This window comes from Neolamprologus brichardi, chromosome 20 (genome assembly GCF_056152115.1).
Source record: "Neolamprologus brichardi isolate AB-2024 chromosome 20, ASM5615211v1, whole genome shotgun sequence".
Lineage (NCBI taxonomy): Eukaryota > Metazoa > Chordata > Actinopteri > Cichliformes > Cichlidae > Neolamprologus > Neolamprologus brichardi.
This window is the reverse complement of record NC_142123.1, coordinates 35,300,107-35,372,195: the sequence shown is the minus strand read 5'-3', so window position 1 is coordinate 35,372,195 and position 72,089 is coordinate 35,300,107. Positions and strand designations below refer to the sequence as shown.

Below are 72,089 nucleotides of genomic sequence, written 5' to 3'. Positions count from 1 at the left end.
TTTGAACAGTGGATCAACGTCATGACGATTTGCACATAAATGATCAACAACCTGACAGCACGATGTTCATCAGTTAAACCATGAGACCCTGACAAAGTGTGAAACACTGAGCCACCCCCAAATCCAGACATAGCGCCGGACGCAACCTTTGACCCTCAGAAACAGAGCACCAGCACGTTTATCAGCACACTGCATAGTGTACATAAAAAATAATAAAAACAATAATAACAACCCTAACAGCCCCCAGCCTCTCTGTCTCAGTGTCTAGTTTTGTCTCATTATGTCAGATTATTCCCAGCTGTTTCCCTCCTGTTTCCTCCTTACACCCTTTGTTGTGTCGTACCCTCACCATGCTGTGTTTCCTTTGCCCTTTGTTGTGTCGTACCCTCACCATGCTGTGTTTCCTTTGCCCTTTGTTGTGTCGTACCCTCACCATGCTGTGTTTCCTTTGCCCTCTGTTGTGTCGTACCCTCACCATGCTGTGTTTCCTTTGCCCTTTGTTGTGTCGTACCCTCACCATGCTGTGTTTCCTTTGCCCTCTGTTGTGTCGTACCCTCACCATGCTGTGTTTCCTTTGCCCTTTGTTGTGTCGTACCCTCACCATGCTGTGTTTCCTTTGCCCTCTGTTGTGTCGTACCCTCACCATGCTGTGTTTCCTTTGCCCTTTGTTGTGTCGTACCCTCACCATGCTGTGTTTCCTTTGCCCTCTGTTGTGTCGTACCCTCACCATGCTGTGTTTCCTTTGCCCTCTGTTGTGTCGTACCCTCACCATGCTGTGTTTCCTTTGCCCTCTGTTGTGTCGTACCCTCACCATGCTGTGTTTCCTTTGCCCTTTGTTGTGTCGTACCCTCACCATGCTGTGTTTCCTTTGCCCTCTGTTGTGTCGTACCCTCACCATGCTGTGTTTCCTTTGCCCTCTGTTGTGTCGTACCCTCACCATGCTGTGTTTCCTTTGCCCTTTGTTGTGTCGTACCCTCACCATGCTGTGTTTCCTTTGCCCTCTGTTGTGTCGTACCCTCACCATGCTGTGTTTCCTTTGCCCTCTGTTGTGTCGTACCCTCACCATGCTGTGTTTCCTTTGCCCTCTGTTGTGTCGTACCCTCACCATGCTGTGTTTCCTTTGCCCTCTGTTGTGTCGTACCCTCACCATGCTGTGTTTCCTTTGCCCTTTGTTGTGTCGTACCCTCACCATGCTGTGTTTCCTTTGCCCTCTGTTGTGTCGTACCCTCACCATGCTGTGTTTCCTTTGCCCTTTGTTGTGTCGTACCCTCACCATGCTGTGTTTCCTTTGCCCTTTGTTGTGTCGTACCCTCACCATGCTGTGTTTCCTTTGCCCTTTGTTGTGTCGTACCCTCACCATGCTGTGCCACCCCAACTGTGCAGAGAAGCAGGAGGACACGTTGACTTGGTGTGAGGAGTCCATGGTTGAGTGGCCTGAGTGATGGAGGTTACTCAGACCATGGCTCGGATTGGTGTGGGGGGGGAGCTGTTAGTGAGTCTGCAGGCAGCAGGTCAAACAGGTGGTGGGCAGGTGCAGTCCTTTATAGAGAGAAAATCATTTCTGCTTGAAACACTTTAAACCAGCTGTACTTGCGCAGTCACACAGGTGGCCCCTGGACCAGCTCGGGGGACCCGGACCCTCCTCGTCACCGCCGCCGCTGGATGTGCGGGCAGCCACCGAAACAAACACCTCCCTGTCGCTGGGCCAGGGACTGGGGGTGCTGATGGTCAGAGCTGATTCCCTCCCCCTCCTGTGTGGGGCGTAATGCTGCAAGGGAGGCGAACGCACCTGCACGGCATCCGCAATCATGCCTCGCCAGCCTAAAGCCTCGCCAGCCTAAAGCCTCGCCAGCCTAAAGCCTCGCCAGCCTAAAGCCTCGCCAGCCTAAAGCCTGCACGGGGTCCTGAATAATGTTGTTGTTGGTGTGTTCGGCTGGCAACTGAAGCTGCAGCCGTGACCGTGTAAACAGCAGAAGCATGAAACCACGGTTGGTCTGTCGTGGATCTTTCACAGCGTACCTGACATGGCTGCTGTGAACTATCACGGAGTAACTGACAGACTCTTTAGAGCAGGCGTGTCAAGCACATGGATGAATGACTCGCTCTCGACGCTGTCACTGACTGAACCAGAGGGTTTAGCAGTGGAGCTTCTCCCTGGTGATGTGCTGCTGACTCACTGTACTAAGTGTATCTGAAGACCCCCGTATCACAGGAACAATGTGAATCTGATAACACAAAGTGAGGCTGAGGCAGACTGTGAACTGTGACGCGTTCCTGCTGAAGCCCTCATGTGTGGATATGGTGATGAACATATTAAAATGCATTCAGCTGTCAGAACAAATGAACAAACTATTCTACACAATCAGAATCGAGGCTACACATCCACAGACTAACGTGACAAACGAAGGTAGCCACGTGCCTAACATTGCCCCGCTTCCTGTTCCTCTCTCTGACGGGACCAGTCAGACCAGATCAGCTGACCAGGACGCTCATTTCCTCATGGAGAGAAAGCAGACATGATGTTGTTTTATTTTTAGAGACTGGATGTAGAGCAGGTTACCTTCTGCTCGACAGGTAAGCATGCAGCACCTGTTGGAGTCTCAGTCAGGTATCAAATCAGCTCGAGGCTTCCAAACCTGCGATGATGACGCCTTTCTCTGTATTTACAGTCTGTGCAGAAAGGTCAGGGCTACAGTCGGGATCAGAAAAACAAAACTCGAATGTCTTTTGTGTCTCCGGTTATTATGTAAAGTGCTTTTAGCCACAGAGACTTGGTGCTGGAGGTTAGAAGAGAATAAAAACAGATCTAGTTCCTGTGAGTATCATCCAGATGAAGCAGCTCCATTGCTCCAGGTAACACCTGGACTACTTCAGGAATGAGAGGTGCTGAGAGAAACTGCAGTGCTGTCGTATGTGACCTCATTAGATGGTTAAAACCTTTACTGCATACTAAACTGTAGCTCGGTTTTTTAAAGCGACGGAGACATCCATCCTCGCTGTCACTCAAAAACAGAAAATCATTAATAGAGCACAGAACCAAACAGGCTCTGTGCTGCCATCAAGCTTTGCAGCACAATGTAAACACGAACATTACTAGAGTATTTCAGCCATCACAGTCGTCTAAACTATATAGACACAGAGTCAGTGATCCCTACGTCCATGGCAGGAGCACAGCACCTCCTCCTCCTCTTTGTATTCAAAGACAGAAAGAGTTGTTCCATGTTTCCTGTTCACGCATCCTTACTGAGATCAGTCCACAGGAGCACTTTGTCCTCCGATGTTCTCACCTGATCATCATCCTGTCTTCAGACTGTCACAGCACCCACATGTACACTTCTTCTGAGTTTAGCTGCAAACTGGACACACAGTGCTGAACTACAGAGTAGACACTGAGTAAAACCAGAGCCATGCATGACACCTGTGTGACTCACTGCTGCTGAAATATCTCCAGTAATGCTGCTGTGATACACGACACCCCTCAGATATCAGCCTTATTTTGCACCGTGATTAATTTCACTCAGTGGTAAAGACTTTAAGAGGGGCACCGAGAGCCTGAGGGCAGGTCAAAGGACCTCAAGGGAGGAGATGGGAACAAAGGACAAAATGTGACGCAAGGCGAAAAAGCAGAAAACCAAAATGAGCCGTTGGGTCCAGAAACAGCTCAGAGTTAGTAATCCTGCAGGTACAAAACTGCTGCACATGAGTGCACATGCCAGCCACACAAAACGGCTTCCTATGTAGAGATTTCTGAAAACCAAGATGGCCTGCCCAAGGTACAGGATGCCTGTGCTGGCATTTCTCCTGCAGTGTTGCTATCAGTGTGTGAAGAGCGGGAGAAGAGGGTTGCATTGACAATCCAACACAATGGGCAGCACATTGAACACATTTTATAAGTGGTCAGAAACGTGTAAATAACTCATGAGAGAATAAAGTTACGTTGAAACCAAGCACACCATTGTTTTTCTTGTGACATTACCAATAAGTTTGATGTGTCACATGGCCCTCTTCCTATTGAAAAAACAAACGTTGTATCCAAGATGGCCGACTTCTAAATGGCCACCATGGTCACCACCCATCCTGAGGAGTTTGCCCCCTCACATATACTAATGTGCCACAAACAGGACTTTAATATCACCAACCATTCCCATGTTATTACGGTGTATCCATAGAAACGGCCCACCGTGTACATGAAATGCATTCAAATGTCCAGGAACTTCATTACACACCAAATCTAGCAGTGTAGGTATATCTAAGCCCAATATCACTGCATATGGTAGTCTGGGTGCTAAAGCCACTGGCAGGAGAAATGTCTGGCCACCTACAGTGAAACATGCCTCAGCCATGTGATAATCCTTCTCATCACCATGTACACAGCTTATTTTAGTCCTTGTGTCACTCCATAGCTCTCTTGGTACTAGACTAGCCAAAACCACTGACTGAAAGCTCCCTGTATCTAAGAGTGCTTCTTCACCATGACCATCAACAGGTACAGGTGCTGTTCTTACTGCTTCATGATCAGGAGCTGGCGATGTGGGTCTGGGGGCTGAGCACAAATGGGATGGCCTACTTTGTGTTGTTGCTGGGCAGATTTACTGAGTGTGGCCGATCTGGTTACAGTGATAACATCTAACCTCTGATTTTGAACCTGAATGTGACTTTCTAGTATGACTGCTTTTACCAGAAACAAAATGTCTGCTTGCAGGATAACCTCTACTCTGGCCTATACCACCACTCCTTACACCCCCATCAGACTTACTTTGTCCAGTCACAAAGCTGTCCTGGCCTAAGGTGGTTCCTCTCCATCCTGTTCTGGCAGAGATGAAGATTTCCACTCGCTGTGAAGCCTCCTCTGCAGATTTGGGGGCACGTTCCCTGATCCACACCTCCAGATCTGGGTGGACCAGAAACTGCTCCAAGATCATCAGTTCAGAAATGTCTTTCACTGTAGATTCTTCATTTGTAAAACATATCGTTTAATCGCACACAAAGTTCTCTTGGAGTTTCACCGGGGTGAATATCCAGGGCTCGAAGCCTTCTTCTGTATGTGTCAGCAGTTATTTCATATTTAGCAAGAATGGCATCCTTTACTTTATCATAGACTTCTGAATCAGCAATGTCCATGAGCACATACAGTGGGGCAAAAAAGTATTTAGTCAGCCACCGATTGTGCAAGTTCCCCCACTTAAAATGATGACAGAGGTCAGTAATTTGCACCAGAGGTACACTTCAACTGTGAGAGACAGAATGTGAAAAAAAAATCCATGAATTCACATGGTAGGATTTGTAAAGAATTTATTCGTAAATCAGGGTGGAAAATAAGTATTTGGTCAATAACAAAAATACAACTCAATACTTTGTAACATAACCTTTGTTGGCAATAACAGAGGTCAAACGTTTACTATAGGTCTTTACCAGGTTTGCACACACAGTAGCTGGTATTTTGGCCCATTCCTCCATGCAGATCTTCTCAAGAGCAGTGATGTTTTGGGGCTGTCGCCGAGCAACACGGACTTTCAACTCCCGCCACAGATTTTCTATGGGGTTGAGGTCTGGAGACTGGCTAGGCCACTCCAGGACTTTCAAATGCTTCTTACGGAGCCACTCCTTTGTTGCCCGGGCGGTGTGTTTTGGATCATTGTCGTGTTGGAAGACCCAGCCTCGTTTCATCTTCAAAGTTCTCACTGATGGAAGGAGGTTTTGGCTCACGATACTTGGCCCCATTCATTCTGTCCTTAACACGGATCAGTCGTCCTGTCCCCTTGGCAGAAAAACAGCCCCATAGCATGATGTTTCCACCCCCATGCTTCACAGTAGGTATGGTGTTCTTGGGATGCAACTCAGTATTCTTCTTCCTCCAAACACGACGAGTTGAGTTTATACCAAAAAGTTCTACTTTGGTTTCATCTGACCACATGACATTCTCCCAATCCTCTGCTGTATCATCCATGTGCTCTCTGGCAAACTTCAGACGGGCCTGGACATGCACTGGCTTCAGCAGCGGAACACGTCTGGCACTGCGGGATTTGATTCCCTGCCGTTGTAGTGTGTTACTGATGGTGACCTTTGTTACTTTGGTCCCAGCTCTCTGCAGGTCATTCACCAGGTCCCCCCGTGTGGTTCTGGGATCTTTGCTCACCGTTCTCATGATCATTTTGACCCCACAGGATGAGATCTTGCGTGGAGCCCCAGATCGAGGGAGATTATCAGTGGTCTTGTATGTCTTCCATTTTCTGATGATTGCTCCCACAGTTGATTTTTTCACACCAAGCTGCTTGCCTATTGTAGATTCACTCTTCCCAGTCTGGTGCAGGTCTACAATTCTTTTCCTGGTGTCCTTCGAAAGCTCTTTGGTCTTGGCCATGGCGGAGTTTGGAGTCTGACTGGTTGAGGCTGTGGACAGGTGTCTTTTATACAGATGATGAGGTCAAACAGGTGCCATTCATACAGGTAACGAGTGGGGGACAGAAAAGCTTCTTACAGAAGACGTTACAGGTCTGTGAGAGCCAGGGATTTTCCTTGTTTGAGGTGACCAAATACTTATTTTCCACCCTGATTTACGAATAAATTCTTTACAAATCCTACCATGTGAATTCATGGATTTTTTTTTCACATTCTGTCTCTCACAGTTGAAGTGTACCTCTGGTGCAAATTACTGACCTCTGTCATCATTTTAAGTGGGGGAACTTGCACAATCGGTGGCTGACTAAATACTTTTTTGCCCCACTGTAAGCACTACGTGCTTTACCTGTGAGCAGAGAGTCGAACAGCCCATTCTTCTCTCGGCCAACGGCAGACTTGAGCCATTCTCCCAAAAGTAGTGAGAAAATGCTCGATATCATCATCTGGAGTGAGCGGCAACAACTCTGGATCTCTCTGGTGAAACGGTTCCTGTCTTGGCAGAGACTACATCTGCTGACCAGTCAGACCAGACCCCCCATCAGGTTCACCTCCCTCCTCGTTTTCACCTGAGCTTGAATTTGCTGAAACTGGTGTTGCATACTTTTCCATCTTTGCTCTTGTCGGGCTGATGCTTTGTCCATTCTCTGGTCTCTTGTTGCTTGAGACTGCATCCACCAGATCTGTCAGTTCATCCAGTCTATCGCCCGGTTTAGCTCCTGGTTTAGCCACTGCATCAGCTGTAGCACCTTCACCATCCTCTGCTCATTAAAGTCATTTTTCTTTCCACGTCATCATGTTTACCTCATTCATTAGAGGCAGCACTCCTGACACCACCGTCAGTTTTGGCTGGCGGTCATAGGTTCCTTCCAATAATATGACCTGAGACTGGAATAAAAGACATCCATGGACTGGCACTTTATTAAAGAAGGCACATGTTAACAGCACAAACACCAACCCCACTAAAACAAAATGGCTTCCTTTATACTCTACCTTACAGGTGAGCATCCGGACTAGCCCAAGTGTTAACCAGTGTGGGGGTTAACTACTCAAAATGAAAACATAACCCTCCACACAAACAAACATACAATAACATTAGAGCACATAACAAACATACATATTTCCAACACATATTATAAACACATCAATAACATAAGCTTCACCCATCACTATCTAAATTAAAACCCTTCTTAACCACACCCCCCTAACCTGGCACACTGGTCTGCTCCAGGAGCTCATCAGCAGGTGATTGAGCTGCTTCCACTCTTTGGCTGCACATCCTGCATCAGCAACCAGGACTGGTGAGTACTTTCACAAATTCTCTTTTCACATATGTTTAGGTTACCGACAAATGATTAAACGTAAGCAGCTCTAACTTCGGCTCTTCTCTGACACAGGTAGGATGGCCAGTCCCCTTGTCTCTTCACCTTTACATAGTGATGGGCAGATGAAGCTTCATGAAGCACTGAAGCTTTTCATCCAATTGGTTCACCCCAGCACAAAGCTTCTTGAAGCTTCATTTGCTCTAGTAGGACACCTACTGGACGTAAAAATATTAGTTGGCATGAATTTGAAGAGTGTGGCCTTTTGCACACAGCCTGTAAACGTCAACAACACAAGGAGTGTGTAAAACATGTATATTGTAGTGATGGCAGTATACTGTGTATATTTATACTGGCAGTATGGAAAATGATTATTTGGAAATGCTTAAAATGGAAATGATCATTTACTGTGAGGTGAGGTGTGGTTGGGGTGTGGACAGTGGTTGTGCTTTTGTAACGTTGAGGTGTGGACAGCTACACACAGAGGCCTCAGTCCTGTTCACATTTTATTCTGTAAAAACTAAAGTTTCACTGCTTTTATGACCTTTTTAGTGGGGAGAACATAGCTAGGATTTAACGATTTAACAAATCTTTTACATCCTTTGTCCTCCACAATGCTAAATGGCTGGGAGTCCTCAATCACCATGCTAACCAGGTCTTCATCTATTTGAGATTGTTCTCCTGAGGAAAGACAACAAAAACAAAGCACAAATATAAATATCACACACGTCACTTATTGCATTGTATAATATTGTTATATCGCGAGTGATGGGAGAAGGGAGCCGGAGATCGACAGACGGATTGGGGCTGCGGCTGCAGTAATGCAGACGCTGCACCGGTCCGTCGTGGTGAAGAGGGAGCTGAGTGTAAAAGCGAAGCTCTCAATTTACCGGTCGATCTATGTCCCTACCCTCACCTATGGCCACGAGCTGTGGGTAGTGACCGAAAGGACGAGATCGCGGATACAAGCGGCGGAAATGAGCTTCCTCCGAAGGGTGGCTGGCATCTCCCTTAGAGATAGGGTGAGAAGTTCGGCCATCCGGGAGGGGCTCAGAGTAGAGCCGCTGCTGCTCCACATCGAAAGGAGCCAGCTGAGGTGGTTTGGGCATCTGGTAAGGATGCCCCCTGGGCGCCTCCTGGGTGAGGTGTTCCAGGCATGTCCCACTGGGAGGAGGCCCCGGGGCAGACCCAGGACACGCTGGAGAGATTATATCTCTCGGCTGGCCTGGGAACGCCTTGGTGTTCCCCCAGATGAGCTGGAGGAGGTGGCTGGGGAGAGGGAAGTCTGGGCCTCTCTGCTTAGGCTGCTGCCCCCGTGACCCGGCCCCGGATGAAGCGGATGAAGATGGATGGATGGAATATTGTTATATCATTTAGTAACATTACTGCATGCTATATTATCATTTGATGGCTCACCTGGTCTTGCTCCACAATCGGTGTTCCCTTATTCTCATGCAAAGCTCTGTAGTGCCTAAGCATGGATGAGGTGTTGTTATATCCCAGCTCCCTGGCACATAGCAAACACGTCACCTTGTACAAAAGTACAGACAGCTTAACATAAATTGTATTGCACCATCAGTATTATGAAAATACATCTTCTGTAGAAATTTACAGACCTTGTTGGGAGGAATAAAATCAAAATGTTCCCACACAGGGGAGGACATCCTCCTCTTCTTAGCTGGCTCCATTCTCTCCTGACTTTCTCTCATAAACCTCCAAACTGTCTCCAAACTCTCACTAACCACAACTCTCCATCAAACACCTACATTTTTGAATGAAGTCTGAGGGGTTTATGTCACTGTCATAGCTGGCGGCAAAGTTCGAACCACTTCCTGAACCAGTCACGTGGTACAGCCGGGCAGCGAGGCTTCGGACGTCATCATTTTCAGCTCCTCCCATAAATGAAGCAAGCCTCGATACGCGCATTGCGGAAACGCCCCCTCCATCACTCGACACAAGCTTCGAAGCCTCGATGCAGAACGTCACATCACTACCTTTACAAGCTGTCAATTTAATCCTACATCAAATAAACCTAATAAAGAATTGATAAGAACTAATGTGTGTTTTCTTTATTATACTTATTAATCAATTACTAACAACGCAAACGAGGTAATGGCACCTTGGTCTCCATCACACTGTCAAGGCTGCGACGGCAGAAGTGTGAAGAGCAGTGCTGGGTAAGTTACTTTAAAGTAGTAACTTAGTTACATTACTAGTTCTATCAAAAGTAACTCAGTTACTTCAAGTTACTCGTTACTTTCAGAGTAACTAGTTACTGGGGAAAGTAACTTTGGTTTAACTCAGAATTCTCTTGTTAATGTGTTGCTTCCATAGCTGGATACCAGCCAGACTGACAGTCTTCTAGCTTGCTTACTTTCCACATGTGTTCTGTGCCTCCTACCAACAGAAAGGAAAAGATAATGTTCATATTTCCACGAGAGAAATCCCACGCCTGGACCGTCATTGACCGCCGCCATGATTCTAGCCTACGTCACAGCGTCATGTGCACTTTTTACATCCAACACAAAAACTGCAGTCGTGGTGCTTTGATTGTACTCAGAACTCTGAAATTCTGCCTTCTGAATAGGAAGATGTAGGTAACAGCAGACTGCAGATGAGCTGCATGCAGGGCTGGACTGGGACAGAAAATCGTCCCGGGCGTTTTGACTGACCGGCCGCCATTATAGGAAAAACCATAAAGCCTTTGAATGAAAACAAACGCTGTTGTGACAGTGATGTACACTGTTCTGATGGTATATATGCATCAATCTATCAATCGTTTGTTGTAAGATTCAGATAATTATTTTTTAAAGCGAGACATTTTAAATTAGAATAAGAAAGTATTTCTTTGTGCCCCCCTCTCCCTGTTAATGCCCTACCTGCCCCCTGGCAACACTTTGCTAGACCCGCCCCTGCACAGTTACCAGCTGTCAGCTACTTAGAAAAGGATCCTGGTGTTATTTGTCTCTCAGAAACAGTTCATAACTTCAACTCATCCATGTCACCTAAAAGGTAAACCTGTTTCTCCATCACAGCTCTGATGGTTCAGTAAGGACATCTCCTGGTTTCATCTTCATGTTTCCCTCTCACCACATATCCAAACCGACATCATGACCAGCAGCTTTACAGCTGTGGCTCCAGCAAACATCAGCTGATACTAGAAACTAATATTAAATAAATTCTAACAACAGCTGATCAAACATGCTGCAGTTGTTTAGCGCGAGCCTATCTAAATCCCAGTAACGATTAACGCGTTCCTGATTTTGGCATAATAACTAGTTACCGTGCTCATTACCACAATAATAATGTAGTTACTGTAATGCATTACTTAATAAGGCGTTAGTCCCTATACTGGTGAACAGATGAAAGGACCCAAGTGCAGGCACCGACTTAGCTGAGACTGAGCTTTTATTTACAGTTGTGACATACGAACAAAACAGGAAATGACTGGCGTGGAGCGAACAGAACCTAAAACCAAACACGGACCTGAAAACCTGGAAGCGTGAGGAGACCGAGAGGAGGGGTGACACGGGGCATGACGAAGAGCAAAGGACAACACACAGTAAATATAAACAGGGGGAGACACAACTGAACCTAACTGAACATGATGAGACAGGGAGGAAGCAAAACAGAATACACTGACATAAGACACGAACCTTCAAAGTAAAACAGGAAACACGACACACATGCAAAGACACAGACTCACCCTGAGACATCACTGCCTTTGAAACAGAGAACATGGGAACCAAAAACCAAGAACTAGAAATCTCAGCAGAAGACAGAAACCACGTTAACCAACAGGAGACCTACACTGCCTCATATAAACTTTGTGTTTTTGTGTTTAATCTTTGCTGTCAATCTCTTAAACAGAAGCGAGTTTGCAGCTGAGAGAAGTTTCACTGGTCTGGAGTTCACTGATTCCTCTATTGCAACCTGTTTCCAGGAGATTCTCTGCTGGGGGGGGATGTTTCAGACATGCAGCTGAATGAGGCGGGGGCTGTGCGCTGCACGCTCACGGTAATATCCGTGTGTTAATGAGCCTCTCCTGTCTAAACGTTGTTCTCCTCAGCTCTGCTGCGGAGTCTGTCACACTGCTTCAAACACAGGATACACCTGGATACCTGTTCAGCCAATCACATTCATTCCCTCTGCTCTGATTCCCACGCCTCCATCATCTGGCTTCATGGATCCAGTTTAAAGCCTCTGATGTGGGAAGGAGGATTTGTATGAAGGAAATGAAACACTGTTCAACCATGTGTGGAATAAATAAACGAAATGTGCGTCGGTCGCCTTAGAGACAAACAGCAGCACTGAGCGCGCTCAGACACAAACTGTAGTGTAGCTTCTCATGCTTTTTACAACAATGATGCATTTCGTCTTTTATCTTCTACCTCTATAGATTTTAATCACACTGTGCCTTTGGAGTGGGTGACACTCAGGGCTCATTTCCTGTGGAAGAAAAATCACATGAAGGCCCCGTGTTCAGAGCCCCGCCCCTTCATGCAGATTAAACGCTGGGTTAATTTAGCAATTCGATAACTGGCTTCATGTGAACGTTTAGTTTTAATCTGCAGCCATGTGAGGAAGAAGAATCCCTCACAGTCAGACAGGAGGAGGAAACCACGAGCTCAGGACACAGACACACACACACAGACAAACACACACAGACACACACACACAGACACACACACACACACACACACACAGACAAACACACACAGACACACTCACGCGTACACATACAGACACACACACACACTCACTCACAGACACACACACACACACGCGCACACATACAGACACACACACACACACACACAGACAAACACACACAGACACACACACAGACACACACACACAGACAAACACACACAGACACACACACACAGACACACACACAGACACACACTCACTCACAGACACACTCACACACACACATACAGACACACACATACACACACAGACAAACACACACAGACACACACACAGACACACACACACAGACAAACACACACAGACACACACACACAGACACACACACAGACACACACTCACTCACAGACACACTCACACACACGCGCACACATACAGACACACACACACACACACAGACAAACACACACAGACACACAAACACAGACACACACACACACACACACACACTCACTCACAGACACACACACACACACACACACACTCACTCACAGACACACTCACACACACGCGCACACATACAGACACACACACACACACTCACTCACAGACACACTCACACACACACACACACACTCACTCACAGACACACTCACACACACACATACAGACACACACGCACACTCACTCACAGACACACTCACACACACGCGCACACACACAGACACACACACACACACTCACTCACAGACACACTCACACACACGCGCACACATACAGACACACACACACACACACACACTCACTCACAGACACACTCACACACACGCGCACACATACAGACACACACACACACTCACTCACAGACACATACAGACACACTCACACACTCACACACTCACGCAGACACACTCACACACACACAGACACACATACAGATACACTCACACACACACAGACAGACACACACACTCACGCAGACACACTCAAACACACACGGACAGACACACACACTCACACTCACACACAGACACACACACAGATTTTACTGGTGCTTCAAATGTGCAACAGAAATCCGTGTGTATGTGTCTGTTTGTGTGTCTGTGTTGGGGGGGGGGGGTAATCACACCCTGATCGATCACAGAGAGAGAGGCAGTATCTTCATCTCTCAGACCCCTCCTCCTCTCCTCCTCCTCCTTCTGTTGGTGCCGCGGATGCTGGAGGTGAAGCTTCTGTCTCGGCTCTTTGTCCCGCTACAGTTCGCGTGGATCCGCGTGGATCCTGGAGGTTCTGGAGGTTCGGTTCGGAGTGTTCGCGCTGCCGGAGCTCGGACTCAGCTCGGAGGACCGCAGCCGTGATCGCGCATCGACGAACAACAACTTGGAGGTGAGTGCGCGCAGCCTGCTGCAGTCATCCGTGTACTCGCCGACATGTGCGTGATGCGCGTGTCCGTCTTTCTTTTGTGTGTATGTCAGCGAACACCGCGCGTGCGCGACGCAGTGGTTCTAAGGTGTATGCGTGCGTGCACGCGCGCCCGGTGTGTCGCGCGTTAAGGTACACTCGGACCCGTGACGGGCCTGTCCCGGTGCTGCATTTGGGTGCTCGGCTCGTCCACGTGCGTGCGCTGAAGCAGGGCGGGTTTCTGCGCAGCTGCAGTCCCGAACTTTGGACCGGTCCTTCCAAACTTCCGCCTTTCTGCTCTTCACGTGCTCATGTTCAGTCCAGCCTGTCACAGAGAACACACATGGTCACGTGGTCATCACAGTGCCCTCCTGCAGTACCTGCAGGGCCCATTAGGGGGTCACCGCCTGACTTTGAGACCCCATTTCTAGAAAATTAAAAACAAAACCAGTCAAAAAACTGAAAGTACCTGCAGTAATCAGTCAAGGTTAAAAACAGGAAGTGACTTCAGTTTAGTCGTGTCAGTCGATCCTGCGCAGAGAGCGGCTGCATTTGATGAAACAAGAGAAATAAAACGATGGCGGCAGTAATGTTAGCTAGCATCGTGTTCAGACCTGAGGAAGGCATGCACGAACTCGTTGCAGCTGTTTAAGAGAGAAATCCTGAAGGAAACGAGCTCTGTAAACATTGATTTTCAAAGTAAAAGTCCTATTTTCATCTTAAAGCAGTCAGTCTGCTCTCGCATCAGTTTCATAAAGCTGAACTTTGACGTCTGTTTGGACTAAAGTTTGGCGTTCAGTGAAAGGTAGTTCAATAAATAAATGCTTTGAATCAACGACGTTTAGGTTCCCGATCATCCAGGTCATGGTACTCCAGTGACTGGACAGAGGGCGGGGCTTACGACACCAGCTGTCTGCCATATGTAATCCTTCCCAGGTGCCTCAAACCCCCTCACATCTTGTGTCAGCTGACCTCATTAGGTCACATGATAGGGTGAGGCAAGCCATCACAATGGGTTCACCTGAAACCTCTGCTGATAGTGACCAACACCTGTTTTCACACCTTGGCTCATGTGATGAGGCGCAGCTTGATCCACGTCCCAAAGAGAGGAGTCCCAACAGGGCTTAAATCTGGGACTCTCTGGGATGAAACGTATCCGGTCTTTAAGTCTGACGTCATTAACCACGTCTGGGTCCAAATTCCGCTTCAGGTCCCAAAGTCAAACGAACACGGCATCATTCTTTAATAAAATGATCAGCGTTGCTGCTTTACCAGGTGTAACAATTAAGTTTAACATCCATGAAAACATGATTTATTACATTTAACAGAGTTAGAAGTTAGCAGGAAGTTAGCAGGAAGTTAGCTCGCTAGCTTCCACCTAAACATGATATAGCATGTTCTGACTGAGAGGTTTCTGAAACAATTCAAACGTACAGCTCTGTTATCACTTCCAACATAAATGAAGAGCGGAAACTAAACTGCAGTGACGTTTGTGGGGTTACTGAAGTTGGGCTAGCTGCTGTATAACGATGTGTAGTTACAGTGGAAGGTCTTAAAAACTGAGCTTTTTGGTAATAAAAATAGAAACAGTGGTAATAAAAACTGAGAGAGGCCGACAGTAATCACTGACTGTTTTTAGGGGCTTGTGGAGATTAAATAGAACAACTTACAAAACATTAAAACATGTTAAAAACACAACAGCCTTAATAAACGCAGAGCAGTTTGGACCCACTCCTGGCCGCCGCCCGACTCACATTGCGCCCGACCCCTACGGTGCCTCCTGCAGGTTGTGGGCCTGCAGGAGGATGGGCCCGTGTCTGTTTTTCGGGCTGTGCCCGGCCGGGCCCCATGGACTAAGGCCCAGCCACCAGACCTCGCCCTCGGGCACCCTTCCCAGGCCTGGCTCCAGGGCGGGGCCCCGGTAACCCTGGAACGGTAGACCAAGGAACACCTTGGCATTCCCTCGGATAAGCTGGAGGAGGTGGCTGGGGAGAGGGAGGTCTGGGCTTCTTGGGCTGCTGCCCCTGTGACCCGGCCCCGGATAAGTGGAAGGAAATGGATGGATGGATAGTTTGGACCCGGAAGCAGGATTCATACGTCATAACTTAAAGACTGGATTAAGAAACTCAAAGCAGTCCTGCTGGTTTTCTTTTAAAGCTTTTTAGAATGAAAATCCTCACATGGACATAAACTCAGGTCCTGGTCCTGTGCAGTTAAAGCAGCCACGTCTGAGATTAACCACAAACTTAATGCAGCGTTCAGTGACTGAACACAGACCAAGCTCAGCCTGTGGACCACATGACTGCATCACCATGGTTACATGAGATGGCAGAGCTCTCCATGTCAGTCTGAACGCTGAGATTTTACATCTTAAACTAAATGTTAGGTAAAGGATCCCCTCTGGAACCTGAAGCCACAAATCCCATCAGGTGTTTTCCTGCAACAGCACGAAGCGTGTGCAGGAAACCTTTTCGCCCACTTTCTGAACATGAAAACTGATCCCAGCACACCACAGAGGGACGAGCACACGGACTACAGTAAATCCTCTGAGAGGTCTGAAAAAATCGGAAACTGTCCAGAGGTGCACAACAAGATATTCCTGAACTGGAGACGGGCAAAACTTTTAAGCTCCTCGGAGCGTTTGGATCACTCCTCTGAATTCAGAGAAGCTGTTGTTCAGTGTTATCTGTGCCTCTGCTGGATGGGATGAGCTGAGGCTTTAATGCTGAAGAAGATGAAGCATGTTTAGCACACGGCGGTGCAGAGATGTGTGGAGTAACGAATCATCGCTCGGATCCAAACAGTAACCGAACGGTGTGTTTGCAGTCGGACCTGCTCAGCAGCCGTAGACCTGCCGTCTCTGCGTGCAGCTGTACATCTGCGCGAGCACGCTCCTGCAGACCTTTAAAGGAAAGCAGCAGATCTGCAGCTGCACACGTGCGGGCTCATTGCTGAAGGACCACAGCTCTTTGTGTGTTCTGCAGGGTTGCGTCTCCTCTTCCTCCTCAGTTTGCCTCACCTGTTTGGACGTATTAACAGCTGTTTGTGTTACCTGTTTCCTCTGAGATTTAGAGGAAGCTGCCCTCTTCTGTCTGTTTACATGTTCACAATCCACCCGTCCTTCTTCGAGCTTTCCCGTCATATTCAGTCTCTGGCCTCACTTTCTCCAAATAAACACACAGAGGCATGAAAAAACACTTATGCACTAAACGTAGACTGAAAGGAATCAAGATTTAAAGGTGCAGTGACCTTCTCATCATTCGCTGTAAACTGAAGCTAATGTTAGCTAATGGTACATGGACGTATATTTCTGCTTTACCTAAGCAGTCAAAGCAGTTTGTGCTGTTTTATCTAACATTTGATCTGCATCTGAAATCAACTCAGGCTTAGTATCCTGCCCAAAGAGATCTGGCCTGCAGTCTGGAGCAGCCTAAGACTGAACCGCCACTCCTCGATTCTCCGTCCCGTGGAGCTCGGCTTGTTGATGGAACCGGACCACCACCCACATCTCCACCAGTTAGCTCCTGGAACATTTCCTGTTTTAAATAGTACCACATGCATGGATGTGTTCCTCGTTCCTGTCATTACAGCTCCTCGATGTGCTCGCTCGTGCTGTTTGTGGCTCAGAGCGGCCCACCCAGTGTGGCATCGCAGCCTTACATGGACACAGTGCGGACTTCAACTTTAACTGCTTATTAATCACAGCTATGGCACACACGCTCTGCAGACGGAGGCCCGTATATGAAGCCTGGCAGGACCCTCGGGGAGCCGCGGCGAGTTGGTGCTGCTGGGATTCGATGAATATTCATGAGTATGCAGAGGCAGGCGCCGCTTTATGGCGGCAGTGTGATGTATAGCTGCTGCAACTGCATGCCGGCGTGTTGCGGTGAAGCAGCCTGGGATCAAGCCTGTACAGTAACGCCACGGTGGACGTGTTAACACATGTGTTGCTTTATCATGGTGGACACTGCCCCACACACACATCCCAGCTCCCTCTATATGTGTGTGTCAGAGCAGACGATGAGGCCTTCTGAGTCCAGGATGTGTCTGGTGGCGTCCTGCGGTCCTTCCTGTTACCTCCACAGCACACAGCTCTGTTGGATTTTCAGGACCTGTGTGCTTTAGATTTGTTGGTTTCTGTCATTTCTGTTTTTGTTTTTCTTGTGATTATCTGCTTCAGCTCCTCCTTCCTGCATCCTACATGTATACAGAATCTTGTGTCCTCTGTGTGCGTTTTCATTTCAGTTCAGCTTCAGGCTACGCTCACAAGTATTTTTGAAAACACAGATTTTTCTGTTTGCACCTTTCGTCCACACGTAAACGGCGTTTCCATCACTGAAAACTGAGATTTACGTGTGGACGAGGAAAACAGAGATTTATTCACGCAACCTCAAAGGTGTGCGCCGTTTTTGACGCCACGCTGTGCGCCACGTTATTGTTTACATGAGATTTCTACAATGGTGGATAGAGACAAAATACTGTTGCTGTTAATCTGACTGTCTGCAGTTTTTACACACTTACTGTCATCAGACACAGACAGAGGCGTCAGTGAGCTTTCAACACAGACACAACCCAAACCCCGTCGTTTTTGAATAAATTAACTTTTTTTAAAGTTTACATTTATGCATGCTGTTTGCACTTTGTTCATTCCTAAGTTGTGAGTCCAAAATCTGTCTTAAGTTATTAACGTTTGAAATGATGAAGGCACCTGAGAAGTAACACAAAATTATCTGCCTTTCCAGAAAAACACTTAATGTACTTAATGTTTTGTGAGGATACAAAACCCTGTTTAGTGTTTCCCTGCCAGGCTTCTAGACTTCTGATTGGCCAACATTTCATTTTTAGCGTTTACATGTGGACAGGATTTTAAAAAATTAAAACGGAAAATCTCCGTTTTCAAAAATACCGTGTACGTGAGGACATAGCCTTATTTATACAGCGCCAAATCACAACAACAGTCGCCTCAAGGCGCTTTATATTGTACAGTAGATCGTACAATAATACATACAGAGAAAACCCAACAATCATATGACCCCCTATGAGCAGCACTTTGGCGACAGTGGGAAGGAAAAACTCCCTTTTAACAGGAAGAAACCTCCGACAGAACCAGGTTCAGGGAGGGGCAGGGCCATCTGCTGTGATTGGTTGGGGAGAAGGAAGACAGGATAAAGACATGCTGTGGAAGAGAGACAGAGGTTAATAACAGATATGATTCAATGCAGAGAGGTCTGCTAACACTAAGGCTACGTTCACACTGCAGGCGAAAGCGCATCAAATCCAATTTTTGATTGATGGATTTGATATATATATATTGATATATATATATATATATATATATATATATATATATATATATATATATATTGATATATTGATGGTCATGTCGCATTAAATCCGTCACTGACACAAGACAGACGCCAATTATCAGCTGCAGAGAAGTGCCCGAGAAGACATCGTGAACGCTTCCTGGCCATCCAGTGAAATTGTTGCCACTGCACTGATCCAGAAAGATCGATGTCTCCGCCCTCTGGTTCATCTTTGCCTTACTGCCATGCCCTTTCTCACATTTCAGTGCCGTCATGTTCTCTCACCCGGCTCGCAGCAGATGGCCCCACCCCTCCCTGAGCCTGGTTCTGCCGGAGGTTTCTTCCTGTTAAAAGGGAGTTTTTCCTTCCCACTGTCGTCAAAGTGCTTGCTCATAGGGGGTCATATGATTGTGCTTCCTGGTCCCAACTCTGGATAGCCATATTTTGGGGGGTTTAATAAATTTGTCCATATTCCTAGAAATGTGGGATGGATGCCGTCTCTCCTAACAAGACCAGGTTTCCTCCAGAAAGTTTACCAATTATCTATGAAGCCCACATCGTCTTTGGACACCACTCAGACCTCCGATTGACGTAAACGGCTGTTATTACTGCTGAAAATAAACGTTTATTTTCACGTCTATCAACGGATAGAGCAAAACATTAAAGTGAAATAAAATGACGAAGCTCAGTTTGAAATCTTTTTGCTCCATAACAAACAAAACGCTGACTTAAAGTTGGAAAGTATTTCTTACCTTTAATCTCCACTGAGACCAGAATCCAGGCCAGCGATGGTTTTGCAGCAGGCAGTATGTTGATAGATCCACTAGATTCCTGCGTAAAAACGTGCATTTATTTGGTGACGCAGACGCCTGTTCTCTGGGATCCTTGGCACCACCTGCTGCATCCTCGACAGAGTGGGCGGAGGAACAATACACTTTTAGTGTACACGACTGGTTGAAATGGCCAATCAATGCCTTTTTCCAACCACACGTGTCACCCCACTTCGAAATCAAATCAAATTAAAATGGGGCGATTAATCTATTGATTTTATAAATCAGTAACTACAAACCTTTGACCGGCAAACACATTTTAACGACTGTTTTGGTGTTTTTGAGTAAACTTAAGAAGTGAGAGCTTGTAAAAATGCTCCGTCACATTTCTGTATGTTACAGTGTTTAACCACATTTCTTTTTTCCTTTACAGTGAGCGTAAACATTTCTTTGATCTCAGCTAAACATGGACTACCCTGAAGACTTCGCGCTGCAGCCGTACAATTTATCGTATTTTCTGAACAACTTCAGTTACCCTCAAAATGACACCGACTACCTGCCAATGGGGGTGAAGGTCACCATCGTGGTCGTCTACATGATCGTGTGCGTCATTGGTCTGGTGGGAAACTTCCTCGTCATGTATGTCATCATAAGGTAAGATACACACCTCCTCCCACTGAAGCTGTGGTGGATATGAGCAGTGCAGTCAGATACTTCTTCTCTGATCTGATGCTTTGTCAGAAATAATTCAGCTTCAACAAAGACAAGGTTGTCCTCGAGGGTTATTCATCAGTGTGCTGGCTGGGAGATGTTTTATTCATTTTCAGTTTTAACAATCATTTAATAAAATCTCTTTCATCCTTTCTGAGCTCTAGTCCTTCGTGCTTTTGAGAAACTTTTGGACCCGAGTCCTACAAAGCTGCGCAGATAAGCTAAAACAGTTTTTATTAGAGAATAATTTTACATGATGAGAGTTTTAAAAGGCAGGTTTATAAAGTAAGAGCTGTCTTTTCCTTTGGCTTCACTGCCGTGGAGCTGATTGGCTCTCTGTTGGTGATCTGGACTGGTTTACATGACACATCCAGCTGTGATTGCTGATAAGGGCGTCTCAACCACTCATTAGGTGTAGGACTACGTACGTTTTCACACAGGGCTGTGTAGGTTTGGATTTGTTTTGCTTCAATAATAAATATCTTTATTTAGAAACTGCATTTTGTGTTCCCTTGTGTTATCTTTGTCGAATATTTGAGTTTGTTGGATGAGCTGAAACATTTTAGTGTGACAAGCAAACAAATAAAAACAGCACCATATCATAAAATTATAAAAGGCTCATCTCGACGTCTCCAATAAAGAGTCACTAATTGATCTGGATCCAGTCTCAGTATCAGTCTCTGAGTGAGCCCAAGGAGCAAACACGACATAGATAAAAGCTCTGAGCGCTCCGTAACACCATGCTGTGTTTAATGACGTCCTACACCAGCATCAGTCTCTACTTCATTTTGCACTTTCTCTCCAGTTTTGTATTAAAGCAGTAAAGCCAAGGTTCAGACCGGCCTCTGTGACGTGAGTAGTTCCTGTCAAAGGCACAACCATAGATCCTCTGAGGCTGCTGTACCTCCAAAGCTCCAATCAGGCCTTGTTTTCTGTGAGTGACTGAGCATAACTGGGTAACCAGAGATTACAGAAGCATCACACTGAACTGCTGCAGGAGATCTGCACTAGGGGTGGGCGATATAAACGATATACGATAGAAACGATATAAATTTGGCCAACGATAGAGATTTTGACTATACCGCTCTACCACATGTTGATGATGTCATCAAGCTGCGCCTGTTTTGAGCATCTCAGCGGCTACAAACATCATCATCTGCAAATTATGGCGGACGACAGTCACAGCAAAGAGATGAAGCACTTTTGAAATATGGGGAAAGCCAAAAACTGCGCTTCCTCCACTTCCGTAACATTGATTCATTAATGTTGAATTCTCTGCAGCTGCTCTGTTCCCATGTTGTTGCAGTATATTAATAACTAACCTCGTATATTGGATGAAAATTTTATCGAGTGGAAAAAAAAGTTAGCGTTCATCCTCCAGCTGTGCTAATGTTATGCTAACATAGCTGTGTCGCTAGCACGTAGCACAACATTATATACCAGCTAGCCCAACTTCAGTAACCCTGCAAACGTCACTGCTGTTTAGTTTTCTGTCTTCATTTATGTTGGAAGTGATAGCAGAGCTGTACGTTTGAATTAGTTTCAAAAATCTCTCAGTCAGAACATGGTATATCATGTTTAGGTGGAAGCTAGCGAGCTAACTTCCGCTAACTTCTAACTCCGTTAAATTTAATAAATTCTGTTTTCATGGATGTTAAACTTAATTGTTACACCTGGTAAAGCAGAAACGCTGATGATTTTATTAAAGATGAAATAATTTAGACCGTTTTTAACTCTCAGTGTTCGTTTGACTTTGGGACCTGAAGCAGACGGAGTTTTGGACCCAGATTACTCCGCGAAGCTCCTCACTATGGCAGCCGTAATGCTCTGACAATCCATCAAGCAGTGCAGCTTACCAAAGCTTACCAAAGCTTACCAAAGCACAACCAGAATTCACACATAAGGCAAAATCTCGATTTTTGAGAAAATTAAAGGATTTTAAGTGTGCCTTACGTTAGACAGAAGAAAAGAATATATATCGTTACCGCACGTGCTTGAAATTATACCGCGATATGGATTTTAGGCCATATCGCCCAGCCCTAATCTGCACTATCAGCAGGCACTGTGTGTGTTTGTGTGATTTGACTGAATGTGGCGTAGGTGGACTCACACACGTTCTGACGGTTGGCGTATCTGCCCACCGGGCAGCTGCTGTTTGTTTGTGTTTCTGATGTGTGTGTGTAAGTTTACCCTGCAGCAAAGCAGCACTCATGTATGAAGTTGTGTAATCGATGAGAGAAAATAATCCAGGTTATTTACCACAGAGTTTCCTGTCATGTGTTTCAAAGCTTCCTGTTATTTTTTGAAAGCAGAAATTAACAGCTGATCTCGTCATGGACCTTCACGTTTCAAACACGAGGAAAAACAAAACATTTGAAAAATAATTTCATGTAATTGAAAAGAAGATGAATTACAAAACATTAATAATGAGCAGGCTGGTCACTGAAAACTGAGATTTTTAAAAACTCCGGCCAGGGTGGAGATTTTTGAAAACTCAGTTTTTGCATTTACGTGTGGACGAGAAAAACGGAGAAAACGCAGCGTCAAAGGTGTGCGCCTTTTTTGACGTCACACTGTGCGCCACGTTATTGTTTCGGTGAAATGAATTTCTACAATACTGTTACTGTTAATTGTCTCTGCAGTGTTTAAATGCTTACATATACACACAGTTACTGTCCCTCCACACATACGACTCAGTTCTGCTTCTATGCCCCAGCTTTGTTTACTTTTTCCAACCGAGGCTTCTAGACTTCTGATTGGCCAACATTTCTACACGGTTAGGAATATATCGCCACCTGCTGCTTTGGCATGTTCCTAGCAGCGTTTTCCTTCATTTCTGCGTTTACGTGTGGACGGGATTATTTTTTAAAATGGATAATCTCCGTTTTCAAACATTCCCGTGTATGTGTGGACGTAGCCTTGGTTTCTGTTGTCTCCCTTGAGGTGGTGGCAGTTCATACCTTTGACATCGTTTGTGTGCAGAGACGTTCCGATCCTCCGGCTCGTTTTCTGCCTGGGGCATCAGTCGCATTGCTCGTTTATGCTCGAGATGTCGTTTGGCGTCCGTGCCCGGTTAATGGCATCGGTGAGATGAGTTCATCACTCCCAAACGACTGATGAGGGTTACTGTTCTGTATTAAGCTAAAAGACCATTACTGTCAAACCTACTCTATAACCTAACTGAGCAGTTTGACCAGCCAGTGGTCCACAGTCTCCCCGCTGATGAACGGTAGGTTTTTGAAACAGGGTGGCGGTGGGGGTGGGGGTGGGGGGTCAGGGGGATTTGTACTGTGTGTTGCTCCCTTTGTTATTTATTCCCAAACAGAGAGAGAGCTTGGAGCAACCCCACCGCTACAGATAAAGGAAATCGAAGCTCCAAAGGCAGAACGACATCAATACTGAAAACACAAAGAGGTGGTTTACTACAGACACCTCCAAGCTGTGGATTTGTACCCTCTCTGCCTCCAACTTAAACACAACAAATACAAAATGCAGCAGTGAAAAACCAACAACGGACAACAATGACAAACAATCACATTCACTTCAGTTTTATTTATATATCAAGAGCTTATCACAGCTTATTTTTGTTTGCAGACCCTACAGTAATACAGAAAAAACAACCATTATATGAGCCCCTGTGAGTAAACACTCGGTGACAGTGGGGAGGAAAAACTCCCTCTTAGCAGGAAGAAATGTCCAGCTCAACCAGGCTCAGAAAGGGACAGCCACCTGCTGCAGCTGGTTGGAGGTGATGCCTTTGATTTATGGGTGTACCGAGTGTCACCACCAGGTGGTGATCAGCGCTGCTCCTATCTTCACCTGAGTGTCCTGGTGCCATTGCCTTATGGGGCTTTTTCCAGGACCCACTCAGGGGTCTGGGCACTCTGAACAAAGGCTAAACCATCCTCTCGTCCACTGTGGGAAAACCCCGACATACTGACACAAAGCCATAGGGATACTCTCCGAGGGTCTTCTGGATAGTCCATGTCCTCTCCAGAAGACTGGTTCCAATTATATCTACTGGGGACCTCATGCACATCCCTAAAGCCAGTTCTACTCAGCGAGGGTTGACTGTGCCTGACCTGTAGAGCACTGATCTTCTACAGCAGGAGTGTCCTCGAGGGCCGGTGTCCTGAAACTTTTCCATGTGTCCCTGCTGCTTCAGCAAGACCTGACTGCACGCCGAGGTGGCAGCCATTTGATTCATGTTACAGCAGCTCACAATCAACATGGTCCAATAAAAGCACTCTTTTTTCACTTACATTTAGTTACATTTTTCTAAATTTACTCGTGTATGGGTAGGGTTGGCACCTCAGTATGCAGTCAGGTCTTGCTAATGACCTACTAATTGTAGCCAGGTGTGTTGCAGCAGACACATGTAAAAGAACAACGGCCTCGAGGAGTTTGACACCCCTGGTCTACAGCAACGAGCCTGTGGTGTTCTTTAACCAGGCACGCTTCTCCAAAGAGCTGTATGTGAAAGATTGCTTTTCCAGTTGACCTGCATTCCCACCCTTTCCTGTGGGTAGAGTCTGAAGAGTTAGCTCATGGTAGAACCTGCAGGCGTGAGCTTCCTCTGCTGGTAGTCTCGGTCAGAGATGGGGTGAGGAGCTCAAGCTTAAGTAGAGCCACTACTCCTCCACATTGACAGCAGAGGTGGTTCAGGCATCTGACCAGGAAGTGTTTCAGGGATGTCTTACTGTGAGGAGCCCCAGGGCATACCCTGAGCACACTATTATATCAGAGGACTGGGGAAGAGGTGGAGTAGGAGAGAGGGAGGTCGGTGCTTTGACTGCTGCCCTGACCCAGGTAGCTTTAGGAAACAGATGGATGCTATGTTGGCATATTCGTAAAATATGCACGCCTCTATAAATCCAATATCTGCATGATTTTGGACCTTCCACAATATGAATTAAAAGTGAAGATTTATTTTGAAATTAAAAGCCAGTCTTCATTTTGACCTTGAGGTAACAAAGTTAGTCATGTGTGCATGAACTCCAGGAGGTTACTGGGCCTCGTGGGTCAGAGACGAGCAGAGAGGAAATATGAATACTTTGAACATGAAACGTCAGTGAGCAGCGAGTTCAATGAGGAGTGTTTTTGCTGGAACACCTCGAGAAGAAAGGACCAAACAAGTCCCAATATATAAAACTCACGTGGCAGCCATTGATATTGTCTCCTGTCCGAGCGTTAAGGACACAGTGTGTCTCAGGAAACCAGGCTCAAGCTGATTGGATATCAGTGAAAGCAGAGATAAGGCTTTAGCTCGATGCTCGAATGACATCATTCCTGTGAATAACCTCTCGTCATTGGCTCCCTGTTCATTTTAGAAATATGTAAAAAATCTGAACAGTTAAGGCTTCCTGTCTGAACGCTGAATATACTGAATTTGAGGTCTTTGGGTTTTGATGGCGTGGTCTGCACATGAACACTACAGAAATAAGAGCAGCAGCCCTGTGCTGCCTTTTACCCACTCAAGGACATCCAACCTCATCCGCTGAATATTTATTTGTCTGTCATCAGGTCTGGTGCTGATCCTTGTCCTCTGGCAGTAGCAAATAAACCAAGGTTGCTCTACTTAAGGATCTGTCTCTGATCAGAGTCAGAGAAAACCTAAAACTGTGAGGAATATGTGATATGCAGATGTGACAGAGAGGTGGAGGTTTGCTCCAACAGCAGCCTTTTTAATGGCACGCAGGTGGAAGAAAAAGCTAAGGTTTGATCATTTAAATGGTGGGGTTAATGACAGATGGAAGCAGCCAGCGGCATCTAATTTAGCTCTTCCTTGTAAACAGAAACATAAAAGGATAAAAGGCACAGAGGAAGAGCCGTCGAGCAGCATTAAATGAGCGTTTGTGTCTGTCGGAAACTGCGCTTTTTGTTTTGAGCCCTCTGTCAGACAAAGGTGGAAACAGAGCTTTAACTCCAGCGGCAGACGTGTTTTTGGCCACGAGCAGAGATTCCTGCGAGCATCTGCTGGCTGCACAGCCTGAAAAGGCAGAGGACCGCAGGGAAGGCGTCCTGCCTGCAGACAGAGAGCAGAGGGAGCCTGGCGATGACAGGCTGGAGCTGTGTTCACACCAAACACTTTTATTCTTTACTTGTGTGTTACCCGAAGGGATTTCAGTAGGAAAAAGAAGCCTGTTTCCATAACAACAGGCCGATCCGTGTTGTACAGCGAGGACGTTGTCGGCCCGCTGCATCGCTTCAGAGACGTAAGCGTGGCGATGCTCCTCGGAGGAAAACTCAAAGGATGAGAGGACTGTCGGTCTGAAGGAACGGGCCTCGCAGGTGTCAGGTGACCCAGAAGCACCAAACCTATCAGAGCTTCAGATTGCGGCGTGCTTTCAGACAAAGCTGACCATTAGACACAAACTAACAAAGACGATGAAGGACGCCACACTGAGATTTGGGACGTCACTGTTCATGAAAAGTGAAAGCATCGTGTAGAAGCAGAGCGTCTGCAGTCCTGCAGCTCCAGCTGGTCCTTGTGTTGGCTCAGCTCTGCGCTCTGACCGCTGCAGCAGTCTGAGTCTTTGGTATACAGAGGACTCGGTGGTCCCCTCACATCATCCGCGTGCTGACAGGCGGTATGAGCCATCTGGTTTCCTTCAAACGTGCTGCTGTGCGTTACGGCTGAACATGAGACGCTAAATGCCATGACAGCAGCGACTGGGCGCCACAGGCAGAGAACCACTCAGGCTGGTCTGATAACCACGAACAGAACCTCGCTCTTCGTTCTCAAACAAACATTTATTCCAATAACTTCATGTAGAGTCAAAGTGTGCTGCCTTCATGGTGACGGAGCCGCTCCGGGGGAGTGCTGTGATGTTTTCACTCTGACAGCACCCTGAACGCAGGACGACGTGTTCAAAGGAACATAATGAGATGTTTTCAGTGTCTGTGGGAGCTTTACTCTAGTGGGTGTGATGACAGAACACATTTCATGTAATCAAAGTACTTCAGTATTGTTTCAGGTTTAAAGACAGTTCAGTTCAATTTTATTTAAGCAACGTTAACAGTGATCCTGCAGTAATGGAGGATTGAGGCTCACCTGATCCAGCCTAACTATGTGCAAAGAGTCTGCTGCTGCTTTGAGCCCAGACACAACGCTGGCGTTTCTCAGTCTGCAGTCAGACTTTACAGGACTGCAGTTTTATTTCCAGAAAGCTTACAGGAGATAATCCTCACAGGGTGGAGGAGAGCACGCCATGGTGTACTGCACAGAGGTCATTAACACCACCCAGGATACCCCTGGAGGCCATCGCCACATCCTCCTGTCTCACAGGGGTTAGGGCTTCTTCTTCCAAACACTACCCCCCACCCCCACGCCCACCAACCCGAGCCACGGTCTGAGTAGGGTCCATATGTGAGAGAGGGCGACTCAGCCCAGGTCCTTTGTTCTTTGTTGTTTGTGTATTTCTACTGTTAGTTATTTATTCCTGCACAGTTGGTGTGGAGCACCCATAATTATGCTGTAACATGTACAATGACAATAAAGGGCTATTCTATTCTATTTTATTCTATCCTATTCTATTCTAATGGGTCGTGGATCTCCTTCGTTTGTGTAAGTGGGAAGAATCTACCAGCCAGCTTTACAAAGCATGCTGGTCTGTCAGCTCGTCTGCTGTGGTGAACTGAGCCTTTGGTACCACCGACTCTGATTAGTCCCAGTCTGCAGTTTGAGCTGATGGATCCAGACCGTCCAGATGAACACGCAGTCAGGCTTTGAAGTTCAGATCATAACAGGAACCTTGTATCCTTTTACGCTTGTTGAACACACCTGTATGTGAGACGGTCGTGTAGGGTCGTTCATCCCCTCGGTTCCTCGAGCCTCTGCACGGCGCTCCGTCCTGGAGTGTAACCAGAGGTTTGCACTGGGTTGTAAACGCTCTGTATCTCCATCTATGAAGGCGAATCGTAGATGTTTACAGTGATCCGGCTGTCTCTGACCTAGTTAGCAGAGAAGTGATGTTCCATGTCCCTACAGCCAGTCTTAGTGAGCAAGGATGTCTCTGTTAGCTCAGCAAACTCCAGCAAACACACAGTCGTGCTCAGTGTGCTAGCTACAGGTCCAGCTGCTGTATGAGTGAGAGCTGACATCACTCAGATGCACATCATATCTTCTGTGGTCGGCTCAGTGCGGCCCGTCTTTTTAACAATGATCTGGACACTTTTAAACTTTCTCCACTCTGATTGGCTTATTTTTGTTTTCAGCCTGATTATGGCCTCCATTGCTTACATCTCTTTGGACCTCTTGCTATGTGTGTGTGTGTGTGTGTTGTTCGGACGGTCTTCTGGTTTCCATGCTGAGTGTGGTCATGGGCAGCCAAATACAAGCTGAACAGTTCAACACCGTTTCTGTTATCGTCTTCTTGTCCAGTTAATCCTGAAGCTCTGAAAATGTCTGTGTATCAACAGTCCATACAAACATCCTGCGAACCATCCATCAGTAAATCCTCCACTGGCACAGAGTTGTAACCACCTACACAGCATGCGTCGCCTCAGGTATGGAGAATAATTGCTGCTCTCTCAGCTGCTGGATGACCTGACGCCCAGCAGAGGTTCGTACATCTGCATTGATCAGACGATGCAATCTGTAACAGTGTTAACAGCTGTTTAAGCATCTTCACGGAAACCCATTAAACAATGTGAGCTAAGAAAAGGTGATTCAAATGAAGAAAGACTCATCGTGAGCCACGATGGGAAAGGTTTCAGGCTGCAGGTGTCTGTCGGTTGGTGGTTTGTGGATAACATCCAAAAGTGTCCGTGCAGGGAGAGAGACATCAAACGTTCGTGCTTTGGCTCGGAGGCTTGGAGCCGACTGAATAGATAATTACACACAGATGGTCCAAGTGTGATTTTCTGCGTTGAGAGTCGTAGAAAAATGAAAACGCATTCACGCGCATTGTGTCGAGTCTGACCTCCATTAGTCGGCGCTTCATTCTGTCAGATTACATTCAGCGTTATCATCACAAAGGTCAAAACCAACACTTTGTCTGTGTTTTCAATCATCTGAGGGAAAGTCTGTGCAGCAGTGGGATGGTGGTGTGTGTGGAGGTGGAGGTTGAGCTCACGGCTGTTTTGTTGAAGTTTTTACAGAAAATAGACTGAAACAGGAAAAAGCACAAAGAGGAAAGTTTAGGAAATCTGTAATGCTGCATTACAGGATGGCTTGCTCTCCTCCACACAATGAAGGACACATAGGCTCTGTGATCTACCTTTGTTCATTAAATCTGTTTATTCATTCCACTTTTTTATTTGGATTCACTGAAAAACACTGAAGCACCATAAGCTGCAGTTCCTCTAATGTCCACATGAGGCTCCAGCAGTGAGTGTAGATAACACAGATGACCGGACATTGCGCCCTGGTGTATCGGATTCTGGTTTCTGGCTGCACTCGGCTCATAAACCAGCCCCCTTCCTGTTGGCGGGGGGAGCCAGTGGTTTACTTTCTCAGAAGTTTGATTTGAATTACTAACTTGCTGCTGTGTGAAGTGACATCACAGTGACGCCTTTGATTGGCCGCTGCAGAGAAACTTGCGTGTCTCTGTTCAGGTGTGACAGATAAAGCAGAGACGCTGGGAGGAGCTCCAGCACTTACAAAACCTCGACCGACCAGTTTCAAAGTGCCAGTGTGATGCGCTCTAACCTGGACTCACCGCACTGCTCCTATAGAAACGTAAAGATTTGCGATTTCTATGCTGATTAATTGCTAAAAGTAATGAACTTTCTAAGCTAAGATAAGCAGTGTGGTTTTTGGTGGCTGTGATGTTTTCCTCTTAGAGAATAATCGGTGCACCTGAATTAATTCAACTTGAATAAGAAATCGCTCTGTTGTGTTTGAATGTTCGATAAGTCGGTGCTACGGTTCAGACGTCAGGTGTGCAGCAGGTACTGCTGCCTGCTTGCTCACTGACGTGACTGTCCATGACTGTGTCGGTGACTGTGTCCATGACTGTGTCGGTGACTGTGTTGGTGACTGTGTCGGTGACTGTGTCCGTTACGGTGTCCGTGACTGTGTCAGTGACTGTGTCCGTGACTGTGTCGGTGACTGTGTTGGTGACTGTGTCGGTGACTGTGTCAGTGACTGTGTCAGTGACTGTGTCGGTGACTGTGTCCGTTACGGTGTCGGTGAGTGTGTCAGTGACTGTGTCAGTGACTGTGTCGGTGACTGTGTCCGTTACGGTGTCCGTGACTGTGTCAGTGACTGTGTCCGTGACTGTGTCAGTGACTCTGTCCGTTACGGTGTCGGTGACTGTGTCCATGACTGTGTCAGTGACCGTGTCAGTGACTGTGTCCGTTACGGTGTCCGTTACGGTGTCGGTGACTGTGTCCATGACTGTGTCAGTGACCGTGTCAGTGACTGTGTCCGTTAGGGTGTCGGTAACTGTGTCAGTGACCGTGTCAGTGACTGTGTCCGTTACAGTGTCGGTGACTGTGTCCATGACCGTGTCAGTGACCGTGTCTGTTATTGTGTCCATTATTGTGTCCGTTACGGTGTCCATGACTGTGTCAGTGACTATGTCAGTAACTGTGTCCATGACTGTGTCGGTGACTGTGTCCGTTATTGCGTCGGTGACTGTGTCAGTGACTGTGTCAGTGACTGTGTCTGTTATTGTGTCCGTTACGGTGTCGGTGACTGTGTCGGTGACTGTGTCAGTGACTATGTCAGTGACTGTGTCAGTGACTGTGTCCATGACTGTGTCGGTGACTATGTCAGTAACTGTGTCAGTGACTGTGTCCATGACTGTGTCGGTGACTGTGTCGGTGACTGTGTCAGTGACTGTGTCAGTGACTGTGTCCGTTACGGTGTCCAGTGACTGTGTCCGTGACTGTGTCAGTGACCGTGTCCGTGACAGTGTCCTTGACCGTGGCCTTGACCGTGTCAATGACCATGTTCTTGATTGTGTCAGTGACCGTGTCCGTGACCGTGTCAGTGACTGTGTCCGTGACCGTGTCCGTGACCGTATCTGTGACCGTGACTGTGTCCGTGACTGTGTCCGTGACCGTGTCTGTGACTGTGACTGTGTCCGTGACTGTGTCCATGACCGTGTCAGTGACCGTGTCCGTGACCGTGACGGTGTCCATGACCGTGTCCGTGACCGTGTCAGTGTCCGTGTCAGTGACTGTGTCCATGACCGTGTCAGTGACCGTGTCCATGACCGTGTCAGTGACTGTGTCCGTGACTGTGTCAGTGACCGTGTCCATGACCGTGTCAGTGACCGTGTCCGTGACCGTGACGGTGTCCATGACCGTGTCCGTGACCGTGTCAGTGTCCGTGTCAGTGACTGTGTCCATGACCGTGTCAGTGACCGTGTCCATGACCGTGTCAGTGACTGTGTCCGTGACTGTGTCAGTGACCGTGTCCGTGACCGTGACCATGACCGTGTCCGTGACTGTGTCCATGACCGTGTCAGTGACCGTGTCCGTGACCGTGTCTGTGACCGTGTCCATGACCGTGTCAGTGACCTTGTCAGTGACCGTGTCCGTGACCGTGTCTGTGACCGTGTCAGTGACCGTGTCCGTGACCGTGTCTGTGACCGTGACCGTGTCCGTGACCGTGTCAGTGACCGTGTCCGTGACCGTGTCCGTGACCGTGTCTGTGACCGTGACCGTGACCGTGTCAGTGACCGTGTCCGTGACCGTGTCTGTGACCGTGACTGTGTCCATGACCGTGTCAGTGACCGTGTCCATGACCGTGTCTGTGACCGTGACTGTGTCCATGACTGTGTCAGTGACCGTGTCAGTGACCGTGTCCGTGACCGTGTCTGTGACCGTGACTGTGTCCATGACCGTGTCCATTATTGCGTTGGTGACTGTGTCGGTGACTGTGTCGGTGACTATGTCAGTAACTGTGTCAGTGACTGTGTCAGTGACTATGTCAGTAACTGTGTCAGTGACTGTGTCAGTGACTATGTCAGTGACTGTGTCAGTGACTGTGTCCATGACTGTGTCGGTGACTGTGTCGGTGACTATGTCAGTAACTGTGTCAGTGACTGTGTCCATGACTGTGTCGGTGACTATGTCAGTAACTGTGTCAGTGACTGTGTCCATGACTGTGTCGGTGACTGTGTCAGGGATTGTGTCCGTTACGGTGTCAGTGACCGTGTCCGTGACAGTGTCCATGACCGTGGCCTTGACCGTGTCAGTGACCATGTTCTTGATTGTGTCAGTGACCGTGACCGTGTCAGTGACTGTGTCCGTGACTGTGTCCGTGACTGTGTCAGTGACCGTGTCCGTGACCGTGTCCGTGACTGTGTCCGTGACTGTGTCCATGACCGTGTCAGTGACCGTGTCCATGACCGTGTCTGTGACCGTGTCCGTGACCGTGTCCGTGACCGTGTCTGTGACCGTGACCGTGTCCATGACCGTGTCAGTGACCGTGTCCGTGACCGTGTCTGTGACCGTGTCAGTGACCGTGTCCATGACCGTGTCTGTGTCCGTGACCGTGTCAGTGACCGTGTCCATGACCGTGTCTGTGACCGTGACTGTGTCCATGACTGTGTCAGTGACCGTGTCCGTGACCGTGTCTGTGTCCGTGACCGTGTCAGTGACCGTGTCCATGACCGTGTCTGTGACCGTGACTGTGTCCATGACTGTGTCAGTGACCGTGTCTGTGACCGTGACTGTGTCCATCACCGTGTCTGTGACCGTGTCAGTGACCGTGTCCATGACCGTGTCTGGGACCGTGACTGTGTCCGTGACCGTGACTGTGTCCATGACTGTGTCAGTGACCGTGTCCATGACCGTGTCCATGACCGTGACCGTGACTGTGTCCATGACTGTGTCCATGACCGTGTCAGTGACCGTGTCCGTGACCGTGTCTGTGACCGTGACTGTGTCCATGACTGTGTCAGTGACCGTGTCCATGACCGTGTCCATGACCGTGTCCGTGACTGTGTCCATGACCGTGCCAGTGACCGTGTCTGTGACCATGTCCATGACCGTGTCAGTGACCGTGTCCGTTACCGTGTCTGTGTCCATGACCGTGTCCATGACCGTGTCCGTGACCGTGTCAGTGTCTGTGTCAGTGACTGTGTCCGTGACCGTGTCCGTGACCGTGTCAGTGACCGTGTCCATGACTGTGTCGGTGACTGTGTCCATGACTGTGTCCATGACCGTGTCAGTGACCGTGTCCGTGACCGTGTCTGTGACCGTGACTGTGTCCATGACTGTGTCAGTGACCGTGTCCATGACCGTGTCCATGACCGTGTCTGTGACCGTGTCAGTGACCGTGTCCGTTACCGTGTCTGTGTCCATGACCGTGTCAGTGACCGTGTCCATGACCGTGTCCATGACCGTGTCCGTGACCGTGTCAGTGTCTGTGTCAGTGACTGTGTCCGTGACCGTGACCGTGTCCGTGACCGTGTCCGTGACCGTGTCAGTGACCGTGTCCATGACTGTGTCGGTGACTGTGTCAGTATCATACTGTGCGAGGAGCAGGCCAGACTCCTCTTCAGCTGCTGTGCACAGCTGATTATTAAACAGCAGCAGGTCTCTGCCTCTGTTCTCACCTGCATGAACAGAAACACTGTAAACTGAGTGTTCGTGGTTCTCAGCAGCAGTAACACAGTACTGACTGCAGACGAAGCACACAGCACTGAAAACACTGTCAGTGTTCCTGTCTGCCCGTCTAACACCGGCTCACAGGTTTCCAGAGTAAATGACAGAAAGACAGCTGAAGAGGAAGCAGACGTCTGTGTGTGTGTGTCAGTTTATAATAAACATTACATATTTTTAAACTCAGACGGCCGTCCTTTCTTCACCCTCAGTTTTACTGGGCTCCCAGCAAAGCCCGATGTGTATAACCTGTCAGTGTTATTAACTGGAGCTTTGCATGAACCTGTTATTGATGGTCTCTGTGTCAAATGTCCAGGTGACAGGACAGTGTGAATTATTATTCTTGTGCTGTGGGAGGAAGAGGTGGCTCGTTCATCTTTAAACCTGCAGAAATAAACTGTCTGGTCTCCGTTAGTATTCTGGCCCTTCATAGCACATGTGTGGAGGGATGATGGTTTTAGATCTCACCTGTTTGCAACAATAGGGGTGCTGCCTCTTTGACTGACAGGTGGATGGTGACACAGGCAGATGTAGCTGCTAGCTGTCTGCTAGGCTGAGCTGGATCATGTGACCAATAACATGGCTGCTGTGAGGTCACTGTATTAACAGAGCATCCAAGAAGGTGGAGCTCCAGGTTTCATGAGTAAAATTCTATTGTTTTGATTGGATGATACTGATTTCCAGGTGTCAGAGTCTGTGCGATGCTCCCATACAGTCTGATAACATAGGTAGTTAGCATCAGCTGATAACATATAGTTACTAGTGGTGCCAGGAAAACACGATGGTGACAGCTAAACGCCACCGCTGAGGCGTCCAGACCATCAGTGCTGTCTGTTTTTGTGGAGGAGGCTCTGTTCTGACTGACTGACTCTCAGAGGGACAGAAGCTGTTTGGCTTCACGCTCGCTGTTTTCCCCCAGAGTCTGATGTCTGGGCGCTCTGGAGGTATTTATTTTATAGGAGAGCAGTGATGAGGTTAAACTGAGCCACAGGACACATGACTGATGCTCCACGTCTGCACTTCAACCAAAGCTCATCAGTCATCCACGCTGCACTCACTCTGGCTCAGCTTTTTTATTGCCAGCGTTCTTTTGGCCAGAAGTCTCCTAAATCAAACAAAATGTTTTATCGTCCTGGATCTGTTTCCGTCAACCAGGCTTTGCACGCTTGTTCCAACACGCTGAAGTCTAAACCTAACCAGCTACAGGAGCCCGCAGTGCACTTGGGAACACGAAACCACACGAACAATACAATAACGCAAATGTGAGGCCGCAGTGAGAGGAAACACTGAAGAGAAATCACCTGAAGGTATCACCTGTGCATATCTAACCGAGGAGGAGAGCCCGGCGAGCGGCTGAAGCTCCCCTGCTGAGAGGGAAAAGACTGAACCAGGGCCGCAACCGTTCATCAAGTAACTCGAACAATTAGATTCGATTTGTCTACTCAGATTCTTTGTGCATCGAGGCTTCGTTTAATGCACGCCGATGTTTTAAACGATGTAAACACGAGCGTTTCGACTGAACACATACCTGCAGTACATACAAATCAAAAGTCTGACCACATTAAGCCGACGCCTCCAAGCAGTGGAGGCGGAGTCTGTTTACACACAGGGAGAGCAAAGAGGTGGCGCCTGAGCTCAGGTTGAGTGAAAGAAAGGGGTGCAGTGGCTGTACTGGGCTATGTTTACGTCAGGGCTTTTGTTACATTGTGCACATTGAAAGGTTGGACTCGAGTGCTGTGAAGCAACAGTGTTACCAAAACATTTAACCTATAAATGAAGCTCATGTGAGGGAGAGCAGTGTGTCAGCACGTTTGGCAGAAACACAGTAATGACACAGTGTGTATTGATGCTGTGTTTTTAGAGAGACCTAGCATGTGCCCATTTTAAACTTTGACACTCCAGTGATTTTTTATTTATGATAAATTCACTTTTCCTCCACTTTCCCGAACTCTGTCCTCGACGATGCCGACCTCAGCGTGGAACTGCCTGTTGAAGGTCCGGCTAACCTTTTTAACTCTACATGCTCTGGTACTCTGTCGCTGATGTCAGGACTAAACGCTAAATCTTCACGTCACCCTTGGCTGCATGAAACCACTCGTGCTCTCAGATGCAAATGTCGACATGCAGAGACAAAGTGGAAAAAGGACAAACTCCAGGTGTCTTTGGGTGTCCTACCATAGACCACTGTTAGAGCTGCAAAATTTGCTTTTCTGTCCAGAGTCATTTCTACCGTCAGTCACAAACCCCGAGTTTCTTTGAATATTTCTCATTGTGTGATTAACCCCTGAGCCACCGTTCCTATGGAGGCTTCCTCTGCACTTTGTGAAAAGCTTTTAAAGCTTTTGTTTTTTGTATTATATGATTTATTTAATACATTTTATGTGGAGTGAGTAAACAAAAGTATATTTACGGTGGCCCCTAGAGAAAAAACACGTACAAACTCCAAAACACGTACAAAACACAACAGAAGTGCTCCAGGACACTAGGGGGCAGTGTTGAACTTTTGTTACCTCGAGGCTACACAAGCCAGGAAGTACCAACGACCGGATTTGGTGTGTGGTAGTAACAGGTAAATTAACGTTTTTTGAAATTATTTGAATACATATGAGTGCTTGTGTATAAATACACAAACAATACACACATGCTTTGTGTATTTTTAGTGATCTAGTAGCTCTGTTTGGAAGTTCAGTTAACGTTAGAAATGTGTTTTGGAGTTTGTACGTGTTTTGTCTCTAGGGGCCACCGTATATATTTATATGTAAACATATATAAATAAAACCACTTTTTTTAATATTAGTAATTCCTTTTGTGCATAATTCTATATTGTTGTTGATAATAAATTAATTAAAGCAACAAAACAACCCGAAGAGCCGGTCCGGAGCCGAAAGAGCCGGCTCTCCAAAAAGAGCCAGAAATCCCATCACTACTTTTCAAGAACGCTCTTCATGTTATTGGGCTTAGTGTTTTATTTTTATTAAATGCTTCCTTGTCATCAGGTTGTGTACCAGCTGCTTTCAAACATGCAGTTGTGCAGCCCATTACTAACAACAAAGATCCAAATTCTACAGGCCGGCCTCTAAACTCTGTTATGTACAAACAGTTGTGTTTAAGCACCTTCGGAGGTTTTTAGACCCTCAAAGCGTTCGTGAAGCGTTCCAGTCTGGTTTTGCATCTCGTCACAGTGCTGAGACGACGCTTTTTAATCATCTTCTTTTAACTGTCGACTCGACTGCTGTTTTAGTCCTTTTAGATTTGACTGCCACCTGTGATCAGAACATTTTTTATCCAGACGTGAACACGTTGTTGGTCTCAGAGGCTCAGCTTTATCATGGTTTAAGTCAGAGCCGCCACAGAGGTCTGTTTCTGGGAAACACTCCTCTTCCTCTGTTAGTTGTGGTGTGACACAGGGGTCTGTTTCCAGTCTCTTCTCCTTATACGTGCTGTCTTTGGGATCTATTTTCAGGAAACACTGTTACGCTGATGACATCCAAATGTACTTCCCCTTGAACCTGGACGTCTCTGTCCCACTGCAGCCTCTGCTTAACCGTCTACATGATGTTAAAGCTGTAAACACACAGTTTTCTCACCCTAAACAAAAACCAGACTGATTGGAGGCCACGCCCCTTTGGATGAGCTAACTCAGACCCTCGGTCCTCTCGCTTGTCATCATTCTCAGACTGTTAGAAACCTCAGAGTGTCTTTAGTCGGATCTTTAAATGAGAGAACCAAGCTGTGAAAAACAGTTTTCATCAGTTAGCTGAAACTGCCAAAGCGATGTCTGATCTTCCTCCTGAAGACAAACGTATTGATCACCACTAGACTGGACTGCTGCAGTGCTCTGTTTGGGTCTCCAACACTCGTCTCTCCGTCGCCTGCAGTTAGTCCAAAATGTTGCTGCACGTCTTTGAACAGGTGTTAGAAGACAAACTTACACCGGCTCCCTGTCCAGTGTTTTAAGATTTTTAAAGTGTTAAACGGTGGCAACCTCCTCCACATATTTCACCTCAAAACAGCCCTGAGATCATCCAACAGATGCTCTCAGTACAGCCGAGGTTACAGCGTAGAGATCGGGCCTGGACTCTGGAGTAACTTTTCGTACTTCAGAGTCTATACGGTGTCACTTTTTTACGCTGGCTTTTAATTGAAGTACCATCAGGTTAGTTTTATGTTTGTGTTTATGTTAAATATTTATTTCCTCCTGCTTCATGTTGGTATCTGTGCACTTTGTGCTCATCTCTCACTGTCAAAGAAGAAGAAGAGTGGCTTTGAACAGCCAATCAGCCGAACACTTCAATCACGGAGCAGCTGAAGAAGTGAGAAGAAAAGGACGAGAGACAGGAGAAGCCCTCGGTCCTTTCTTCTGCTCGTGTCCCTCATTATCTGTTTTCATGCTTTCATCTCTGATTATCTTCATCGTCTGTCTGCTCCCGTTTTTTCTTCACGTTCATTTAATGAGCTGGATCTGAACAGAGAGCTCTGAAGAACAAACGACGGTCACTATCTGAGATTCTTTGGGTGCCTCCTTGACGTTCGACACTTGGTGGTTTATTTTGAAAGATGCAAAGTGCGGTCCTTCTGTTGTTGGATTCATCACGACTCTCTGTTTGTTGGCCTGTTTATCTCCATCAGATCTTCTGGATATGTGACCACTCTTGGTTAAGTTTAAACACTCGGCACTCGCCCGACACAAAGACACTGTTACACAATCACACAAACTTACTCTACATCCCAGGTCCAGGTACCCCTTCCTCTCTCTGGGGTGGAGGAAAGCGGACCACCTCCTTATCTGCAGTAGCAGGGAGGCCCCGCATCCCAGACCCCAATCTGACGGCCAGCACCTCCTCCCAGCCCCCCAGCGCCGACGGCTAACAGGACGGGGGTGGGTGAAGACCCCAAACCTCCCTCCACCCGCTCACATGTTGTGTTGCTGCGTGCTGTTCTAACGGGCGCTGCTTTCTTTCATCTGTGGAGAGTTCATAGTTTGAGCAGGCATGCAGGCTGAGAGGAGGTGGCAGCGTCCAGCCAAACGCAGGTGTTGAACACGCAGCTCGGCTCAGTCATATCATTTCCTCTCGACGCCACGAGATTGACTCTGCACGCACACAGACTCAAAAACACACACTCACAGGCGCACACACACAATGGTGTTGGTTAATGACGTGTGCAATCATCCCCACTCTGGACCTCTGCGAGGCATTTCCCTTAATGAGGGCCTCAGATGGTGAAGCAGAGCCAGGCCATTTACCATCAGCGCGGCCAATTTGTGCTCGGCTCTGCCCAAACATGGCCCGCATCTGCAGGACCTGCTCCTGATTCCTGACGACGCAGGGCCGGCATGATTCCTGACCGGGGAGTGCTTCATTTGCATTACAGTAGGAAGCAATGTGCAGACAGCTGTGATTTTTCTTTCAACTTCTGTGAGCGCAACATGCTGAGTGGCGCCATCGCAGGCTCTAAGCGTCACAGCTGATATGGCGCGACCTTAAAAACCCAAAGAGCCTCGATTTGGTCCGAATATTGTTCAAATAAAGCCTTCGTCACACGTCTGAAACACCCTCACAGCCCACCTTTCAAGTTTCTCTGCAGATCTGCAGCACTGAGAGTTTAAAACAACACAATCCATTAAAGTCCCATCACTGTGTTTGTGTGTCTGTCACACCACTGTGTTTGTGTGTCACCATCACTGTGTTTGTGTGTCTGTCACACCACTGTGTTTGTGTGTCTGTCACCATCACTGTGTTTGTGTGTCTGTCACACCACTGTGTTTGTGTGTCTGTCACCATCACTGTGTTTGTGTGTCACCATCACTGTGTTTGTGTGTCTGTCACACCACTGTGTTTGTGTGTCTGTCACCATCACTGTGTTTGTGTGTCTGTCACACCACTGTGTTTGTGTGTCTGTCACCATCACTGTGTTTGTGTGTCTGTCACCATCACTGTGTTTGTGTGTCTGTCACACCACTGTGTTTGTGTGTCTGTCACACCACTGTGTTTGTGTGTCTGTCACCATCACTGTGTTTGTGTGTCTGTCACCATCACTGTGTTTGTGTGTCTGTCACACCACTGTGTTTGTGTGTCTGTCGCCATCACTGTGTTTGTGTGTCTGTCACACCACTGTGTTTGTGTGTCTGTCACCATCACTGTGTTTGTGTGTCTGTCACCATCACTGTGTTTGTGTGTCTGTCACACCACTGTGTTTGTGTGTCTGTCGCCATCACTGTGTTTGTGTGTCTGTCACACCACTGTGTTTGTGTGTCTGTCACCATCACTGTGTTTGTGTGTCACCATCACTGTGTTTGTGTGTCTGTCACCATCACTGTGTTTGTGTGTCTGTCACACCACTGTGTTTGTGTGTCTGTCGCCATCACTGTGTTTGTGTGTCTGTCACACCACTGTGTTTGTGTGTCTGTCGCCATCACTGTGTTTGTGTGTCTGTCGCCATCACTGTGTTTGTGTGTCTGTCACCATCACTGTGTTTGTGTGTCTGTCGCCATCACTGTGTTTGTGTGTCTGTCGCCATCACTGTGTTTGTGTGTCTGTCGCCATCACTGTGTTTGTGTGTCTGTCACACCACTGTGTTTGTGTGTCACCATCACTGTCTTTGTCACCATTACTCAAAATAAGTAATCTATTACACATTACTTTTATTAAAAATATGTTACTTAATTACTTGCCAAAGGGAGTAATTTGTGGCATCACTGTGTAAAATGACCTGAAACACTGTTACATAATTACAATCAACCATATAAACCTGAGGCTACTACTTCCACACACACACCAACACAAATCTCTGTCGCTAATGACGACATGCATGTTCTCGTAGTATTTACGGTCGTCACGGTGATGCTGCTATAGAAACATGAGCAGGTAGAAAGAGCCCGACTGCTCTTCAGTTTCTTACCTGTTGGAGTTCAGGCTGGAGTCTGCACACTCAGCTTTAACATTCTTGGCTAGCTTAGCGTTAGCATGCTGTCTTGCAGATGTTAGCAGTGTAATGCAGATGTTTGCGTCCTGGATGCAGTTTGCATTTGTTTTCCCTTTGTTCAGTAAAGGTAGTGTGCACTTCTGAAACGTTCAGTCTATCTTTGTCCTCCTCACGTACGTGTGCGTCGGCTCTGTTGCTGAATGAAAACGAGCTGATTAATTAATAATTAATGATGTGAGTGTGTGCTTAAAAGCAGTTGGTGTGAGAGGCAGAGACGACTGCAGAAAGCCATTATGTGTGAGCGTACAGTGAACGCATCGCAGCAGCTTCTAAATGAGCGCAGTAATCTGCTTCTGTTCAGGCTGCAGGCCGTAAATATTCCTCTTTTTTAATAAGCTGTATGTAACGTGGTGTCATCACACATGGCTTTTCTGGGACGTATTGTTGTATTGATTGCAGCCATCAAAGAATCACATAGATCATCTGCAGTGTCGACAAAGAGCAGCACAGGTCATGTTCACAGCTGAGCTTGTTAATAAAACGCAGACGAGGGTTTTGGCGTCACAGGTTTTCCTCTCGTGTGTGTGTGAGGCCCTGAACAGCAGAGCAAATGTGTATATGTAGATAACAGTCAGAGAGGAAAATGCAAAGATGGGCTGAGAAAGCAGGAATGTGCCCATGAAGCATGTTGGGAATTGAATTGTTAATTAAGGAGGAGAGTGGGTGGAGGCGGGAGGGAGGAAGAAGAGGAGCATGAAGAGCTCTTTAAATGCCATTTAGAGGTAAAAATGAGGGATGTGCCTCCAACACCTGCATTTACAGCACTCACTGAAGAAAAGAGGAAGACGAGAGGAAGAAGAAGAGCACTGTGATGTTTATCAAGAAAGCTGTTATGAAATCAATTTGCATTTAAAAAGAGGAAGAGTGTCGGGCGGATCCTCCGGCGTCGTGGACAAACCTGCAAATGGGATCTTTGTCGGGTACGTGAGCACTTCTGTCAGCTCGCAGCACATACAGAAGAAAACTCTGTTTCAGCCCGAACAACGAAAGCTTCATCTACACTCGGCGCCGAGGCCGCTCACCTGAATCTAACCGAGGACGGTGCCGCTCACCTGAATCTAAACGGTGCTGCTCACCTGAATCCAACCGAGGACGGTGCCGCTCACCTGAATCTAAACGGTGCTGCTCACCTGAATCTAAACGGTGCCGCTCACCTGAATCTAAACGGTGCCGCTCACCTGAATCTAAACGGTGCTGCTCACCTGAATCCAACCCAGGATGGTGCTGCTCACCTGCAAACTGAGGCAGCAGAGTGGAGGGTTGACTGTAGGCCTCCACAGTCGGAGTGTTGGCCCTTTAAATCGAGGAGACCTCGATCGATTCTTGCCTGTGTGCACTGATCAATAAATTTGATTGTTTAGATGAAGAAACGCGTTGATGATGAAGAAGGACTAAAGCAGGAAACAGAAAGCTGAGACTGGAGGCTGAGGAGAGACACGGGAGCGCTGCGAAGGACGAGGAACGATGAAGAGGAGCAAAGAACTACAGTAAGAGAGGAGGACGGAGGGTGGGGAGAGGATTCATCACATCTGATGGAGGGAGTCTCGGACTCTCCAGATTAAAGTAGCCTCGATTCTACATCCGTAAATCAGAAGTCTGAGCTACGCCAGCACGTGTTACTGCGCCCAGAGAGGCTGAGGGTAACGGGGTGGTGAACAGGCGTTTCTGGGAAGCTCCCACACTCGCAGTCACGCCTGTGACTGGCTTTCGTAAATCCCAACAGCACAGATCCCCGAGTCTGAGGACGCGCAGTAGATGTGGTTTTCCTGCTCAGCCTCGGTTATCTCCTCTGCTGCTCCGCATGCTAATTAGAGCAGCGTTGAATGTGTCCACAGAGCCCCATCGAATCCCATCCAAACTAATTTCACACATGATGACGGCCGCGCCCTCTCGACAATGATCTTGGAGAGGAGACGGCAACGTTTGGTTTAGATGCACGGCCAGCTCGCACAAAGGCAGTCTGTGAGGCAAACACACTCACCTGCTCTCTGTTTGTCTTTGGGCAGCAGGCGGTACGATTACATCCGTGACGGACGAGCGTACGATCGGGTTAAAGACGACGCTGCGGGCGGCTCTGGGGGGGCAGCTGGCTTCTCTTTATTAAACACTTGTAATTAATAAATTGTGATCCTTCAAACTGTTAGACAGGTGCTGTTTACCACATGCATGCTAACAGGACCGAGCTGAACTCTCCTCCAAACACGAAGCGTGAGGAAACTCGTGCCCGGCGCTGCTGCTGTGCAGGTCGCCGCTCATATCTGTTTATTCAAACCTAATAAAGACACGAGCCAACTGTGGGATTTCCTTCCACCCTCTGACTCTGTAATTGAACCGCTGCAGCTTGTAGTCTCCTGGAAACATCATGGATCAAAGCATATCTACGCTAAGTTTGTGGCCTTCTTCCCAGATCACGTCTAGGACTCTGTGAAGAAGGACAGAGGAGTAAAATCTGAAGAAAGGATGAAGCTAATCTGAGTGCTCAGCTGGACCTGAACGAGTGAAGCTGCTCCTCATCTGCAGCTCCAAAGAGGGATGAGCTCTGTCAGCTTTATGACGGCGTCTGTCATCAGTCGGCCATGCTGAGGCCGGCGGCGTGATGGCAGAGCTGTCGGTTGTCTGAGCGCGCACAGCACTTCCTTTTCCACATTTAAGCATCCATTATTCAGGGTGCAGGTGCAGAGTGAGCGCTGCTGTGAGACACGTGTCTGCAGGTCTTCACACAGGTCTGCTGACGACTCCTGCAGATGCAACTGTGAGTGCATGCTCGGACTGAGCACAGGAAGCCTTTGAGCTGCGAGGAAACGGGAGGAAAGACGCACATTGAAGTCCACAGCTGCCTCCGACTCCACAGGCTCCGCCCTGATCTGGCTTCATGTGACACAGCGCAGATCTGTTGTTTTTGCAGACACGCTGTGTCCCGCCTTCTGCCAGAGGTTTCTGGCAGTAAACCAAAGAGGTCGCGTTGCACAGTACCAGTGTCACTAACAGTCACGCTGCTTCGAGTCTCAGCTTGCGTGCTTTTCTGGAAATGGCTACCTTCGTGATGACATCACAGATGTGGTGAAGGACACAGGCCCGATTGGTCAGAGGGCGGCGTGCAGTCGGTTTCTGTCAAGTTTCTAATCGTATGATGAACAAACACGGTGAGGTCTGAAACGGTCGTACGGTTTGGTCGACCACGTGTTCAGTGAGCCCTCGCCGTTGCTGTTTCATGGTTGGCAGTTATGCTGAAGCGTTCGCCGCGACTTCACCTGCTTCTCCTTTAGTGGCAGGTGAGTCCTCGGGTTGTCATCGTCGGAGTTTTAATTTCCTGAGTGGCTCTTAAAAGACTGCCGTTAAGTCTGCATGCTCTCTGGATAAAAGCAGCAATGAAACCGATAAACGACTTCTTAAATTTGTTGTTGCGTAACACGCCGACTCGAGGACACATTAAAAGGTTAAAGCATCCTCTCAGCCTGTGATTTGTGGCTAATTGGCAGCAGAATTACCTTCTGCAGCCTCTGCAGAGGGAACGTGTGCTGCGTGGCTGCCTTTGACGTGTTAAACAGGGGGAGCAGATTCAGGTCTGCTGACGGATGAATTTACAACCTGCAGGCGAAAGATGTTGAAAGCATGTTGAGCTGTTCGTGCTGCTGCTGTGAACTCGATTTTAAAATAAATTCTGCAGTTCTCAGTTCGTTCAGTGTCAGTGTGTTTTCAGTGTGAAGGGAGCAGATGGTTTAACCCTAACGGATCGTTAACCCGCTGATTTTCTGTGTGTGATTGTGCTCGTGGTCTGTGAGAATCTCATCACGAAGCTTTCCCACCTTCTGTGGACCGATGTCGTGATGATGCCTCCGACACAGATGCTTTCAGGTCTTTTAGACTTTGTGTGTGCAAAGGGTAAATGCTTCTTCAAGGAGAAATTCTCGTTTTGTTTTGCACAGAAACACTTTGTGCGTTTTCCCGTCCTTCAGCCTCTGTCGTCCTCCGGTGTGGTACTGATAATGAGCAGAGACGGCCTGTTCTCGTCTTCTCAAAGCAGAATGAGCTTTGTGCAGCTTTCAGGGCTGCTGCTGCCAACATGACGCAAAGCAAAAGTACACATCTCCAACCCTGATGTGAACATCGTTGTTTTAAACCCTAGAGAGGACGGCCTGTGTCTACCAGACGGGCATTAAACTGATGAGGTCAAATATCCGGCCCTCGAGCGGTGGAGCTCACGGCGTGAAAAACCAGCTCTGATCAGACAGAACAGACGTTTGACAGATGGAGTCTGAGCTCATCGTGCTCATGGGAAACAACCGAGTCTGAATGAAAATGAACCAAAATCACCGAGAGAGAGAGCAGGGACAACACCGTCACGTTAGAAAGGTATAGCGATCATCCACAACTATTTTCAGTTGCAGATGATCAAGGATTCAGAAAGTTTATTCATGCAGGTCCATATGACAGAGAATATGCATCTTCTTTTTGTTTTCATATTTTAATTTGTGCATTTAATTTGGGGCGACCGTGGCTCAGGGGGTTGGGAAGCGTATCTGTAACCGGAAGGTCGCCGGTTCGATCCCCGGGCTCTCTGTCCTGGTCGTTGTGTCCTCGCCTCTGTCAGTCTGCCCCAGGGCAGCTGTGGCTACACCTGCAGCTGCCTCCACCAGTGTGTGAATGTGAGAGTGAATGAATAGTGGAATTGTAAAGCGCTATATAAATGCAATCCATCATTATTTATAATTTATATTTAATTGTGTTGTGGTTTGCAGTGTTTTGTGTTGTTTCACTTTAAATTTGTTTAAAAGGAAAAAGCTGAAAATTTAAATAGTTGAAATGTGAATAGTTGGTTTTTGTATTATATGATTTATTTATTACATTTTATGTGGAGTGAATAAATAAAAGTATATTTACAAACTCCAAAACGCGTAAAAGAAGCACGAACAAATTCCAAAACACAGCAGAAGTGCTCCAGGACACTAGGGGGCAGTGTTGAGCTTTTGTTACCGAGTGGCTACACAAGCCAGCAAGTACCAACGACCGGATTTGGTGTGTGGTAGTAACAGGTAAATGAACCTTTTTTTTTTAATTATTTGAATATATATGAGTGTTTGTGTATAAATACACAATCAATACACACATGCTTTGTGTAATTTAAGTGATCTAGTAGCTCTGTACGTGCTTCAGAGTTAATAATAATAAACTTTCTGAATTCTTTATCATCCAGCTGAAAATAGTTGTGGATCATTACTATACCTTTCTAATGTTGTTGTCCCTCTCTCTCTCCCTCCCGCTCTGTTCCTGTGCTGTAGTGTAACTACCGCCCCTCCCCCCTCTGCTCAGCGTAAGCACTCGCGTGCGAGTGAAGCGGGAAAAAGTGCGAGAGAGAGAGAGAAAACAAAAACCCACGGCTCGCGTCGTTCACTTCAAAGAGCCGGCTCTAAGAGCCGTTTCGTTCGCGACACATCACTCTCGCTTCTGAGCTCAGACGCAGGTTTCACAGGTAAACTCGTGTGAAGAAGTTTCCATATTAACATCTGTAATATTGCAGGATTTGCGAGGAGCCCGTCTCCTCCTCATTTCCTGCACGCGACGCAGCTGCTGGCCTCAGCAGGTTGTGGCCTTCAGCTGTGGAGTTACTGACCGTCTTCATTCACCCCTGTGCTGTGAGCAGGGCAGGAGGAGTGAGAGCGACAGGAAGGAGCTTCCTCTGACGGGTGTCCTGGCTCAGGCAGGAGCTCCTCCACCCTGAGAGGACACATGTGTTCTTCTGGACAGGCCAACAGGAGCAGATCCAGGGTCTGTGGATCGCCGAATCCATCGGGAACATTGTGAGGATGGATCAAATGTGTGTGCTGCTACAAGCGGAGAGTGTTGAGAGGCATTACAGGCATCTGTTTTGTGTCACTGTGATGCACGCTGGCTGCTTGGTCTAATACTATTAGTGTTTTGCACAGAGAGCAGCTGTGTAGAAATGAGTGGGAGAGGTCCTAAAGTCTCAGAAGGAGCAGTGTAATCCTCAGAGTACAAGGAAAAGCCTTCCTCTGCTGTGGGACGTGCTCAGTAATCCCTCTCTCTCCATCCAGCAGGGTGGAGATGATGTAGATCCTTTGCTTTCTTTGAGAACATGGCTGGTGATGCTGTGGGATGATAATACTGTGAACTCTGCAGCAGCTGCCAGCAGTGAATTAGGCTGTGATTGTGGCTGAGAGAGGCTTTCCTTCAACAGCTCTTTCCTCTGAAGATACACATAGAAAAAGCTTCGAGTGAGTCGGGCACAGATAAATGCGTCTTTATGAGCTGTGTCATTAAAGCAGAGACTGCACAGTGCTGTTTATGCAGCTGCTGCTCAGAGGCAGCGTTACCTCCTCTGGACGTGAGCACTTCCTGTGGATCAGCCTCAGGTTTGCTTCACACGGCACAGAGAGAGCGGCTCGATGGCTCGCAGCCGTCGGCACAGATGACACAGAGTGTGCTGTAACCACGTGACACCAGCGGGTGACACCACGGGTGACACCACTGGGTGACACCGCCGAGTGACACCACCAAGTCAGCACCAGGTGACACCACCGGGTGACACCAGCGGGTGAGTCACAACGTGTCAAAGTAACACCACCAGGTGGGAAACACCAGCGGGTGACACCACCGAGTGACACCACCAGGCCAGCACCGGGGTGACACCACCGGGTGGGTGACACCATCGAGTGGGTGACACCGCCAGGCCAGCACCGGGGTGACACCACCGGGTGGGTGACACCATCGAGTGGGTGACACCGCCAGGCCAGCACCGGGGTGACGGGGAGGCTGTACCGTTAACTCGTGTTCTAGTGTTGCGTTGGTCATGACAGGCGTCCTTTCTTTAGAAGCAGGTGGAGGTTAACCACACCCTCCTCCAAACCTCAGAGTTTGTCAATAGAGATAAATGAGTGCTGCTGTCTTTCCTTACTTTTGTCCAGAGGAAACAGAAGTGGAGCCATGTGAGTACTGGAAGAATGATTTGTGATCATATGTAATCACATCCATGACTGATAACTACACCTGCTGGTGGAGCAGCTGAGAGAAAACACTTAGGATCAAAGTTTCTCCAACAGCGTTTCAGCCTCTGTGGTTTCCTCACACACACACACACACACACACGCACACACACACACACACACACACACACACGCACACACACACACACACACACACACACACACGCACACACACACACACACACACACACACACACGCACACACACACACGCACACACACACACACACACACACGCACGCACACACACACACACACACACACACACACGCACGCACGCACACACACACACACACACACACACACGCACGCACGCACGCACACGCACGCACGCACGCACGCACACACGCACGCACACGCACGCACGCGCGCGCACGCACGCACGCACACACACACGCACGCACGCACGCACGCACACACACACGCACGCACGCACGCACGCACACACGCACGCACACACACACACACACACACGCACACACACACACACACGCACGCACACGCACACACACACACACACACACACACACACACACAGTGTAGCGTGTGAATAATTCAGTGATTATTAATATTTGAAGCCAAACGGCTCAGTGGATTAAAGAATCATCAGAGGAAGCAGAGAGAGAAATGAAGTCTGAGAACCACAGAGACGAGGACAGCCTTCGAAGAACAAGCACCATCAAACCGTTTCTGTTTACCTGTTCAAACATCAGATCACTTTGAATCGTCCTGTCATACATGAAGAGCTGCTGCTTCACGGGCCACTCATCATCAACAGAGCTCGGGCCATCAGCTGCTCAGCCTTCAGGCAGACAGCTTTGATGCCCAGAAGCAAGTTTCAGAAACAGGAAGCAAACATGATAAAGTCTGACCGTCATCAGGTCCACGTGTTGCTGAGTGTCACCGGGTCAGAGTGGTGCTGAGTCTGAGGTCTAGACGGCGCCTTTACGCATTTGATTTGAATAAAAACCCAGAGTGATGTGGAGGCAAAGAGAAACTGGCTTCTGATTTCCACTCTGTGTTTGTCTGACACACTCAACCAAAGAACAAACACACAATCCAACAAAAATTCAGTTCAGAATCAAAATGTATCTTCGGGTGAACATAAAAAACTCTGATTTAAAGTTTTGTTTTCACGTCTCAAATAAATAAATAAATAATAAAGTCTCTACATTACTACCGAAACAAACAAGAAGGTCAAAAGTTCCCTCCAAACAAAATGTACATTTTAAACGCACAAATCAGTCCGTGCATGATTACATCGCTCCGCCCATCAAAAAGTCGTCGCCTGTCGTCGGTTGGAAAATGTTTACTATCAGCCAACCTTAGAGGCGGAGCCACAGAGTTTGCTTTTTTTCACGTCACGCTGACTGCTGCTCGCTTTACCGCAGGGAAGGTTTTAATGCTGGTCACAGGAACCTGAGCTAAGCTCCGCCTCCATGCTAACGCGCCGGTGGGCGTAATCACTTCATGCGTGCACTGCTCCTGAAAACATTTCTCTGCAGGTCGGTCTGTGACACGCTCACGTCTCCACGGTGACAGTAGCGCTACAGAGTGTTAAACGAAGCAAAGAATTTGTGTTTTCTGATTGAATTATTGGGATTGCTCCATGACTCACTGCAGCCTTCGTGCATGTCTGCGTGACTCGTGACTCGTGACGGGAGTGAAGCAGACTGGGGTTACCATCAGCCCTCAGCTGGCCTTGAATCTGCGCTTCAGGCAAAGCCTCGTCCTTCAGCTGAAGGGACATCTACAGGAAGAGCGCCTCGCACCACGACAGGTCGGCTCCATCTTCTGTGTGCAGAGCCGATCATCGTCGTCATTTATTCGCCGCGCAGCAGCACATTTCATTATCTGCTGCGAGTGTGTCTGCTGGAAGGTGCACAGGTCTAATTGCATTTATTAATTATAAGATAATGGGCTCATGCAAATAAAGGGGAAAGGTGAAGAGGAAATATGAAGCAGCGAGAGAGCCGAGCAATCAAAGAACCAACAAACACAGGTTTGAATGATTCCAGCTGCTCGACGTGAATCATTAAAGGAGCAGGATGCTCGCCACACTTCCATCAGCTTCATGGCTGTGTGATGTTTTCTGTCTCCGATGGCACCGCAGAAGAAGTCTCCTTTATTATTAGTACAACAATGAGCAGCCAAAGCAACAGGGGTGAGGAGGCGGGGCCCGCCGCCTGGCGGTCTTCAGCACAGAGAAGAACAGACTGGGGCGCTCTGCAGAATACCTGAACACCAAAGCTGATCACTGATTATCATCCAGTCACAAGTCAGCCAACAGCACTAACCACGTGGTTTAACCACGGTGGTCAGTAGTCCTCCATCTTGGCTTTCTGGGTGGAGTTTATGTTCTCTTCAGGTACACCAGGCTCCTCCCACAGTCCAAACACATGCACTTAACGGGGTTAGCTTAGTCCCATTGAGACTCGGTGTACCGGAGACCTGTTCCACACAAACAAACAACAATGAAATGTTCACAGTCGTCTCAAAGACAAAAACATTTGTACGTCTGGAAGTCTGTCGAGGAGCTTCAGGTCCGTCTGTAACGTGGTCCATGAAGACGGAGCAGAGAAGGACAACGCCTTCTTCCTGAGCTCTGCACAAACCGACGGACCGACGAATGTGATCCTGAGAGTGCACTCTGTCAGCAAACTAACATGTACTCTGATAAGAGGGCAGTCAACCAGCAACAGGATTTCGTGTAAATCAGGGGTCCCCAATCCCAGGCCACGAGGGCCGGTGTCCTGTTTTAGATCTCCCCCTGGGTCAACACACCTGAATCACATGATTAGTTCATTACCAGGCCTCTGGAGAACTTCAGGACATGTTGAGAAGGTCATTTATCCATTCAATCAGCTGTGATGGATCAAGGACACATCTAAAACCTGCAGGGCCCTCGTGGACTGGGATTGGGGACCCCTGGTGTAAATGATGTCAGCGTGATCCAGGAAAGTGGCAGCAACGAGTCTTTTGTTAAAGTGAAAGAGAAACGTGCCTTCAGCCTCAGTTTCTTTAATAGCTGGTGACGTAAAGGAAGGACGGTCATCAGCACCGAGGACACAGTTTCAGTGACATTTAAAAACATCATCACACAGCAGTCATACAGTGAACGGTTTGTCTGCTGCTGCACCTGTCCAGGTGTACCCCCACCCTCTGCACACGGCCATGTCTCCGTCCACACTGAGACGGTGTCTTCGGTCAAGGGAAGCAGATACTTTTGAAATGGAAACGATAACACATTTTATCATGTGATGCAGTCATGTGACCAATTAAACTAAGAGGGCCTTACACAGCAGCGGTTTTGTTTGACAGCCCTATTAAAGATGAACATCAGTCTGTACGTGCTGCAGAGAGCTCTTCCTCAGATTCTTTAATCCTTTTGCAACTCTGTACTTTTGTGTTACTCGCAGCAACAACTCCACCTCATCGTTAGTCTGTTTAACAAACTCGCTGCTTTTCCTCAACATTCTGCCGCGATGTTTCAACGAGCCGGAAAGTAAATAAGCAGCAGACAGAAACGAGGCCGAATCCTCTTGCGTTGTATGCAGGACTGGAACGTTTTCGACCGTTTCATTGTGGATGAACAAGTGTTTATAACGACTGAAAACAATAGTGTGGAGCGTTTTTAGATGAATGTTTTCAAATGTGTTCGCATTAGTGCAGCCTAAGGTTTGAATGGTTATAAGGAAGCGTTCAGGTGTGTCCCTCCCTGAGTTGGCACTTTCTCATGCATCTATCCATCTTCTGCCTCGGTAGTCGAAGCTCGCTCATTAACCTGAGATACCTGAACTCGCCCACTCCTCCTGACCCATTCACCCTTTTTCATGAACTGTGATGTAGCCGTCACCATGATTGGAGGTGTTAGTTCTCATCTGTGGTGCTTCACACTCGGCTGGATGCTGATCTGGATCACTGGATAAACCATTGCAAACACTTCGTCTGCAGAAAGCTGAGAGAGGAGCTGCCTGTGCTCATAGCTGTGTAGAGGAAGAAGGTGGGTCAGCAGCAACAACAGAAGTGTGGTTTTTCACAGAAGATACACAAATGATAAATGTTCAAAATGTATTAAACGGTTGACGGTCAGTACCACGGACCTCCCTCTGCCCAGCAGTCAAACAAGCCGTGACTGGTTAGAGAGTTTAAACTGAACACAGATGTGTAATCATCGATAAAGCACTAACAGAAGTGTCAGATCGTTTATGCATTTCTCTAGTTTGCATCCAGTTTGAATATAATGAGGAGGTGGAGTTTGGGGTGGTGGATGGGCGTGCAGCAGCGGCGTGCTGGATTAGCTTGGCTCTGAGGAGCACAGAAGTGGCGAGGAGACAATTAGAGTGAGAGCTGAGGACTTAGCTGAGAGGCGGCGTGAGGCAGTAAAGCCTCTGTGATGGATGCTTAAATATTTCATGCTTGTTTTGGAGATTCCTTAAGTGCAGACGCACAGAGGACGCTAACAGGATCAAGTGTTCGTTTCAGGATTATGAGGGACACACAGCAGTGTGAGCACTTCATTTATCACATTCAGCTGGACCTCAGAGAGGCAGGAGGAGGTCATGGAGAGGAGCTGAGGCACGTTTGCTGCTTCGCGTAAAGCAGGGTCACGCTTTTGGACTAGACAGGTTCGTGGAAATGTCACAGCTTTGCACCGTGTTTCATATTTATATATTCATATAGATGAGTTAGATGTGAGAGATTAGCAGTCATGAATGATACCGACGGAGGTCGCGGGTTCGTGTTCGCCCTGAGAAACCTCTTCGGGTCTTTATTTGACCTGACTGTGTTGTCAGAGCAGGGTCAGATCCACAAACAGTTCATTTACACCGTCACCAGGTGCAGTGGTGGAAATCCAGGTAGGGGAAGCTTTCTCACACTCGCTCTCTTCTTCACACTGCAGCTAACACGTCCACGCGGCGGTTGGTCACAGGTCCGGGAAAACGACACACAAGACACATCGGTCACACAGAATCACAGATTAACACAAGAAAACTTCACTGAAGGCGCACTGACGTCTCGCACAATCATCCAGAGACTGTCTGCGTCCCAGCCTGATGGCCAACAGGTGTGTGGGCCGAGGGCGGGAGCAGTAAGCTCCACCCAGGCGGAGTGGCGAGAGAAGTAATCAAAAACACAGGTAGCCTTGCAGGGCAGACACGGGGACCATGACGTGTTCGCAGGATTACTGTTAAACACAGCGGAGACGTTCTCAGGGGTCGAGGATCCCTCTGCAGACGTATCTTCAGATGTGCGCACCAGAAGAAACGAAGAGAAGCCGGGAGCCATCCAGCTTTGATGGAGAGACGAGGTTTGTTGTGTTGCTGACAGGCAGACTGACTGATGATCTTTGTTTTCATGAAGGATCATTTCTGCGCAGCACGCAGAGTCTGGATCTGTTTCTTCCTGGGACGCTCTTTAAGCTGCACGAAGGACTCGTTTGTCTTCAGTACTTGTGTTTCTTACCGTCGGCGTGCTTTTGCAGCGAAGCACAATCCTGCAGTAAATCATCAAAGCAGCCGAGCTGATGAAACTCGGTGCAAACGCAGTGCTGTAAAAATGTTTGTGAGAAGACACGACTGCCCGACGCTTCTCTGAGCCTCACCTGTCACTCTTTGTGCCCACGAGCACTGAACTCATGATCAGCATCTCAGGGTTTTTAACTACAGCAACAGAAGAGAGAGGAGGTGGAGAGGAGGGGAGATGTGAAAATGGGCGGAGAGCTCAGCTGAACACCATCAAATATTCTGTGTGAAGACTCCCGAGCTCCCGGCAAGACTCCAGCATGCACAGGGAAGGAGGCAGGAAGGAAGGACAGGAAGGAAGGACAGAAGGAAGGAAAGAACCAGGCGAGAGATGAAAGCAGCTGATTGGAGCTGGGAGGTGGAGCAGTGAAGAGCAGCAAGAGTGGAAAGGTGGAGGAGAAAATAAATGATAATGATAATAGCAGACCAAACGTGACCATCGTGAGAGTCAAAAACAGGAAGTTTGACCTCCTGCCGACGCACCTGCAGCGTCTTCCTCCACCTGTCTGGCTGCAGGTGAGGAGCAGTAAATTCATTTTGAGAGTGAAATAATCCAGAAGCACATAAATAGAAATTAAGATTTCCCTGGATGAATATTGTGACGGCTGAACGTCGCCGCTCCTTTGCCTCTCTCAGCCGCTCTCCACGAATCTTCATCTCTCAGTTTTGACCTTTAAGACCTGATTTGAACTTAATAAAGGCGACTTCCTGTGCAGGTGGAGGCGGAGGGCTGACAGGGATACATCAGGGAGGCGACGAGAGGCAGGAAAGCATAAAAGAGTGAAAGACACAGATGTTGGGAGGAAGCGAGGAGCATCGGCTGAAACCGAAGCTGCAGAAATAATAAGAGGACTGAAGAGGAAAGGAGGCAGAGGAGGAGACGAGAGGAAGAGTGGAAGAAAGAAGGGGATGTGCTGAGGAGAGAGAGCGAGGGTAAAACTGAGGGAGGGGGGGGTTTGACTGCACTGCGTTTTCTACACTTGGTTCAAAATTGCAGCAGCCGATGCGCTCAGATAAGACGCAGGTCACATGACTCTCCGCCGCGTGCTTCTGTTTGTGTTTCCTCTACATGTCTGCCATCCTCCCGGTGGTTCCTAAGTTAAGGTTAAAAAAGCAGAGCTTGCCCCTCACCCGACTCTTCATCAGCCGCCTTAGACCTAGTTTTAGATTTAGGCTCGGCTCAGGCTCGGCGCGGGCTCGGCGCGGGCTCGGCACAGGCTTACCGCGGGCGCTGTTCACAGGCTCAGACGGGTTGCTAGGTTACAAACCTGTCTTCTAGGTGTTGACAGCGCCTCCTGCTGTCTCTCAAATCACACACACGTGACTAAAGTGCGTCACGTGACGGTTCAAGTTTGAAGATGTCGCATTGAAACGCCGTCACGCGAGGGTCCGAGCTGAAGCTGGCGGTCACGCGGCCTCTGTGGGAGGTCACAGCGCTACGCGTGCCTCCTGCAGTCGGGCTGCAGAACAGCTGGACCGAGCGCTCCTCCTCATCTGCCACAATAAAAATCAAACAAACTAAAAAAATGTTTTTACAAATTTGCCTCAAGTCCCTCCCCTTCTTGATTTTGATTGGTGGCATTGATGAAGTGATGGTCAGCGGTGGTGATCTGCTGTGTTGTCAGGTGCTTCACTGAGCTGTGTCTGAACTGATTCTTCTCGCTCAGGTACACCAAGATGAAAACTGCCACCAACATCTACATCTTTAACCTGGCCCTGGCTGACTCGCTCTTTCTGGCTACGCTACCTTTCCAGGTACGGCATCGTCTGCACGCGTGCAAACTGTAGGTTGACCAGCTGTTCCTTCAGGAGCTCCGGCTCTGTGACCCTGAGCAGTTGTGTGATTCTGCTTTCTGGATGTTTGCAGGGCACTGATCTGTATCTGGGCTTCTGGCCATTCGGGAACACTCTGTGCAAAGTGATGGTGTCCATCGACTACTACAACATGTTCACCAGCACCTTCACGCTGACGGTGATGAGCATAGACAGGTACGTGGCTGTGTGCCACCCTGTCAAAGCGCTGGACATGAGGACTCCTCACAAGGCCAAGGTACGTTTGATCCTAAAAGCCGCCGCTGTGACATCACCGTCTCGCTCCTATCAGAGGGAGGCGTTCGTTTAGTCTAAATCAGTGAAACGTTACGAACCAGCAGCTTTGCTGACCTTTCTGACTATAAACTGTCAGCCAGAGGAGTTGCCTCCTGCTGGTCGTTGTGTAGAATGCATGTAGAGGTTTTCTACGGTGTTTTGACTGTTTTTATAGACGTATCAGCACCTTAATATGAAGCCCTGATTGGCTGTAAACCCCTTAAAGGCTGAATATAAAATTCCAGTTTTCTGGAAATGGAGAGTTTATTGAACCATCTGACAAATTTGTTTTCAAATTTCCGTGTATGACTCTTGATTTGTGTAAAAGTGATGAAGTCTTAAAAACATTAAAGCGTTCATGTCTTCATGTGTTCAGGTGGTGAACATCTGTGTGTGGGTGCTGGCGTCCGCCTTCGGAGTTCCAGCGACGTTCCTGGGAAATGTGGAAGAGCACGAGAACAGTACGCCACGTGCACACACACGCACGCATGCGCACACACACACATCTCAGTTTGACCGAGGACCACAGGCTGCAGATCTGACGTGTACGCCCTGCACAGCTCCACGTCTACATAAAACCATCATCAGCTGCAGCGACCTGTTCCCACGAGCGCTGCATCTGCTGCACCGTAGGGCATTGAATTTAATCACAGCTTCGGGCTGTAGGGGAATTTAATCCTAATGACAACTACGAGTGAAACAGGGCTGTTAAAGCTGCAGCACAGCGCCCTCACTCCTCTCTGCTCCAGCGAGAAGCTCTGACTCTGTGATGTCTATTTCCTGCTTACAGCAGACAGACTTTAACACTAGAACATGCAGACTGCTGTTATAAATGGCCTGTATTTGTATAGTGCTTTACACACACATCCACACACTGGTGATGGCAGCTACATTGTAGCCACAGCCACCCTGAGGCGCACTGACAGAGGCTGCCGGACACTGGCGCCACCGGGCCCTCTGACCACCACCAGTAGGCAACGGGTGAAGTGTCTTGCCCAAGGACACAACGACCGAGACTGGGGCTCGAACCGGCAACCTTCTGATTACAAGACAAACTGCCCACTCTTGAGCCAGGATCGGGTTAGCTATAACCCTAAGCCTGGCCTGCCTCCTTGGAGCGAGGGCCGAAGTGAAGCTGTTGAGTCACCGCTCGACCTCGGGACCAAAAGGATAAGATGGAGGAGGCCTCGAGGAGGGTGTGTGGATCAGCCAGTCAGGAGGAACTTTATGTGCCTCATGTAGTGATTGGTGCTCTCAGTAAAGATCCTCAGTCTCTTATCTCTCCTGAGGACACGTCAGTGGAACAAAGAAGAACCTGACGTGAGGCAGAGGCTGCACTTCGCAGCGAGACGTGGCCGAGCACTGATGTGAACAACACAGATATCAGCGTCCCTGCACAGACTGCACCTTCAGATACTTCCATAGAGATGAATGAAATACAGCAACGTGCAGCTACACACTGCTGCCTGCAGAGAGGGTGTGATCAGTATCTGCTCTTCCTGCTGTCACTGCGCGCTGACTAATGCTGTTAACCAATGTCAGCATGTCTTTATCACCACTTTGACTGAATAATAAAGCAGAAGGCCGTGACACGAGGCTTTCGTTTAAAAGGAGGCTGCACACGTGCAGGTCAGAGTCGCCGTACCGGTGCAGATCACGGAAGACGCTGTTTCCAGCATCGTGTTTTATTCATGGATGCACTGCAGCAGCAGCTCTGCACCACAGCCCTGCATCTCGGGGTAAACTCATTAATCACAGGTTTGTCAGCCGGGAGGCCCGCGGAGCTTTGTGGCTGCTTTTCACAGTCACAGGAGAAATCCACTAAGGTTTTATACCTAAACTCTTAGAATTCACCAGGTTATATAATTTCAGATGATCACTGTAATAGTATAATAGATAACACTGAAGACAGGAGTAGCTTTTCAGTCGGACTGTGGTCCTAACGTCTCCGCGAGCTCTGGCAGGACACAGCAGACTGAGGATACAGGTGCCAGAGCCATTACTGCGCCCCTTCACAGGGAGGCGGGTGCTCAGGAAGGCCTCGTGGACGCCTCCTCTTAGACGTTTTCTCAGCAGACCCAGAACTCACTGGAGAGACCTCATCTCTGTCTTGTCTGGCTGGAAAAACCTGGATAGTGGAAAATACTGCACGGGAGGAGCCCAGCCTACAACTTCACTTTGGATAAGAAGAAGGAAGCTGGTGCACGGGCCTGCTGTGTACACATCGAGCAGGAGCAAGTTTTTGATGCTCACCGGGCTGGAAGAAGATTCTGCAGCATCTCTGAAGAGTTTACCCTCAACCAATCAGCACAGACTAATCAGCGATCACTCCCAGAGGAGGAAGCTGTTAGACTCTGAGCAACAAGGTGTGCAGATCAGGGCAGCCTGTCTGCAGACGTGTTCAACTTTACAAGGAGGGAGTTGAACGCTGTGTTTAGCATCAGAACTCACTTCATCAGGAACACGTGGCCGCGTGCTGCTTTAGGTCTGTCTGGGTCAGCGCGGCTCGCCATCGTCAGCATCCACCTGTGACGGGCTGGGAGCGAGACCATAAACCTGCTTGGTCGCAGCACTGCGGGAAGCCACGTGCACGGCTTTGCTTCAGTTCAGGATCAGGTTCTGTTCCCGTCCTCGTCAACTGTGCTGAGCTCAGCCCTGACAAGCTTTTCATTTTGGCTGTAGCTCAGGCGGCAGAGCCGGTCAGCCACTAATCAGGTCGGTGGTTCGATCCCAGGCTGCCTCCTGACTGCATGCCAAATATCCTTGGGCAAGAAAGTAACCCCGTGTTTGCCTACTGGTGGTGGTCAGAGGGCCCGGTGGCGCCAGTGTCCAGCAGCCTCGCCTCTGTCAGTGCGCCCCAGGGTGGCTGTGGCTACAGTGTAGCTGCCATCACCAGTGTGTGGATGACTGTAGTGTAAAGCGCTTTGCAAATGCAGGCCATTTTATCCCATTAAAAGCTGAGGCCTGGCTGCAGATCAACTGCAGGCGCGTTAGATTCAACTCAAATTGGTCTCTCTGCGTGAGACGTCTCAGGACTGCTGAGGTGCGTCTTCAGACAGTGAATGGCAGAGCAAAGCGGGATGTTATCAGGCTCGCCGTTTCCTCATGACTGGAGTGTTGATGAGCGCTGACCTGGTGTGCAGGCCCGACTGGGCTGGTGAAACAAGCTTTGTTTCACTTTTCTCAGCTGTGTTTGCTTGGCTGTGTCTCTCTCTGAAGCACAAACATCCGTAATTATGAAACCCACTGCGCTCGTTCCCAGGACGTACTCTGAATCCTCTTTGTTGATGCTGAGCATGTCTGTGCTCTTTAACCTGCTCTCTGCTGCTCGTCATTAATAATGTGTTTCAGCGGCGTTTACCTCACTTTGTCCTTCAGCGTTTGGCGTTTTGACTGGCCGCTTAGCTTCGATTCTCATCATTATTCATCGTCTGGTGTAAAGACCTGGAGCACACAACAGCGCTCCAACATATCGACCATCGCAGGATCTGTCAGAAGAGCTCTGATCCCCTCCCAAAAGCACAAGCACCAAATTGCAAATGTTGGGCACTGATGAGGCTCAGACGGACTTTAATCACTAACACGGCTCGTTTGGTGACATCTGACATGCTCTCTGTAGGGAGCCTTCAGCACAGGGTTTAAAATGTTCATGAAACTGAATTTATTTGTTTTTCTGCACATGAACACAATTATTTTGAATCTAGTCTCATATTTTGTCGTCCTGGGTCAGTTGACCCACTGTTTTGATGTCATTTTGTATTATGGTTTATGTCTAAGTAGGACAGTAGAAACGGTGTGAAGTTGGCCAACAGTAGAGATTTTGGCTACACCGCTCTACCACGATAGCGCATGTTGATGGTTCATCAAGCTGCGCCTGTTTTGGTCGAAAGCATTGGGGGTTAGGGTTAAACAACATCATCTGCAAATTATGTCGCGCGACAGTAACAGTGAAGAGACGAAGCACGTTTTGGAATATGGGGAAAGCCAAAAACTGCGCTTCCTCCACTTCTGTACCATTGATTCATTAATGTTGAATTCTCTCACAGCTGCTCTATTGTGTGTTTGTGTCAAGTCCTGCCTGACATTTGGGTCCAATCCTGCCTGCTCCACACACAGTTCATGACATATTTGCTCATTCATGTGTGCAAGAAGAGAAGTTCTGGAAGTTCTGGAGGCTTGATGTGTCGGGGCTGATGATTCCTGTTGATTTGTTTCGTCATAAAAACTTGTGAGACAGTCTTAGAAACAGGCGACAGTTTAGATTAAAATGACATGAATTCAAACCGCAGGTTGATTGGTTACTGGGCTCCAAACAAATGCAGAAAGCGTTGAATGAGCATTTACTTTATTGTGTGAACTCTAAAACAGCTCGTTGGAAAGCTTTAAAGGAAATCCCAGTCTGATGGCAGGAATTCTGATCAGAGGCTTTGGCTGAGCGTGAGCGATTCAATTCAATTCAATTTTATTTATATAGCACCAAATCACAACAGCAGTCGCCTCAAGGCGCTTTATATTGTTCAGTAGATACAGAGAAAAACCCAACAGTCATATGACCCCCTATGAGCAAGCTCTTTGGTGACAGTGGGAAGGAAAAACTCCCTTTTAACAGGAAGAAACCTCCAGCAGAACCAGGCTCAGGGAGGGGCGGGGCCATCTGCTGTGATTGGTTGGGGTGAGAGAAGGAAGACAGGATAAAGACATGCTGTGGAAGAGAGACAGAGGTTAATAACAGGTATGATTCAATGCAGAGAGGTCTGTTAATACATAGTGAGTGAGAAACGTGACTGGGGTGTGAACAGATTCTGCAAATGAGCTGAAAAAATGCAACAAGAGCCACTGAGCACGTGCTAGAGGACACAGAGCTCTGCTCTTATTGGTGCACAGATTCCATTTACCCATTTACAGCAGAGCGCCAACGGGCGCCGCTGAAGCAGCCTGTAGGACAGTTAAAACATCGTCGTCATCCTTTGAATCACAAACCAGGACATGAAGCCTTGTTTCTGCTCCAGATGTTCAAAGGTATGAAACGGTTGGAAAGTTTACTTGTTTGCCACATCTGCTCTCAGACGCTGCTCTTCATTCCTCTCCGTATAGACCCGTCGGTTTCTGCTAAATGCCTCCACCTGCTCCTTCTCTGCACTCTGAGCCCACTCGGGCACTTATATCTGTTGATGTAAGTCACACGCCTTCATATTTATGAACTCATATAAATGAACAATCCTGCCTGTGTGAGAGTGAGGAGGAGGGGAGCTGAAGCTCAAACATAAACGTCTCCTAAAAAGGTCAAAATATCCAGAGAATGCTGCTCAGTTCAGTCGCACGCACAAAAGAAGCTTTTCTCATTCTAAAGGCATTTACACACCGACCCTGAACGCAGACTCACACAGACCAACACAGACCGACAAAGACTCACACAGACCAACGCAGACTCACACAGACTCACACAGACCAACACAGACAAACACAGACTCACACAGACTCACACAGACCAACACAGACCGACAAAGACTCACACAGACCAACACAGACCAACACAGACCAACACAGACTCACACAGACTCACACAGACCAACACAGACCGACAAAGACTCACACAGACCAACACAGACTCACACAGACCAACACAGACCACACAGACTCACACAAACCAACACAGACCAACACAGACTCACACAGACTCACACAGACCAACACAGACCGACAAAGACTCACACAGACCAACACAGACCAACACAGACCAACACAGACCTCACAGACTCACACAAACCAACACAGACAAACACAGACTCACACAGACTCACACAGACCAACACAGACAAACACAGACTCACACAGACTCACACAGACCAACACAGACCGACAAAGACTCACACAGACCAACGCAGACTCACACGGACCAACACAGACTCACACAGACTCACACGGACCAACACAGACTCACACAGACTAACACAGACCGACAAAGACTCACACAGACCAACACAGACCTCACAGACTCACACAGACCAACACAGACACACACGGACCAACACAGACTCACACAGACCAACACAGACCTCACAGACTCACACAAACCAACACAGACAAACACAGACTCACACAGACTCACACAGACTAACACAGACTCACACAGACCAACACAGACCCACACAGACCAACACGGACTCACACAGACTCACACAGACCAACACAGACTCACACAGACTCACACAGACCAACACAGACCCACACAGACCAACACGGACTCACACAGACTCACACAGACTCACACAGACTCACACAGACCAACACAGACCAACACAGACTCACACAGACTCACACAGACCAACACAGACTCACACAGACCAACACAGACCCACACAGACCAACACAGACTCACACAGACTCACACAGACTCACACAGACCCACACAGACTCACACGGACCAACACAGACTCACACAGACTCACACAGACCAACACAGACTCACACAGACTCACACAGACCAACACAGACCAACACAGACTCACACAGACCAACACAGACCCACACAGACCAACACAGACTCACACAGACTCACACAGACTCACACGGACCAACACAGACCAACACAGACCCACACAGACCAACACAGACTCACACAGACCCACACAGACCAACACAGACTCACACAGACTCACACAGACTCACACGGACCAACACAGACCAACACAGACCCACACAGACCAACACAGACTCACACAGACTCACACAGACTCACACGGACCAACACAGACTCACACAGACCAACACAGACCCACACAGACTCACACAGACCAACACAGACCAACACAGACTCACACAGACTTTTTCGGCTCACCTGTGTTTCTTCCACTTCCTGTTTGTGTTCCATGTGGATAACATGCTGTCCCCATTCAGGATTTCTGCTCCCAGAGATCTAACAACAAAGCGGCGCGTCAGACACTGACTGCGATTGGTCGACTCTGCTGTTCTCTATGAGTCAGCTGATCTTGACCAGGTGTGTCAGCTGACACCAGGTCAGCCTGTAGCCGCCATGAGGAACGACGGCTAAGGAGCCCTGAGCCCACGCTCAAGTCTGCTGCTCATATCTTCCGTTTTGTTCTTGTAGTCGCTGCCCAAAGCTCGTGGTCACAGGTGAGAGGGAGGTTGCCCCTCCCCCCAAAAAAAGGATTTTTCTGCAGTTGGTTTTGGCGTGTTTGCAGGGTGCGCTGACGAAAGGCGTTCAGCTTCATAAAATCCATCCTTAAAACAGTTTCTGTGCACGCTGCTCTTTTTGTTCGCCGTGACTCGCTGAATCGATGCTGGAACTTTTCTGACATTTATTTCTGCGCTGAACTAATCGTTGGGACACGTGGCCGCACGCAGCACACTTATTAGCTGCTGAATGGAGCGATGCGCTGCAGCAGAGAGATCCGGAGTGCGGCAGCTCCTTATTGATCGGCCTGCAGCGACGGCCTAATCCCATCATCGCTTTTATTAGTCTGAGCTACATCTGCACCGCCTCCTCTGCCGCCTCCTTCTCCTCTTCATTGCCTGTTTCTCCTCCTCTGTTCAGCTTTGCTCTGGTTCGTTTCATCCTCTTTTCATCCTCTTCCTCACCTGTCGGCTTCAATCATGAAACATTTCTCCTTCCCGTCTCTCTTTCATCTCTCGTAAGTTTATTCTTCTTTATTCTCATCTGTTTAGTTTTACTTCCAGTTCAGATCTTTGTCTTTATCCCCTGCTGCATTTCATTTCAAACTCCTGTCTCACATCTTCGTTCCCATCCTCCTTCTCCATCTGCTCTCCTTCTTCCTGTGTAATTCCACCTCGTTGACCTGCTCTTGGAGCTTCACTGTGCTCCTCTTCCTCTTCTGTCTCCTCCAAACAAACAGAGGGTCGAGCAGCTTCAAAGCTGACGGCTGCAGGCGCCGTCACAGCTCGCTGCTCACAGTAATTGGGGTCAAAAGCCTTGCACAAGGACAGGGCGGCAGGATGGAGGCCAGAATCAGCAGCTCCCTGCTGTCAGACCGATCTGTCCAAAACAACACGGCGACAGGTGCTGCACACTCTTCAGAGGGTGGAGTTATCGCAGCATCCACAAACACAGAAAGGTGGGTGGAGCTTCAGTGACATGCCCCGCTGGTTTGTGATGTTTTACTGCTGCCACCATCTTGGTTCAGATACGAAAAGAGCAACACGGTGTTAGCCAATCAGCATGCAGTTTCATACCGCCAATCCATGATGACTGAGCGTGAAGTCACCAGCACTGATTACGGAGGTTCTGTTTCACATACACTTCTACAGGAAGACTTATCGCCATCTGGTGGCCATCAGATAGGATTTTGGCAGAGGTGCTACTGCGTGGCGTTGTTTTCCGGAAACCAACCAACAAGTTGTTACGACATGGATAATACGAAACATCACGGCACATTTGTTCGTCCCCTGAGCAGGACAGCCACGGTCCCGATGAAAGACGAGAAAACTTGAGCAAGTATTGACTGCGGTTGTGACTGAATGGCGACACCTGTGGTTCAGGAGAATACTGCAGCACCTTAACAGCGAGCATAAATAGAAGTGACCGTGTGATGATGTTACAGACCCAACGTGACCAGTGGGGAGGCTTTACTGAGGACGCGCTACCTGCAGATCTGTATCTGGTACAGAGCAGAGAGACAAACAGATCATCTGGATCTTCAGACCTGACACTGATGCTGCTCTCTATGAAGATCACAGCTTTCCACTTTGATAACCTGATTTTTTGCTTTTTTACGGCACTAAAGGAGAAAAACTGGGATGACGTGGAATTATCTGAGTCCTAACACGTGGCAGGTTTGGACCAAAGACTGGACAGTGATCAGGCTTCTTGAGTTTTCTGTCTGCAAGCTTCCACCTGTCAAACATCGTCACGCGGAGGTTTGTGTTCAGGTGGCAGCACATCAAGAGCCAATCACAGCAAAGCTACAGGTCCCGTACTGTGTAACAAAGAAAGGAGAAAGCGATGAGGGAATGCGCGAGGAAGGCTGTTTCACTCTACAATCAGAGGTTGTCACGACGATATCAATATATCTCTTAAATTAAAACTGACAGAAATAGTGAAAGAATCAGGATCAGACGTGAGGCGCTGCCGACAGAAACAGAAGAGGTCACGTGAACGAGATTGTAGGGTGGTTTGTGGGCGGAGCTAGAGTGGTGTGTTTAAACTCAGCATTATATAGGCTTAAAAATCTCCGTAGTGTTGTCAGCGACAGAGTGCTGAGACTGTTGTGTGACGCACTGATGGGTGAACGCTCGAGCAGACCCTCTCTACTCTACCTCAGAGTCAATCTTCTGTCTCCGTCTCTTGAACTTAAAGATGAGATAAAATACACAAGGTCCAAACTGGGGTGGGCGGGGTCAACCCCCTACGTCGCATTTAAAAATGTGAGACGTGTCCAAAGAGCCGTTACTAAGTGAGTGCAGGCTGACCTTTTCCAGAACTGCGACACTGCAGCGGTGTCTCTCAGATTTCCACCAATCACAGACCGAAAAGTAGACCTGTCCACCGTCACATGACCTCTGAGCACGCTCGACTTGTTCTGCACTACTGTTGGCACGTCGTCTTAGTAACTGACACACACATCTGGGAGGCCCAGAGCGCTTCATTTTCACTGAGACACATTCACGTCGGGTTTAGAAATGAAGAAGCAGATACTTTGATAAAAACCTGATAGTAGTCAAACTGAACGTAAAACAGTGACTTTTAAATGGTAAATGGCCTGCATTTATATAGCACCTTACTAGTCCCTAAGGACCCCAAAGCGCTTTACATATCCAGTCATCCACACATTCACACACTGGTGATGGCAGCTACATTGTAGCCACAGCCGCCCTGGGGCGCACTGACAGAGGCGAGGCTGCCGGACACTGGCGCCACCGGGCCCTCTGACCACCACCAGTAGGCAACGGGTGAAGTGTCTTGCCCAAGGACACAACGACCGAGACTGTCCAAGCCGGGGCTCGAACCGGCAACCTTCCGATTACAAGGCGAACTCCCAACTCTTCAGCCACGATCGCCCGGGATTTAAGACGGGATTTTAAACACCGTATAGACTCTGAAGTACGAAAATCAAGTCACTCCAGAGTCCAGGCCCGATCTCCTCTACGCTTTAACCTCGGCTGTACTGAGAGCATCTGTTGGATGATCTCAGGGCTGTTTTGAGGTGAAATATGTGGAGGAGGTTGCCACCGTTTAACACTTTAAAAATCTTAAAACCAACACTGGACAGGGAGCCGGTGTAAGTTTGTCTTCTAACACCTGTTCAAAGACGTGCAGCAACATTTTGGACTAACTGCAGGCGACGGAGAGACGAGTGTTGGAGACCCAAACAGAGCACTGCAGCAGTCCAGTCTAGTGGTGATCAATACGTTTGTCTTCAGGAGGAAGATCAGACATCGCTTTGGCAGTTTCAGCTAACTGATGAAAACTGTTTTTCACAGCTTGGTTCTCTCATTTAAAGATCCGACTAAAGACACTCTGAGGTTTCTAACAGTCTGAGAACGATGACAAGCGAGAGGACCGAGGGTCTGAGTTAGCTCATCCAAAGGGGCGTGGCCTCCAATCAGTTCAGTCTGGTTTTTGTTTAGGGAGAGAAAACTCTGCTTTAACAGCTTTAACATCATGTAGACGGTTAAGCAGAGGCTGCAGTGGGACATAATTGGAAGTGTGTGTGGTTGTTGCTCTCGCTGGGTGAATCGCTGTCATGGCTCTGCAGAGTTTGCTGTTACTTTTTCTTAGGACATTTTCTCAGGGATGGCTGAATTAATGGTGACAGGAAGTGTTTTCACTGTGCAGTGTGAAAATGGTTAGGAATTAGAAACAAAGTGCTGCCTCTGTAGTTAAAAGTAGGCTGTAATTAGTGTGAAGTCTCCGCGGACTGTAAAATGCTCTTAATTCATTACAAACACACTTGTTGGATCAGGACCCGTCTGATTGGTGCAGAGCTTGGCCGTGGCTCGTGCTTCTGCACTCAGGCCTCAGGAATAAAAAGATCTGCCTGTAATCTGCATCCTTCAAGCATATCAATAAAACATCAAATCCAGCTAATGTCAGCTAACTTACCTGCCAACAGGTAATCAATCATTTTTAGGCCCGTTTGTGGTGTCTTTGGTGAATCGATGGCAGCTCGTCTGAGCAGAGTCAGGCGCTGCCCCTGACTCCTCCCAGCACTGTAACACTAAACCCTGTCAAAGTTCTAGATGAACATGACCGTGTCCGCTTTGGTCTGAGCATCTTAATCTCAGTAAAGACCTTCACTGGGTGCGAGCAGGACGAGTCCATCAGAGGAACAGCTCGGACTCAGAGAGGCTGAGATGGTTTGCACATGTGTGGAGGAAGGAGGGTGGAGGATGAAGATGGACCTGAAGAGAAGAGGAAGACCTTTATTTAATGGACAGGTCAGTTAATCGAGGTTGATTGGTAACTGTGGTCACATGACTCGATTCCGGTATGAAACGTTGTGTTTCTGGAAGGAATTTTTTCCAATCTTTGTGAGTTTGGGCTCTTCCTCCAAATGAAGGATGAGCTCATCGTTCTCAGTGCTGGACTTAAAAGACTAGTATGTGAGCTCAGGTCTAAGCGGAGTCTTTAAGGTGCAGTTTTCAGTTATTTAGTGGATGCAGGTGATGAAGGTGAACTGATGAGGGTGCGCTGCAATCAGGTATCTGACCGGCTGAAGAAGGTCGGAGCTGTTTTAAGGTGCAGTTGTGAACCGTGGCTGTTTACGCTGTGATGTCCCACTGACATGCCTGTGTTTGATTTGGAAGTGTGTTGGTTTTGGATTTTCAGGTGTTTGCGGTGAACTTTTGTTCTTTTTCCTTCTGGTGGCTCCTCCGTTGGGTTGTGGCATAACTCTGCAGTCATTACTTTCTTATCTCTCCATGGGCTCAGACACATTTATCTTCCTGTCTGCCTTCTCCAGCTGCAGACTGTATTATGATTAAACTGATTAAACCAGCTGACTCTCCTGTCACTGCTCATTCATACAGTCATACCTTGTATCCTTTGCACCTCCCATTTTTCTTTTTGCTTTGCCTGTTTCTGTTATTAGCATACTAATTAGCATTTTTAATAAGCACATTAATATGCAGACATCAGGAACGGTGTTCCCTGTAGGTTCTCTTCCATCCTGCCCGGCTGCATTGCAAATGAGTAGCTGGAGGTTTACTCCTCTCTGAGTGCCGGACTGTGGATCCTTGAACTAAAACTGGAGCATACATCCAATCAAAAGCAGTATAACACACACGATTCTCCACCAGGAACTCATGAGGACAAAGCGCTGCCGTACACTCGACGTCACTGTGAACTCGTAAAATCACGTTATTCAAAACAAACCCTGCCGCGTACTTCTCTGTGTAACTCGTCACACTAACATATTCCATCTTTAATAGAACAACATCAGCCGCTGTCCTTGACATTCATGCCAACAACACATACACCGACCAACCTACATCTCCCCCTGCCCTCCCCCTTTTTCTCCCGTAATTAATACTTTATTTCTCTTTTGAACTTGTAGGTTTGGAGTGCATAGTGGCTCTGCCCGAGCCAAAGACCCACTGGGATCCCGTCTTTGGTACCTGTGTCTTCGTCTTCTCCTTCCTCATCCCTGTGGCCATCATCAGCATCTGCTACAGCCTGATGGTCAAACGCCTGCGCAGCGTCCGCATCCTGTCTGGCTCCAAGGAAAAGGACCGAAACCTGCGGCGCATCACCAGGATGGTTCTGGTGGTGGTGGCGGCATTTGTGGTGTGTTGGACCCCAATCCAAATCATGGTTCTGGCTCAGTTTCTGGGCTTCAACCTGAGTAGCCTATTCACAGTGGTCCTCATGCACTTCTGCATCGCGCTAGGCTACGTCAACAGCAGCTTGAACCCCGTGCTCTACGCCTTCCTCGATGAAAACTTCAAGCGCTGCTTCCGAGAGTTCTGCCACCCGTCTCCATTCCGCCTCGACCCCCAGCAGTCTGGCAGGATGAGGAGCATCGCCAGGGAGGTGGCGGCTGCCTACAGCTGCAAAGCCGGAGACGGTGGGGGGCTAGGGGGAGGGACGCCGAATCCAGCATGACTAGGCGTGGAGCTCCCCTTGGTGGGGGTGGACCCCCCACAGAGGGGAGAGACCCCTGGAACTGGGAACTCCAACACAGAATTGACTCAGATTACAGCTCTCTAGCGGCACGAGCCCTCCCGCCCCCCAACGAGGAGACTGGCCTGGGGCGGGGGGGAGGGCGACAAGGAGGATGAGTTTGAAAGGAAAAGGATTTAGGGATGGAAATAGGGGATGTGGGGACAAGTTTAGAGTGAAGAGTAGCAGAGATGTCCAATGCCCAGACTCGTGTTTTGAAACTTTATGCGATAAGACGGGTACATAAAACACTTTGAAACAGCTCTCTGGCCTCTGGAAAAACTCTCATCCAGCTTCAAGAGAGGTGATGAATATTCATTCGAGCTCCAAAACAACAGCCTTGTGAAAAGAAACTGGATCTGTGGCGTCCCTGGAGAGATGACTCTGTGACGAGAAGGCAGGAGGTGAAGTGAATGTATAATCAGGAGGAGTTTAACAGGAGCTGCCGATGCCAAATCAGAAACTCTGATGCTTTTACAATAATTAAATAGAACATCGGAAACTCTGTGGACCACGAAGACGTGCAGAGAAGGAGCAGATCATTCCTAAAGTGTGAAATGCTTTCAGTCTGGAGAACTTCACAGTAGGACATTTTTGCTGCGATGGTTTTGGTAAATGGGGGCCACATGATGTAATATGCTGCTGCCAGCACTTTACTGGGCCAGAAGTGTGACTGGACTGATGTGAAATCTGCAGCTTGTAGAGGTAAAAGAGCAAGACGAGATTCTGTTAAATGTGGGGGTCAGGTGAATGTCATTTCTTATTTGAGCGACATTTCTCAGCTGAGACTCAACAAACCTAAGACACCCATGGAAGGACACGTTTCCTTTGACTTTCTACATGGTGCTTGTGTGCGGGGGGGTTGGGGGTTTACACTGCACCGTGTTGCCAGATGCATCTCACAGTTAGATAAGGTGTTGTTTGGGATCTGTGGTGGAGAAACGCGTCGAGGTTTAACCTCCTAGGACCTGGCGTTCATATGTGGACGTCACATTTTTGGTTATTTAGACTAAAATACTCAATTCTACTCTACATGGGCCTGATATACACTTATGAGGACATTATACTGCTACTGTTCTATCAAAATTTTAAACGAATATCCTCATATATGGCTCTCATTTTTCTTAAAAACAAAAATAACGTAAAAAAAAAATGTGGTAATTCTTTGTTTTTACATTCATCGGGCCCCAATCAGCCCAAATATCAAAGAGAAATTAAAAATGCTGCCGTGGAAGAGTTCAGGTCTTAGGAGGTTAATGACCTTTTGTGTTCAGAGATGCCATTTGTTCATTTTGTTCAGTGTTTAGGCACTAAAATTTAGGATTGTTGACTTTGGTTTAGGTGAAAATGTGTCCACCAGACTCGTGAGCCTTTGTGATGAAAATCAGGATTTGGAAACCAAAGGACAACATGTGTGTAACAGACTCACCAGCAGCTTTGACAAAATGACTTTGTTTGGCTCCCGATGGACAAAATCACAACAACTGAGATTCAGCGTTCAGTCAACGCTGCCTTTCAGATGAACTTTTGCTCGCAGATACAAAGTGGAATACATACCTGTTTGATCTGAGGTTAACGACTCAATACTGCAGCTCACACTTGAAGTGGGACATACAACAGCCTTACCTGAGCATCTGTGAATGCTGTTTCAACACTTTAACAGTGTGAGGTCTAAATGATCTCAATCCTGACCCCAACTCCTGCCCTGCCCCAGACTCCATCCCTGACCCCCCCCCCCCCCCGACTCCATCCCTGACCCCGACTGCTACCCTGCCCCCGACTCCTGCCCTGACACCAACTCCTACCCTGACCCCGACTCCTACCCTGCCCCCGACTCCTACCCTGCCCCCGACTCCTGCCCTGACCCCAACTCCTGCCCCCGACTCTGGCCCTGACACCAACTCCTACCCTGACCCCAACTCCTACCCTGCCCCCGACTCCTACCCTGGCCCCGACTGCTACCCTGCCCCCGACTCCTGCCCCCAACTCCGGCCCTGACCCCAACTCCTGACACCAACTCCTACCCTGACCCCAACTCCTGCCCCCGACTCTGGCCCTGACCCCGACTCCAGCCCTGACACCAACTCCTACCCTGACCTCAACTCCTGCCCCCAACTCCTACCCCGACCCCGACTGCTACCCTGCCTCCGACTCCTACCCTGACCCCAACTCCTGACCCCAACTCCTACCCTGCCCCCGACTCCATCCCTGACCCCGACTGCTACCCTGCTCCCGACTCCTGCCCTGACACCAACTCCTACCCTGACCCCAACTCCTGCCCCCGACTCTGGCCCTGACACCAACTCGTACCCTGACCCCGACTCCTACCCTGCCCCCGACTCCTACCCTGCCCCCGACTCCTGCCCTGACCCCAACTCCTGCCCCCGACTCCTGCCCTGACACCAACTCCTACCCTGACCCCAACTCCTGCCCCCAACTCTGGCCGTGACACCAACTCCTACCCTGACCCCAACTCCTACCCTGCCCCCGACTCCTACCCTGCCCCCGACTCCTACCCTGCCCCCGACTCCTGCCCTGACCCCAACTCCTGCCCCCGACTCCTGCCCTGACACCAACTCCTACCCTGACCCCAACTCCTGCCCCCAACTCTGGCCGTGACACCAACTCCTACCCTGACCCCGACTCCTGCCCCCAACTCCTACCCCGACCGCGACTGCTACCCTGCCTCCGACTCCTACCCTGACCCCAACTCCTGACCCCAACTCCTGCCCCCAACTCCTACCCCGACCGCGACTGCTACCCTGCCTCCGACTCCTACCCTGACCCCAACTCCTGACCCCAACTCCTGACCCCAACTTCTACCCTGACCCCAACTCCTGCCCCCAGACTCTGGCCCTGACCCCGACTCCAGCCCTCACACCAACTTCTACCCTGCCCCCGACTCCTACCCTGCCCCCGACTGCTACCCTGCCCCTAACTCCTACCCTGACCCCGACTCCTACCCTGCCCCCGACTGCTACCCTGCCCCCGACTCCTACCCTGCCCCCGACTGCTACCCTGCCCCCGACTCCATCCATGACCCCGACTTCTATCCTTACCCTGTGTTTTAGAAAAAAGCAAAAAGACTTTTGCTTACAAATGTTTATAAGTTGAATTATTTTCTTGTCTTCAGCCAAGACTTAGAGGAACATTTTTTTTAATAACATGTTTTGCTAGTGTAGGGTTAATGAGGGTAACCGGCAACAACGACTTTGATCTCTAAGGGTTAGGC

General features: G+C 48.3%; 1 protein-coding gene across 1 annotated transcript; it reads left to right on the top strand.

Moving 5' to 3' along the window:
* The first annotated feature begins 13,574 nt into the window (after positions 1-13,574).
* Positions 13,575-68,800, top strand: oprl1 (opiate receptor-like 1). Its single transcript, XM_006807411.3, has 6 exons — positions 13,575-13,757; positions 20,282-20,502; positions 55,299-55,386; positions 55,499-55,681; positions 56,096-56,180; positions 68,253-68,800. Exons 2-6 carry the CDS (start codon positions 20,315-20,317, stop codon positions 68,798-68,800), a joined length of 1,092 nt encoding a protein of 363 aa, XP_006807474.1. The 5' UTR covers positions 13,575-13,757; positions 20,282-20,314.
* The last annotated feature ends 3,289 nt before the right edge of the window (positions 68,801-72,089 follow it).

Coding starts and splice junctions, on each gene's coding strand:
- oprl1 (XM_006807411.3), top strand. CDS start 20,315: ATGGACTACCCTGAAGACTTCGCGCTGCAGCCGTACAATTTATCGTAT. Junction 20,503..55,298: donor GTCATGTATGTCATCATAAG/GTAAGATACACA, acceptor CTTCTCGCTCAG/GTACACCAAGATGAAAACTG. Junction 56,181..68,252: donor TGTGGAAGAGCACGAGAACA/GTACGCCACGTG, acceptor TTGAACTTGTAG/GTTTGGAGTGCATAGTGGCT.